The sequence below is a fragment of the Heteronotia binoei genome, chromosome 15 (assembly GCF_032191835.1).
Source record: "Heteronotia binoei isolate CCM8104 ecotype False Entrance Well chromosome 15, APGP_CSIRO_Hbin_v1, whole genome shotgun sequence".
Taxonomy (NCBI): domain Eukaryota; kingdom Metazoa; phylum Chordata; class Lepidosauria; order Squamata; family Gekkonidae; genus Heteronotia; species Heteronotia binoei.
The window spans coordinates 1,001,218-1,062,165 of NC_083237.1; the positions used below are offsets into that span (position 1 = coordinate 1,001,218).

The window sequence follows — 60,948 nt, forward strand, 5'->3', positions numbered from 1 at the left end:
CTCATCTGGGGATCAGCCGTAATAGCAGGTCTCCAGGACCCACCTGGAGGTTGGCCTCCGTAGTTTAGAGAGTGTCAGGGCAGCCCTTGGACGGGGTTTCAGACACAACGTTTTTACGGCATCAGTCTTTTGAGAGTGGAGATGGCCGGGCTCGAACCAGGCACCCTGCGTTCGCCAAGCAGAAGCCCTTCCAAAGAGGCGGGGCCCCAGCGCCAGACGTCACGTGACAACAGGCGCCCTCCCTCTCGCCCTTCCTTGCCAGATGCCTGGAAATGTCGCCCTTGCCCGTAAAAGCCCTTCGCGGGAAATGCGCCTCCCCGGACTTCAGCCCCGGCCCCTCCCGCAGCGGAGCGCTCGGCTGCTTGTGCAAAAGTGCGGGGGATCCAGAAGGAAGCCCCGCCACGGATTCCTACAGGCAGAAGGTCTCCCTTCCTTCCTTATTCCAGTAGTTGGTGGGCGGCGGCTGAACTTGGGGGGTCTCCCATTCAGTGAGGGATTGAAAGACACCCCTCCCGCCCCCGTCTCAGTTGGAGACCAGCAGTCCCCGTCCTGATGGCCGCCAGCCCCCTAAGTCAGGGGTGGCCAGACTTGCTTATGGTGAGGGCCACATAGAATTAATAAACCTCAGATGTTTGAGAGCCACAAGACATGAACATCAGATGTTCGCAGGCAGGCAGGCAAATAGAGGGAGAGAGAGGGAGAGGTGGAAAGGAAGCATCTTTAACTTTAAACGCATTCTCCAAGCCAGGCAGTGAGGGCTTCAGGAGCTACACAATATGCTTGTGGTTCCCGAGCCACAGTTTAGCTCCCCTTGCCCTCAGTGGTGTGATGAAACAGTCGTTTTTAGTGGCCAGCTGACCTCTGTATCTTTCCTGGGGTGGACCCCCCCCTTTTCCAGTCCTGTGGCCTTTGGATCTGGGGTAGGTGACATGGGTGGGGCTGTTGGGGTGGGGACCCTTTGAATTGCCATGCACGCGCCCTTTGCAGCCCAATTCTGCATCTTTGCGAGAAGGGGGGGGGGGGGGCCAGAGCAGACAGAAGCCCATGAAGCCTGAGGCTGCAAATCAGCCAGCGAGGAGGGGGCTTCAAGGGGGGGGGGAGTCTGTCCAGAGAGGCCTCAGCCAGGAGAGACAAGAAGGGCAGACAAAGGGCATTGGAATATTTACACCAAACCTTCAGCCCCTGATAATCCCCGTCTCCCCGCCCCTTGTGTCTTTGACGTGTCCTTTGAACACAAGAAAATCCAAGGGCCAACAGTCCTCCCCCCCTCCCCCCCCCGGGACCTGGACTGGGGCCCTTGCTTCTGCCCCAGCTCTCCTGATCCCTCCCCCCCACCTGCCCCCAGGTTGGCCTTCAGGGCTCCCGCATTTCCTGGGAGGAGAGCTAACACAATTAATTCTCAGGTGGGGAGAGGCAACTGTGGGGATCTGGCTAGCCTGGGTATTTATTTTATTTTATCCGATTTATTTCCCACCCTCCCCTGACGATCTTCCTCTGCTCTGGGAAGGGGGCTGGCGGGGGGTGGGGGGTGAGGAGTGGCCTGCTCCACTTGGAAAGCAGACGCGGTGGTGCCCACATGACGGTGCCCTAGGATCTGCCAATGAGGGTGCATATGAGGCAGTTCCATCCCAGTCGAAAGGGACAGGATGGCCACAGCAGGTAGCCACAAGGCAGGGGTCTGTGTGGACGGGGCTTCTGCTCCTTCCTCTTAGCATCTGTCGTCCTCCTGCCCACACCACGTGGCTCGCCTCCTTGAAGCCCCTCCCCTCTCGAATCCAGCCCACTCCCTCCAGGCCTTCTGCAGCCCCCATCCCAAGAAGACATCTCTGCTATGCCCCCAGCTCTACCAGCAGCTCCCCACCCCTGGCTGCCCCTTATGCCCGGAGTCTTCTTCCCAAAGCGATGCCCCCTCCCTTCATCCCATGCCCTCCCCTAAGCCCACCTTTGCCCCCCTCCCTGCTGCTCCTCAGCCCACCATGTGGCACCAACTCTTCCCTGCCTTCTCTCTGCCAACCTTTGCAGACGACAGAGTTGAGTTTCCTTCTTCCTTGGGGTGCAGCCCTTCCTCCTTGCTTCCCCCCCCCCCTCCGTCAGAAGCCAGACACTTTCCTTAAGCCAAGAGCTGTGATTATGCAGAGATGTATGTGCAGCACCCTAAACATGCTCAGAGGCACTCTTTACTTGAGGAGAGCATCTCCTTTAAGCAGGGTGAAAATCCCCAAATCCGTAGCTCAGAGCAGTGTTCAGCTTCACAACAACCCTGCAGGGCTGGTCAGGGGTCAAAAGATGGTGATATGCCGTGCCCCCCCCTCCACACCTCATTTGCTTCAGTGCCCAGCGGGGGGAAGGGGGGCTTGGAACCCAGGGTGGTGTCTTTGGAAAGGGAGTGATGTCTGCTGGGCGGGGTGTGACAGTCTCTGGGAGGAGGGATGGAAGGGGTGACTTGGGGAGGGCTGCACAAGGGGGCTGGAAGAATCCCAGGCTGTGAGCCCCGCATTTGGCCAAAGGAAGCCACTGCTGCATGGGTCAGGTGGAGGCCGGCAGCAGCACCCCCTGCCCCCCCACCCGCAAGTAGAGCTTGCTGGAACTAGGATCCTAGTGTTACGCATGTGAAGGCCGGCCTGGACACGTTGGGTGTTATGTCCTGAGCTTGAGGCACAACAGAATGCACTGAGAGGATCCAAAGATCTGCATCCCGATTGGCTGCATAATTCTAACTGGCCAATTGGGAGTCAGTATCAGAGGACCCTAGGATCTGCCAATGAGCATGCATTTTCTCAGGGGTGGCCAAACCGTGTCTCGGGAGCCACGTGTGGCTCTTTCGCACATACTGTGTGTCTCTTGAAACCCGCACCACCCCATTGGCTGACTTGGAGGAGACATTTTTCTCTTTAAATCACTTATCCAAGTCAAGCCCGCTGTCAGTTTGGAGAACACATTTAAAGTTGCTTTCTTTCCCCCTCCCCCTATCTATCCTCCTTCCTCCCTGTCTTGCGGCTCTCAAACATCTGACCTTTATTCTGTGTGATTGTTACATAACCAAGTTTGGCCACCCCGGCATATTCTAATGAAGGATCCAAAAAGGGTGCGATCTTCCTGCGGGCTGGGCTTCCCCTGACCCATATTGCCGCATGTTCTGAGTGCTTGGTTGCCGTTTGTAGTCACTTAAGAAGCAGGCTATATTGCTAATAGAGAGCTTTAATCACCATGCATTGAACCCAGTATTTAACACCTAGTATGTAACTTTTACATCATCTACTGTGCCATGGTAGGAGAGCCAGTTTGGTGTAGTGGTTAAGTGTGCGGACTCTTATCTGGGAGAACCGGGTTTGATTCCCCACTCCTCCACTTACAGCTGCTGGAATGGCCTTGGGTCAGCCATAGCTCTGGCAGAGGTTGTCCTTGAAAGGGCAGCTGCTGTGAGAGCCCTCTCAGCCCCACCCACCTCAGAGTGTCTGTTGTGGGGGAGGAAGGGAAAGGAGATTGTGAGCTGCTCTGAGACTCTTCGGAGTGGAGGGCAGGATATAAATCCAATATCTTCATCTACCTCACAGGGTGTCTGTTGTGGGGGAGGAAGGGAAAGGAGATTGTGAGCTGCTCTGAGACTCTTCGGAGTGGAGGGCGGGATATAAATCCAATATCTTCTTCTACCTCACAGGGTGTTTGTTGTGGGGGAGGAAGGGAAAGGAGATTGAGAGCCGCTCTGAGACTCTCCGGAGTCGAGGGCAGGATATAAATCCAATATTTTCATCTACCTCACAGGGTGTCTGTTGTGGGGGGAGGAAGGGAAAGGAGATTGTGAGCCGCTCTGAGACTCTTCGGAGTGGAGGGCGGGATAAATCCAATATCTTCATCTACCTCACAGGGTGTCTGTTGTGGGGGAGGAAGGGAAAGGAGATTGTGAGCCGCTCTGAGACTCTTCGGAGTGGAGGGTGGGATATAAATCCAATATCTTCTTCTTCAGTTCTGCTTTTAGATTTCCAGTTGGGTCTACAGCCTTCCTTCCAATCTCATTGTTCGCTGAATTCCCCAACCCTGTCGATTGTCTTGCCTCACTCCCTGTAACCCACCTGGAGGCAAAGTGAGAAAGGGGGACCAGGAATGACGTAAATAGGAAATAACAGGAAGTTGAACAGTCCCTGAGGCCCAAGGGCGTGATGCCTACCCGGCCAAGTGACTCGTGCGCTCCAGAACCCGTTCTCTCACATAGCATCAATCAGCTCCAGTTTGACATGTAAACTCCCCCCCTCGCACCACGCACCACGCAGCTTCACCTGCCGCCCTGTAGAATGGCCAGACAAGACAAACCAATTGCCTAGTGATGTTGTGGGTGCCAAGCTGCACTGTTTACCCAACCTGAGCTTGTTTTCTGCCATGCGCCCCTGGCGTTTGTGGGCAAACAGTCTCCGCAGTCACCCTCCTGCACGGACACCCGCACGTGGCCCAGCCAGGCGCCCCACTGTTGTGATCACAGCACAAGGAAGGGGCGGCATGAAGGCAGGGTCCCTCTCCGATCCCCAGGGAGGCTTCTCAAATTGCAGCCCCATCCAGTGGAGAGCAGGCAGGGAACCTTTACAGCCTCCGCTCGGTGGGGATTGGATAGATCAGTGAGGTGGGGTGGGATATTCCTCCTCTCTGGACCCCCTGAGTTATGGGGCCACATTCATAAAATCATAGAATTGAAAGGGACCTCCAGGGTCATCAACCCCCTGCACAATGCAAGAAACTCACAAACACCCCCCCCCCCCACATACCCAGTGACCCTTCCATGATCACATAGTGGCACCCCCCCCCCCCCAAAATACAAAACCCCTTCAGGATTTGAAGCCAAACTGGCCTGGGGAAAAACTGCTGCCGGACCCCAAAGTGGCAATCAGCATTTCCCTGGGCGTGGAAGAAGGGGCCACAAGAACTGAGCACTGGTGCAACCCTTCCTGTCCTCTTTCTCATCATCTGCCTAATTCATTGCTGTCAGAGGATCCTGTGAATTAGAGGGCCACCTAGCCTCTGTTTAAAAACCTCCAAGGAAGGAGAGCCCCCCACCTCCCGAGGAGGAAGCCTCTTCCACTGAGGAACCGCTCTAATGGTCATCTAGCCAACCCCCTGCACCATGCAGAAAAATCCTCCCCCTAAATTCACAGGATCTTCATTGCTGTCAGGTGGCCATTGAGCCTGTTTAAAAACCTCCAAAGAAGGAGAGCCCACCACCTCCCGAGGAAGCCTGTTCCACTGAGGAACCGCTCTCACCGTCAGGCAGGTCTTCCTAACATTGAGGTGGAAACTCTTCTGGTTTAATTCCAACCTGCAGGTTCTGGTGTGACCTAGCTATGGCTGCCTCCCTCGACTTGGGGTTCAGTGACAGAGCACCTCACTGGCAGGCAGCCGGTGTGGCACAGGGGTTAGAGTATTGTACCAGGAAGGGGTGGGGGAGAGCCAGTTTGGTGTCGTGGCTAAGTGCACGGACTCTGGGAGAACTGGGGTTGATTCCCCACTCCTCCACTTGCACCTGCTGGCATGGCCTTGGGTCAGCCATAGCTCTGGCAGAGTTGTCCTTGAAAGGGCAACTTCTGGGAGAGCTCTCTAAGCCCCACCCACCTCACAGGGTGTCTGTTGTGGGAGAGGAAGATAAAGGAGATTGTAGGCTGCTCTGAGACTGTCCTTGAAAGGGCAGCTGCTGTGAGAGCCCTCTCAGCCCCACCCACCTCACAGGGTGTCTGTTGTGAGGAAGGAAGGGAAAGGATATTGTAGGCTGCTCTGAGACTCTGTCCTTGAAAGGGCAACTTCTGGGAGAGCCCTCTCAGCCCCACCCACCTCACAGGGTGCCTGTTGTGGGGGAGGAAGGGAAAGGAGATTGTAGGCTGCTCTGAGACTCTGTCCTTGAAAGGGCAGCTGCTGTGAGAGCCCTCTCAGCCCCACCCACTTCACAGGGTGCCTGTTGTGGGGGGAGAAGATATAGGAGATTGTAAGCTGGTCTGAGTCTCTGATTCAGAGAGAAGGGTGGGGAGGGACGGTGGCTCAGTGGTAGAGCATCTGCATGGGAAGCAGAAGGTCCCAGGTTCAATCCCCGGCATCTCCAACTAAAAAGCGTCCAGGCAAGTAGGTGTGAAAAACCTCAGCTTGAGACCCTGGAGAAAGAGCCGCTGCCAGTCTGAGAAGACAATACTGACTTTGATGGATGCAGGAGGTCTGATTCGGTATAAGGCAGCTTCATATGTTCATATGTATAAATCTGCAGTCGTCTTCTTCTGAATAGTGAGCAGTGAGTCACAAAGGCCCATCCTGCCACACATCTCGTGAGTCTTTCAGGTGCTGCTGGCCTCTGGCTCTTTGCTACAGCTGCAGACAGACTCTCATCTGGAGAACAGGTTTGATTCCCCCCTCCTCCACACGCCCCTGCTGGCCATGGCTCTCTTGCATTCATTCTCCCGGGACTGGCCCTCTGATCACTCAAGAGATTTTGCAGGAAAGGAACTGCAGCCCAGGCCCCTTGCTCTGGCAGTGGCAGGGAGCAGTTCTGCTCTGGGGGGGGGGGCAGGGGGGTCAGGTGAGAGCTGCTGGCATCAGCCCTGAGGTCACAGAGAGGCCTTCCTCCTGCTGGGGCAGGCTGCCCCCATGGTGCCCTGGGCCACTCTGGGCCTGGTGGCCCTGAACGTGGCCCTCTTCTGGCACCCCATCCGGTCTCCCGGCGGCTCCTGCCTGAGCGTGCAGACGGTGTGGGAGCAGGGCCAGTGGCACCGGCTGCTCCTGGCTCCTTTCCACCACCTGAGCCTGTGCCACCTGCTGATGAACATGGCCACCCTCTTCTGGCTGGGCAGGGGCATGGAGCAGGAGGTGGGCAGCCTGCGGACGGGCGCTGTGCTGCTCCTCCTGGCCCTGCTGGGGGGGCTGCTCCACCTGGCCCTCAACGCTTTCCTGGCCGTGGCCACCGGGCACCCGTGGTACTGGGAACACTGCGCCGTGGGATTCTCAGGTGCGCTTCCTCCCCGCCCCCTCCATGCATGGCGGCAATGGGCTCACACAGGGGCCCAGGCTGCAGCCCCCAAATCCCCGGGGCTCACTGCCCGGCCAGGGACGCCTGGGGCCTCCGGCTGCTAGCCCTCCCTCCCTCTGGTGCCACGCAGGGGTCCTCTTCTCGCTGGAAGCCATGGGCCGGCAGGTGGAGCCCTTGCCGGTGGCCGTGTTGGCCAGCGGCGTCGCCTTGACGACCAGGTGGCTGTGCATTCTGGAATGCCTACTGCTCGCCCTCGTCCACCCCAGGTAGGCCCAGCAGGAGGGAGGGAGGTTGGCCAGCTCCAGCCCTTTCGGGGAAGCGGCCAAGCGGGGAGGCAGTCTGGGTGTGCTCAGAGGAACGCTTCAGTTTCCAGGGCAAAACCCCAGCCCGCCTCCCCATAGCCCTTTGTCAGGGGCGGGAGGGCAGGCCATTGCAGGCGGGAGCTGATGCACACGTCTCTTCCTTGCAGGAGCTCCTTTACGGGACATGTCTCCGGGATCCTGGCTGGGCTAGCCTTGTCCGCCTCCCCCTTGCAGCTTGGCAGTGGCGGCAGCAGCAACTGAGCCTCCTGGACGATGTGCTTCCTTCGCAATATAGTCTTACCCCCCTCCCTCCCACGCCTGGGTCTGAGATTTAAGCGGGGGGGGGGGGGGAGGAATACTGCACCTCCCGACAAACAAGGTCACACCGGTTGGGTGCTCCTGCATCCTGGTGGCGTGGGGGGCTGGAGGAGGCAGTGACTCCCTGGCACAGCCGGCCAAACACGTGTGAATGCGCGTCGCCCTTGCAGAGAGAACGGAGGCCGGCGTCCCAGGCTCTTGCCACAGCCAGGGAGCCCAGGCAGGCGCCCAAGTCCTTTCCCTTCCCTCCACTCAGCACAAGGAGGGCAGGCCCAAGGCCTGCCTGGAGTAGTTATGTCTGGGCAGGAGGAGCCAAGGAGAGGCCTTCAAACCAGGGCTCAGGGGGTTAGACCTGCCCACTCTACCTTGAGAAATTTCCGGAAGGTTTTTTGGGGGAGAGGGTGGGGGAGTTGCCTGGGGAAGGGGAGTTTAGTGGAGATGATACCACTCCAGCACTTCATTTTCTCCCAGACTCTGTTTACCAGAGTCTGCACTTTCCTTCAGTGGAAACTGGTATCTGTAGTCTGGAAATGTCCAGGTGAGTCAAAGTTTCTGCCTGGTGGCACCTTTAAAACCAGCTGAGTTTTATTCTGGGTACAAGCATGCACTCGGAAGCTTCTACCCAGAATTAAAAATTGCTGGTCTTACAGGTGCCTGACAGGTTTGGAAACAAGTTGTACCTCCAGAAGGATTCGAGGAAACTCCAGGAGGTCTCTGAGGAGGCAACAAAGTGCTAGCCTGAAGAGACGGGCCCCCCTGAGCGCAGGAAAGGGCTCTGAGAAAGGGGGCTGGCTGAGATGGAATTTAGGCCTGCAAATTGGGAGGAGGGCTCTCTGCTTTGATCTAACCCAAGAGAAGCACACAGGGGCACCCCATATCCTCTGCAAGCACGGCAGCCACGCCTTCTGCCACGTCACGGTGAGCCTTGCTTTCTGGACACAGAGGCAGATAACCCTTCCACAGGCAGTCCATTGGAGGAGACTGTGCCCTTCACACCCCAGTCTTTGGAGGAGGTTCAGGAAAAACTTAATCTGACTCCTTTTAGACAGGAGCATGGAGCCAGGCACCCCCCCCCCACCACACAGTGCTTTGGGTGCAAACAGCAGGGTGATTACTAAACCAAAGGGTGTTGCCAGTCTTCCGCCCCCCCTTGCGGCAACCTCCTGGCTCTGCGACATGAGCACACAGAAGCAGACGTGACAGACACAGAAAGAGTGGGGAGAGATTTTTAAAGAGAGATTTTCATATCCATCTTTCCAGACATTTCCAGTGCAACAACTTTGTGTGCCCGTGAATACTATATCTATATATATAATTTGTGAGTATAGAGATATACATATATATCTTTAAAAACATAGTCCACACTTTTCTTTTTGAAAATATAAATTCCAGTCTTGATTCAGGGAACATGGCTCCACTCTTCTCAGGGAGACCAGAGGTTACAAAAGCAAGCCCCAGCAGAGATGGCAGGCTGGGAAGGGGAGGGACCTTTGAGGAGAGCCCTGGGATTGTGTCAGAAGCCACAAAGGGGGGGGACAGGAGGGGAGCAGCAAATTAAAGCAATTCCCCCCCTAACCCCCCCCCCCCAGTTTTCTTAAAATGTTTTCCTGTGCAAAACCCCTCCAACATTTAATAGGACCTTTGCCCCCACTTCTGCCGCACAAATCCGTGCTGCTCCCAGCCAGATGGGAATTCAGTTAGCCAAAGTGCAGTTTGCTCAGCTTTTGTGAAATCCCAGGCCGGCTGCTGAGTGCCTTTACCTCGGCTTCTGACAACTGGATCCAAGAGGCTGCGTGGAAGAGGCCCCTGAGGGGCGGTTCTGGTGAGCTGGGAAACACGGAACACTGCAGGCGGCAAAGGCAGAGTGGCATTTCGGGTTGGGGTGGGCAGCTGGGGCAAGGGGCCCTCTTCTCCCCGTTCAAGCAGGCTCGGAGGTTTCCAGAGGGTCCCTTTTCTGGAATGGGGAGGGAGGGCAGGGTCTGCTTTAGGCCACCTGGCCGGTGGGGGGGGGGGAATTAAGCAGGACAAGGCAGGTGGGGGGGCAGCTGCAGTCTCCAGCTTCACACACTTGTGAGTTTTGCTCAGCAGCAAGCACATGCCAGTCCAGCCCAGGTCCCTGGGGGCAGCACAGAACACAGCCCTCAGTGGAGGCCGGGGGCAGCTCAAGGGGGTGCTTGCTGGGGCAGCGAGCCCTACAGACACGAGACCCCAGGCAGCTCCCTCAGATATTATTGCCCCTCCTTCCCTCCATGGCATCCATGCAGGGGTGCTGCAGAGACTCTTGCAAGCCCGCAACTGCCCGAGCCACTAACCATTTGTGCAATTACTGAGAGAAATGAGGGGGGGGGGGGTTTGATGAAAGGCTGGTGCTGTGGCTTATTCTCACTCCATCCACGGAACTTGGAAGCCTCCCTCTGGCTAAAAACCCACACAGTGGAATTCTCGCAGCAGGAGAACCGGAAAGCAGAAAAGCAAAGGGATCCTGCTAGAGGCCAAACAGAAGAGTGAACCTTGGCCCTTGGCAATCCACCAGCGCCAACAGCAACGGCTGCTAAGAGACTGGCAGGGGGGCGGCTGAAGAGGAAGCTCTTGAGATTGGAGCAGACTCAGACTCCAAAGAGAGTTCCCTTTTCCCAGCATGCACGGCAGCAATAGCCTCAACTTTGGCATCATGTCCCAGCATGCACTGCAGGGGGAAGGGAGAGCCTCTCCAGCCGTTCTTAAGGTGCTTGCTTGAGCCTGTCACTTCCCTCCCTGCCATCTTTCTCCTAGCATGCACTGCTGCTGGATTTCCAGCAAGCCCCTAGCTTCCATTGAGAGCCCCACCATGCATTGCTTTGAGCCAGGCCCGCTCTTCAGCAGCCAGTAGTTAAAGCACTTCACAGCCCCCCCCCCCCTCCCAGGCAGAGACAGCAACAGACAGGCCGACTGGCTGAAGGGCCACCTGGCAGGCCGTGCTCCTATATACAGAGGCAAAGGTTGGGGGGGGGGGGCAGCGTCTCCTCCAGCATCTGCTGCCGCCGGTGCTATAAGAAAGGATTGGTGGGCGGCTGCTTCCCCAGAGCGAAGGGGACGGGTGGCGCTGTGGTCATCGGTGTCTGTGAGGGAGAGACAGAAAGGCTGGTGAGCGGTGGGCGGCCAGGACACCCCTGTGCCAATTAAGTCCCTGGACAGTCACACCCAATGAGCTCTCTAAGCAGCTTGGAATACACAGGATGGATGAAGGGGAGTTCTCAGATCATTTTTCACCTTGGGTGGGATGGGGGCATAGCTTTCTCCTTCAGGGCACCCCCTGCCCCAAAGATCTCTGGTATTGATTCTGTTGCCCGGAATGCAAAGAGGTTGGCTGTAGGGCAGGTATACTGGTCACCAAGGACAGCAGCAGACACCCCGCCCAGTCTGCTGGCGGTGTGGAGTGCCCCTCCCTGGGCTGAGTCTTCTGGGGGACTTCAGCCGGATGACCCCTCCTCTTTGCAGAGGAGGGCTCTGGTGTCTTCCACAGCACCAGATTGTATCAAGTCTCGCGTATCCATCAGGCCACATGCTGCCTTGATCTTCAGGATGGGGATAAAAACCTGGATCTGTTCACCACTTGACGAGGTGCCATTTTGCCCACCCAAGCCCCTTCCTGCATCGGCCACAGCCGATTTATGCTCCCTCACAGAGACTAGTGGACTCCTTTGGGTTCCAGAATGTGCTTCAGGATTCTATCCCTCCACCCCTCCCCCCGGTGACCCGTTAGATGAGCTGGCAGAGGACTGGAATCTCCGTCTCTCTGAAGCCACTGGCGAGGCTGCTCCCCAAGGTCCTCTTTGCCCGGTCCGAAATATGCCACGGAGCTTAGGAGGATGAAACTGGAGCTAAGACGACAAGAGCAAGTCTGGCGGCGACCCTGCAATGAAGCTGCAAGAACGTCTTCTGGGACGTTTATGAGATGGTGGGGAAGACCACGGAAAAGGACTTTTAGGCAGCCTCCATCGCATCCGCTAGCTCTTGCCCAGCACCATTTCTTAGGATCATTGTCATTAACTTCCATCAGAGAGAGTCCAAAATGTTATGAGATTCAGAAATCAGGTGTGAGGCCTTTGCAAGCTTCTTTGCAGATAAAATCTTGTCGCTCTGCCAGGACCTGCTCGCCAACCTTTGGGAGTTTAGGAACTGGAGGCCCCTTGGCTGTCTTTAGGCCCAACAGTGGACAAATTCAGCCAACTCTCCTGGGATTCTGGATGCTGCAAAACCTACCATGGTGTATGGCGTCCTGCAAGGAGCAATCCTCTCCCCAATGCCCTCTTGGCCAGCTGGTGCATTGTTTTGGGCTGGGTTCCCATCAATATGCTGATAGCTCCTAGCTGTATCTGTCAGTGATTCAAATGGGACCACCCCTCTCCTCCTCACCACACACACACACACACACCTCCCCCAACCCCTCTCCCCCACCAGAGGGGAAGGAAAGAGGGCTCCTTACCACAAACGGGTTGGTTGAAATGCCCACTGGTTGTCCAACTTTGGTTATAGGAAATCCACCAAAGGGGGACCCTAAAGCAAGGGGAGAAGCCAAGCAACAGAAGGCCAGCTTCAGAGCGGGGAGGAAAAGTCACCCATGTCCCTCCCCTTCTCCTTTTCTCCCTCAGAGGATCTGGAGACGTCTCCAAAGGAAGTCCTGGTGCAGAGTCAGACTGGCCTTCCTGGCTTGGCCCATCTGGAACTGTGGGCCTCATGAGGAATTAGCCATCTGGTCCACCTGGCGCACCCGTCCCCTCTGGCCTCCAAGCTACCCCTCCCCCTTCATCTCCCCTATGACTGAGGGAGCCTGGACTCTCCAAAGCTCCTATCCTGGACATCTTGTTAAGACTGAGCTAAGGGAGAGATGGTGGTTCAGTGGTAGAGCATCTGCTTGGTAAGCAGAAGGTCCCAGGCTCAATCCCCGGCATCTCCAACTAAAATAGGGTCCAGGCAAATAGGCATGAAAAACCTCAGCTTGAGACCCTGGAGAGCCACTGCTGGTCAGGGGAGGGACAGTGGCTCAGCGGTAGAGCATCTGCTCGGGAAGCAGAAGGTCCCAGGTTCAATCCCCGGCATCTCCAACTAAAAAGGGTCCAGGCAAGTAGACCCAGGAGAGCAGCTGCCAGCCTGAGCCACACACCCTCCAGTCCCAGAGCTTCATGGTGGGACTCCTCAGACAGCCCCCTGGAAGCCCTGCCCATTTTGCAGACGAGGAGAGGAGCCTCAACTGCTGATGTGGAACATGCAGGAGACAAGAAAGGCGAGGGAAGGAAGGCGGGAGGGAGGGACCAGGCCCCCTAATCTGCTTCCCGCATCTTCACAAGGGCTACTCACCCCCGTTATGCTGGTGCCCCACCAGTGCCTGTGGGTGGAACTGCTGCTGCTGCTGCTGCAAGGGTGAAGCGAAGAGGCCAGAGAGGGGGGAGGCAGAGAAGCCGCCGGGGGAGCCCACCACAAAGGTGCCTGCAAGAAGAGAGCCAGAGGGAAGGACCTCACAGGAAACCCACAGCCAGTCAAGAGTCTCCGCTCCCAGCTGTGCCCAACACCCTGCTCCATGTTCGGAATACTGCAAGAAGTCACTCGGTGGGCCAGTGGCAGCTCAGACTCTTCCATGAGGCCACTGGCCTCACCTGCGCAGCTGCCATTTTACCAGAACCAGAGCTGGGGAACCCACTTCCTACATTCTTTGTCACAGGATGTTTAAGGTTTATTCAGGCCCAATTAAACTACAACAAGAACCACACTCCCATCCTCTAAGCTCCAGCTTCCTGTCAATGGGCACCTCTTGGGCATTTGAGGCATAGCCGCATCCCCATGAGAGGCACTGACTGACACACCACCCAGCCAATGAGCAGGCAACTGTTTGGTGGTTTCTCGGGTGGGATTCTGTTCCACCTCTCTGCTGGGGGCTTCTGAAGAGGTGGACGAAAGAGAACACAGAAACAGGCCCTGGGCAACCATGCAAAAATCGCAAATACCGGCTAGTAATCTAACTAGGAGCATGAAGACTTAACCAGCAGGGTAACAAGATATCCCATGAATTCAAGAAGTAAGGAAGAGAAGAGGGTAAACAGAGACAACAGAAAACATTTCCTCAACCTCCCGTGCTCCTCCTCCCAGTGAAGGAAGCCATCATCCCCACGGCCACCACGAAGAGCATTTGCGGGGTCTTTCAAGTAACAAGGGGAACAACCTCCCACTGCCAAGACGGTCTGTGTTGTCCAAGTGGGTTGATTTATACAGAGATGAGCCAGGGGCTCAAGGGCATTGTCTGAACAAACAGAATGTGAGCAGCGCGCCAAAAGGAGGTGGGGGCGGCTACAAGCACAGCCAGCTTCAAGAGGAGATTGGATAAAAATATGGAGCAGAGGTCCATCAGTGGCTATTAGCCACATATATATACACACACACACACATATATTGGCTACTGTGTGAAAGAGTTAGACTGGAGGGGCCACTGGCCTGATCCAACATGGCTTCTCTTCTGTTCTTATGTGACACAGAGTGTTGGACAGGATGGGCCATTGGCCTGATCCAACATGGCTTCTCTTATGTTCTTCTGTGACACAGAGTGTTGGACTGGATGGGCCACTGGCCTGATCCAACATGGCTTCTCTTCTGTTCTTATGTGACACAGAGTGTTGGACAGGATGGGCCATTGGCCTGATCCAACATGGCTTCTCTTATGTTCTTCTGTGACACAGAGTGTTGGACTGGATGGGCCACTGGCCTGATCCAACATGGCTTCTCTTCTGTTCTTATGCGAGACAGAGTGTTGGACAGGATGGGCCATTGGCCTGATCCAACAGGGCTTCTCTTATGTTCTTCTGTGACACAGAGTGTTGGACTGGATGGGCCACTGGCCTGATCCAACATGGCTTCTCTTCTGTTCTTATGCGAGACAGAGTGTTGGACAGGATGGGCCATTGGCCTGATCCAACAGGGCTTCTCTTATGTTCTTATGTGACACAGAGTGTTGGACTGGAGGGGCCACTGGCCTGATCCAACATGGCTTCTCTTATGTTCTTATGTGACACAGAGTGTTGGACTGGAGGGGCCACTGGCCTGATCCAACATGGCTTCTCTTCTGTTCTTATGTGAGACAGAGTGTTGGACAGGATGGGCCATTGGCCTGATCCAACATGGCTTCTCTTATGTTCTTATGTGACACAGAGTGTTGGACTGGAGGGGCCACTGGCCTGATCCAACAGGGCTTCTCTTCTGTTCTTATGTGACACAGAGTGTTGGACTGGAGGGGCCTTTGGCCTGATCCAACAGGGCTTTTCTTATGTTCTTATGTGACACGGAGTGTTGGACTGGAGGGGCCATTGGCCTGATCCAACATGGCTTCTCTTATGTTCTTATGTGACACAGAGTGTTGGGCTGGATGGGCCACTGGCCTGAACCAACAGGGCTTCTCTTCTGTTCTTATGTGACACAGAGTGTAGGACTGGATGGGCCTTTGGCCTGATCCAACATGGCTTCTCTTATGTTCTTATGTGACACAGAGTGATGGACTGGATGGGCCGCTGGCCTGATCCAACAGGGCTTCTCTTATGTTCTTATGTGACACAGAGTGATGGAATGGATGGGCCACTGGCCTCATCCAACATGGCTTCTCTTATGCGACACAGAGTGTTGGACTGAATGGGCCATTGGCCTGATCCAACATGGCTTCTCTTATGTTCAAAATATTTGCACCATTCCAACCATACAAAAAGAAGCACAAACTTCTGGGATAAATTTAAACACAACAAAACTCAATCTTTAAACCTTTTAAACAACCAAATACCTTTGTATTTTCAAACAGTGCAGTTTTAGGCCTGGTTTAAACTATGGCTGGGCTGGGGCCTCTATGGGAGGCGGCTCATGAACAGCGTCTCACTTACACGGTGTTGCTCTCCAAGCACATCAGCTGCATCTATGCAAACTTTTGCAGGAGAAAGCTTTTGCCTTGCATTTAAATCAAGACTTACCTGGATCCACGAGGGTCATTGGGGGTTGCAGGTGGAGGGGAGGCGGAGGGGGGCCATCTCTCTGGGAAACAGGCAACCCCAAACCTCCTGCCTCGTCGTCCTTCTCCCCCCCCTTCTCCCATAACCCCCTGGGACAGGAAGATGAAGAAAAGGCTGGAGGAGGCTTACCTGGGGCCAAGCCGTTGGTTTGGAAAGGGTTCGTCGAAGGCAGCGTGGGCTGGGAAATAGCAGATGTCGCAAAAGGGTTGGTGCATGCTGCAAGTGAAAAGAGAGCGGTAGCAGAGGGGGCAAGCAGGCCAGCTGCCCCTTTGGGGGAAAGATACGGAAGAACTTACCCCCATAGGCAGCGGCTGGGCTGGGCGGAGGCAAAAGCGGTGACTGGCTCAGGGCACCAAAGACACTGGCAAAAGAAGAGATGGGCTCAGCACAAAGAGCGGCAGCCACTCCCTTGGCTCTCTCCCATCAGGGTGCAGGGGGGTCCTGAGGCCCCTCATCCAAACCCCCCCCCCCCCGACTACACCACAGAGGCCGGCCAGCCAGCCTCTGCCATCTGGATAGGCAAAGATCTGAGCTCCTGCAAAAAAGCCCCCATGGGACAGCTGACTCTGAGGGACTCGGACAAGACCATCCGCCTGCAGCACAGGGGGGCAATCTGCTGAGACAGACCCTTACCGAGAGGAAACACAATACCTGCTTGGGACTCCGCCCACTCTGAAAGCCCCACCCATTTCTGGAATGCTCACTCCTGGCTGGCTGGCTGGCGAAGCGGGGAATCCGCCCATGTGGGTGCCACCTGGAACAGGGAGGAAGAGCACGATGAAGCGGGATGCCTGGAAGGCTAGGTCGCTTCTGGACCAAAAGGGATGGAGGAAGGGGAATGTCCGCCACCGCCCTGTACTGAGAACAAAGCAATCCTGACCTAGAAGGCAAGAAGTCCAAGGACTCAGTCTTCATGGGTTCCCCACACACAATCTCCAAGCCTGCCTCTCCCCCGCCCCCGCCATTAAGGAATCCTGGTTTTTCCCACCCCAGAGGGCCAGTCCCCTGTCCAAAGGCGCCCAAGCTGCCCACCACCTGCAAGCAGCCGAAGCATTACCTGCTGCGATTGGCTGGCTCTGGAAAGGGCTCGGACTGGAGGGCAACGGGTCCCCAAAGGCAGACACTGCGGGATTTCCCCCAAAGGCATCAAAACTGGTGAAAGTGGCGTGGGCTGGCACCTGACCTGGGAGAGCAACAGGGGAAGGCAGAGCTGCGACATCTGAAGCTGCCTTCTACTGAGTCAGACCCCCCTCAGTCCATCAAAGTCAGTCCTGTCTACTCAGACTGGCAGCAGCTCTCCGGGGTCTCAAGCTGAGGATTTTCACGCCTACTTGCCTGGACCCTTTTGAGTTGGAGATGCTGGGGATTGAACCTGGGACCTTCTGCTTCCCAAGCAGATGCTCTACCACTGAGGTGGCACAAGACCCCATCTCCCCTCCAGCTGTGGAAGGTCTCTCTAGCTGAGAACAACATTCTCCCAGGAATGCCGCTTAGGGAAGAATGCGATTGCCACACAAGACCTCACTTCTTCAGCCTGAGTTCGCACGCACACACTCTCCCACACGGCAGGATTTCACTCACCACCAAAGGCAGGGAAGGCGGTAAAGGCCGGTCCAGACTGAGGGGCAGCAAAGGGGTCGCCCCCAATGTCGGCCAGAAGGTCCATGCTGGCTTTCTTGGCTGGCTGAGGGCCTTGCAGCTGGGACTTGTCCACAGACTGGAAGACAAAAGCTCATCAACCCGAAGGCCACAAATCCCCTCCCCACCAGTTAGCCTTCTTCCCCTCCCCACCCACACTGGGGGACAGACCCTGGCAGGCGTCCGGGCCGCCGCCTAAAAGGAAACTGCCTTAAGAGCACGTTCAGATCAGCAAACAGGCAGCCCCAGCACAGAAGTAAGGATCCCAATGAAGGGATGGCCATGCGTGGTTTTTGTGCCAGCTGAGAGAACAGCGAGGCCAAAGTTCACCATCTCCTGCCCCTCTCGGAAGAGGCCAGCTGCTCTCTTGCCAGGGACCTGGAGCTCATCTCCACATCCACACCAGGGGTGTGGCAAGCTGCTGCAAGTGACTTGGCCTCCTCTCTGGACCTGCACCCGGGGAGCCTTCATTATCAGGCGAGGGGGGAGGAGCACTGGCAAGCACAGCAAGAGGCCATAAGAGCAGAAGCGGGATGAAGCCACGTTACTAAAAAGTTACTCATGGGATGCTTCTGTTTCTTTCTGGTGGTTCCAAACTTCTACTCTCCTAAGGCGTTAGTCCCTGAATGTCCTGTATTGTTGATTGTGCTGACTCACTCTGTGGAATCTGCCTTCAGTCCACGTGAGACAGGCAGGCGATCAACCATGTAAATAAATAAATATCCCCCATCAGAGAGGCAGCCCCAGGGTGAGGCAGGCAGTGGGCACCATGCAAAGAACTCAGGACTCCGCAACGGGGAGGGGAGGGGAGGGGATGACCCCAGTGGGCCAAAAGGCTAACAGGCTCAGGAAGGGGCCTTGAAGGCAATGCATCTCCTGGCCACACGCAACCCCCCCCCCCTTCACTTGTTCACAGCTGACATAAACTGGACTGGAGGACCGTTGCAGCAGGAAGATCCTACTCATCTCTCCATTCAAGAGTTATGTGCAGCAGTTCCAACCTGGGCAGCCTTCACCGCTGTAGCCACTGGCCCCGAGTCCCCCAGCAGTGTCTTGACCTCTGTGGTGGAGCTCTGGGTAGCCAGAGAAGTTAAGCTTTTGCCTTGCTCCGGTGTGACATACCTGCAGACAAAGCCAGAAGGGAGGATCAGTCACCCAGCATGGCCTCCCAGAGCCACCTTTCCTCCCCTCTTCCCCGTAAGCCTTGTTCTATTTGACTATGCCTTTCGCAAATCCTTGTGAACATTTTGGCACAAGAACAAGTTAGGAAAGAGAAACCAATGACTCCGACATGCAACACTCTGTGCACCAGTTAATCTTCCGGGGCAGAAATAAGAGCTCATTGCAGTGAGAGGGGCCTTCCCCAGACCCGCTTCTCCCTTGCCTCACCATCGCTTTTTCTCATATTTCTCCTGCAGAAACTCCTTCAACTTCTGAGGGTCCTGGGAATCCGGAAGCAGAGAGGTCCGCGAGTCAAAAGAGCCCAGCCAGATCCTTTGGCATGCCTGGCAGGGGCAGAGATGGAATCAGAGCGGACCACCTCCCTCTAAACCCTTCCCTCTCTCTGGCTCCACTTCCCAGCCAAAGCCCAGGGTCAGACGCCAGCCTCCAACTCACCTGGTTCCCACGGGACTGGAGGAACTGCACCTCGCTCTCCGTGAAGGTTGTCATGGAGATAGATTTGACTCGGTGAGGGGGATTCAGGCCACGGCTGGGGGGGGGGGGGGGATGAGAAAAAGGAACAACTGATAGAGTGCAAAGTCTCAGCAGCCCCAAAAGAAACAAAACCAGAACTCCTGCTTTCTAGTCCAGTTCAAGCAACCACCTGTTCCAAGGGAGCCTCCTGCAGGAGGGAGGGAGGGAGAGAGGACTGACCCAGAAGGAGCACCCCCAGTCCCCCTCGCAGGCTTCTGCTGGCTGAGCGATGCCCTCACTTTCTGCTACACAGAACTGCTGACATACAAGTTCTTGGCCTGCAGCTGTAAATTATTCAGAGCCCTTGCATGAAATATTCAGAAAGCCATTCGTGCAGCTGCAGGCCTCATGTGAATGACCCACTTGGGGGCCCAGGCGGCTTGGGGGGGGGAGTCTCGGTGTGAGTCACACTTGCAGCTCTTCTTCACGAGGGCGTGCAAGCACCAGAGGGAGGTGCAAGGACCCCCTTGGGTCACAGAGGGGGCACAAGCGGGGTTATCTGCTGAGCACTGTCCAAGCCCTGCAAAGAGATTCTGGGTGTCATCCACAGCCTACCTGTCTGGCACCCCTACGCAGGCATGATGGAATTTTTGTCAGGAACTCATTTTGTCCCAGGCAAAGCAGGGGACAAGCCCATGGGAATACAGCTATATGCTGATGATGCCATGTTGATACCCTTTACTCAAACAGGCCTTATAGATTGAAGTTTGAGTGCAGTGGCACATTTAAGACCAACAGCCAAGTTTAATTCTGAGTATAACCTTTTGAAGGTTCCACTGGACTCAAATTTTGTTCAAAGGCTTGTTTGAGTAAACAATATCATTATGACATCAGCATACAACCCTTCAACTCTTGGACAGACAGGGGTAACCTCAGAATACAGCCCCTCCCCTATATCCTCATGCCTGAGAGCCAGGGCTCGTGTTACATTTTGAAGGAAAGCATTTCACTTAACCTGCAGAAAACCAAAAACATCTGCAGGGAGAACACACAGACTGCACCCAGGACTAGAAGCAGAGCTGTCTGTATTCTAGTCTTTTTGGTAGGTGCTGTAGGCTTGCTCAGTCCCCCGCAATGGGGCTCTGCTCCTAGCTGTTGTTCTCCACCTCCCAGGGCTTGGCATGTGTGAGTTCTTCTCTACGTGGCTTTCTGCAGTCAAGATAGGACCGGGGTGTAAATGCAGCAGTTGGGACTGGCCAGAGAACATAAGAAGAGCCCTGCTGGATCAGAACAATGGTCCATTTAGTCCAGGATCCTGCCTCATGAGTCCCTAGATGACCCTAGATTCTAAGATCCTGTGAATTAAGGGGGAGGTGTCAGTGAGTTGCCTGCATCGTGCAGGGGGCTGGACTAGATGACCCTGGAAGTCCCTTCCAACTCTAGGATTCTAAGAGCCTGTGAATTAAGGGGGAGGTGTCAGAGAGTTGCCTGCATCGTGCAGGGGGCTGGACTAGATGACCCTGGAGGTCCCTTCCAACTCTGATTCTAAGAGCCTGTGAATTTAGGGGGAGGTGTCTGTGAGTTCCCTGCATCGTGCAGGCGGTTGGACTAGATGTCCCTGGAGGTCCCTTCCAACTCTCTGATTCTAAGATCCTGTGAATTTAGGGGGAGGTGTCTGTGAGTTCCCTGCATCGTGCAGGGAGCTGGACTAGATGACCCTGGAGGTCCCTTCCAACTTTAGGATTCTAAGATCCTGTGAATTTAGGGGGAGGTGTCTGTGAAGTACCTGCACTGTGCAGGAGGCTGGACTAGATGACCCTAGAGGTCCCTTCCAACTCTAGGATTCTAAGATCCTGTGAATTTAGGGGGAGGTGTCCGTGAGTTCCCTGCATCATGCAGGGGGCTGGACTAGATGACCCTGGAGGTCCCTTCCAACTCTCTGAATCTAAGATCCTGTGAATTGAAGGGAAGGTGTCTGTGAGTTCCCTGCATCGTGCAGGGGGCTGGACTAGATGACCCTGGAGGTACCTTCCAACTCTAGGATTCTAAGATCCTGTGAATTTAGGGGGAGGTGTTTGTGAGTTCCCTGCATCGCACAGGGGGCTGGACTAGATGACCCTGGAGGTACCTTCCAACTCTAGGATTCTAAGATCCTGTGAATTTAGGGGGAGGCATCTGTGGGTTCCCTGCAATGTGGAGGTTGGACTAGATGACCGTTAGAGCGGTTCCTCAGTGGAACAGGCTTCCTCCTTGGGAGGTGGTGGGCTCTCCTTCCTTGGAGGTTTTTCAACAGAGGCTAGAGGGCCATCTGACAGCAATGAAGATCCTGTGAATTTAGGGGGAGGTGTTTGTGAGTTTAGAGCGGTTCCTCAGTGGAACAGGCTTCCTCCTTGGGAGGTGGTGGGCTCTCCTTCCTTGGAGGTTTTTAAGCAGAGGCTAGAAGGCCATCTGACAGCAATGAGGATCCTGTGAATTTAGGGGGAGGGGTTTGTGAGTTTCCTGCATTGTGCAGGGGGTTGAACTAGATGACCCTGGAGGTCCCTTCCAACTCTAGGATTCTATGATTCTGATAGAGCGGTTCCTCAGTGGAACAGGCTTCCTCCTTGGGAGGTGGTGGGCTCTCCTTCCTTGGGGGTTTTGAAACAGAGGCTAGATGGCCATCTGACAGCAATGCAGATCCTGTGAATTTAGGGGGAGGGGTTTGTGAGTTTCCTGCATGGTGCAGGGGGTTGAACTAGATGACCCTGGAGGTCCCTTCCAACTCTAGGATTCTATGATTCTGATAGAGCGGTTCCTCAGTGGAACAGGCTTCCTCCTTGGGAGGTGGTGGGCTCTCCTTCCTTGGGGGTTTTGAAACAGAGGCTGGATGGCCCTCTGACAGTGATGAGGATCCTGTGAATTTAGGGGGAGGGGCCTGTGAGTTCCCTGCCGGACTAGAGGCCCCCTCCCGCTCCCTCATTCCAAGGTCCAGGGGCTCCTCCTGCGCAGGGGTGACCTCGTGCCGCTCCTCCCGCCCGGGATCCCCGGGAGAAGGCCGGGGGGTCACTTCCGGCTCCGACCGCGGCGCCCGTGCACGTGACCCCCGCAGGCCCCGCCCCCCGCCGGCCCCGCCCACTCACAGCGCCCCCGAGCAGCCGGTGCAGACGAAGCTGCCGATGGTGATGTCGACGTAGGTGACGCCGCGCTGGCCGCACTCGAAGCACAGGCGGTTGGCGGGCTCGGAGGCGACGAGCTCCCTCACGCGGCGGGCCCACACCTCCGACTCCGAGTCCCGCGGGGAGCCGGGCTTCCTCGAGCCGGACCCGGCCGCCGCCATCAGCGCCAACCTTCGCCCCTCAGGCGCTCTCCGGCTCTGCGCATGCGCCGGCGGCCGCCCTCCGCGCATGCTCCGCCGCCTCGCCGCGACCTTCAGCCCACCCGCTCGGCCGCCCCCGCCCCCTCGAGCGACGCAGCCCCTCACGTCTGCACTGCGCATGCCCCGCGGTGGGCGGTGGCGGGGAGGCGCTCGCTGGGTCACGTGCCTCGCGGCGCGCGCGCAGCATTGGTTCTCTTCTCCCTCCTCCCCCGCCGATTGCGGGCGTCTCTCGGAGCGCATGCGCCAGTCCTTCCCGCCTTTTTATGTCGCCGTGGCCCTCAAAATGTTCACCTCAGAAAACTAGCTATAATTGTGAGGAAGAACAGGGCAGAGGTTTTAAAAAGTTCATTGTTGGCTTCTAACACGGGTCAGTAAGGGGCAGTGGACGCAGGTCAGGGCTATTGTTTGGCTCCCCTCACAACGGCGGACACCACCTTGTTAATCTCCCTACAAGAATTCCAAATAATGATTTCCTTTTCACATAGCTGGACTGGCTGTACAGAAATGAATGCTCATCTATAAGACTGAATAAAGCTTTTCTGTTCTTTGGCTCCATCATCACCAAAAGGGAGGCAGCAACCGAGAAATCAGAAGGTGGCTGAGACTGGGAAAGGCAGCCATGAAGGAGACGGAAAAGATTCTTAAGCGTAAGGACGTGTCTTTGGAGATCAAGATAATAAATACCACAGCGTGAATGGACGTGACAGTTGGACAGCAAAGAAAGGTGACAGGAAGAAAGTTGGTTCCTTGGACATGTGAACATAAGAACATAAGAGAAGCCATGTTGGATCAGGCCAATGGCCCATCCAATTCAACCCTCTGTGTCACATAAGAACATAAGAGAAGCCCTGTTGGATCAGGCCAAAGGCCCCTCCAGTCCAACCCTCTGTGTCACATAAGAACATAAGAGAAGCCATGTTGGATCAGGCCAATGGCCCATCCAATTCAACACTCTGCATCACATAAGAACATAAGAGAAGCCATGTTGGATCAGGGCAATGGCCCATCCAGTCCAACACTCTATCACAGTGGCCAATATATATATATATATATATATATACACAAACACACACAGCGCCATTGATGGACCTCTGCTCCATATTTTTATCCAATCCCCTCTTAAAGCTGGCTATGCTTGTAGCCGCCACCACCTTCTGTGGCAGTGAATTCCACATGTTAATCACCCTTTGAGTGAAGAAGTACTTCCTTTTATCCGTTCTAACCCGACTGCTCAGCAATTTCATGGAATGCCCACGAGTTCTTGTATTATGAGAAAGGGAGAAAGGGACTTCTTTCTCTACTTTCTCCATCCCATGCATAATCTTGTAAAGCTCTATCATGTCACCCCACATGTGGTGTTGGAGAGAGTTTTACAGATACCACAGACAGCCAGGAAGACAAATAAATGGGGTTCTAGATCAAACCAAGCCTGCCCTCTCTCTCCCTAGAGGCTAAAAGAGTTGACTGAGGCTATCATATGTTATGAGAAGACAGGAGTCAGTGGAAAAGGCAGGTCTGCTAGGGAAAGTTGAGAGGAGGACCCAACATGAGATGGGTGGGCTTGGCAAAGCAAGTCATGGCCCTCCGTCTGCAAGGCCTGAGCCAAGGGTGTTCACTATAGGTCATTAATTAATTAATTTAGAATTTATATCCCGCCCTTCCCACAAGTGGCTCAGTGAACCTCACCAAGAAACATATTATTTCACAGCAGGAGCATTGGTTAGCAGCCTGAAATCCTGGTAGGGGCTCTAGCCCTGAAGCCCCCATAAAGTTTACTTTTATGGGCAAAAGACGTGGAGAATACCAACAGTGTTCCCCTGCCAATGGTCATTGTGCCTCAGGGCTGACTCGACTTTCTTCTGTAAAAATCCCTGCATTAAATAATAATGGCCATAATCATTAATAAAACCCTTTCCCTGAATCAGGCATCCTCAGTCTTGGCTTACTGATTTGTTCTGGCATTGTTAAAGATTGGCTCCTGGCAGAAGTCCCAATGCCTCTGGCTTAAAAGCGTACATCTTACAACTTAAGAGTATTTCATGTAATTAACACCTGTGTAGCGCAGCCAGGTCAACAATTCCCCCGTCTTACAGGTGGGATGGGCAGGTGGTTTGCCATCCAGAGCATCTGAATTTGAAGTCCAGTGGGCAGTTACCTTAGCCCAGAAGAGCAAGACAAAATGGACTATCTCATGGTGCTTCAAAGATAAACGAAACAAGTATCTTGTGGGAAAATCTTTCTTCTGTATATTTGAGCCCCACTTCATCAAATGCTTGCAACATAATTCCCAACAGATATTAGTTGGCATGGACACTGCAGGATAGAAGAACACAAGAGATCCAGTCTGTAATCAAAGCCAGAGGTGTCCATAATCTCACCAGATTGCCTGCTGTGGCCCTGAAAGGCCTCACAAGTTGAGAAGAAGAGGAGGTTGGATTTATACCATACCCTTCACTCAGAGTCTCAGAGCAGCTTACAATCTCTTTTCCCTTCCACTCCTCACAACAGACACCCTGTGAGGTAGGTGGAGCTGAAAGATCTCTTTCGAGAACTGCTTTTGAGAGAACCATTCTGAAAGAACTTGTGACTGGCTCAAAGTCACATTATTAGGTGCATGTGCAGGAGTGGGGAATTTTTACTCCCCCCCACAGTATTAGAAGCCAGGGGTAAACAGCATCTGGCCCTGGAGAGTCCATTTGTTCATCATGACTAAAAGCCACTGATGGGCCTCTCTGGGGATGTGTGTATGTGAGGGGCCAGGTATTTGAAATTCCTGCATTGTGCGACAGGTTGGACTAGATCACAGGTGGCCAAACTTGCTTAAGAGTTAGAATAAATGTCAGATGTTTGAGAGCCACAAGACATTAACGTCAGATGCTTGAGAGCTGGCAAGAAGGAAGGAAATGGAGGGAGGGAGAGGTGGAAAGAAAGCAACTTTAAATCTCCAAGCTGACTGTCAGGGTGCTGGGGGCTTTGAAAGTCACACAATGTGTGTGCAAGAGCCACATGTGGCTCTTGAGCCACAGTTTGGTCACCCCTGGACTAGACCCTGAAAGTACCTTCCAACTCTATGATTCTCCCTTATTAATTTGTCGCTCCCTTTAAAAGCCAAGCTTGTGGCCATCATAACATTCTCCAGTTTCACAAGCCAATCATTCCTCAAGCAAAGAAGTACATCCTTTAGAGTACATTTCTGTGCTTCGAGGCGACTTCTAGCATGTTAAAGCCATAGAAAAAACAACAGCTCCTAGTGACAAAACAGGAGAGCTGCGCATCTTTCTTCTGGCTGCTCTGGAGTGGGAGGCACTCTGGGCTTCTCTTGTCTGAACATTTCGAAGGGCTTGTGATCTTGAACATGTGAATACCACAGTCTGGCTTCTTAGGCAGGCAGGCACAGTTCCAAATATTTTTATTATGACTAAAAGGCTAACTTTGTGATTTCGAGGGACTGTGTGTGTGTACACCTGGGGTGGGCAATGATTCTGACTTTAGATTTTTAAACAGTCTTGTGTATGAGACAAAATTAGGAACTGCAAATCTTTTGTTTCTTGTTTCATTAAAAATACCATTTTTTGCAGCTTTCCAGTAAAAAAGAGGTAGGTGGAAAAGAGAGTATTTATTTAGCAGTTCACAGGTTCGCAGGGAATAATGTTCCATTCCTCAGCCCTGTGGGAATTCACAGCAGGTGCATCAAGGGATGGAGGTGTCTTGCCACCTTAATTGCTCCCCCTCCCAGCAGTGTTCTTGCAAACTCTTGTCATATGTTCTCTGAACCTGTTTTGGGCATATGTCCCCCCTCCCTTCAGACCAGCCCTTGCCTTTTTGGAGTTCTGCACAGCTAATTAGAAACCTTTTCATGTATAGAAGGCTTCATACATCTGATTGCATGTTTTGCAGGCAGAACATTTGTGTGGGGTTCCCAGGCTATAAAACTGGGAAGGGGATGGAGACTCCTGTTTGTAACCCACTGTATCTCACCAGCTTAGAGTTGGACACTAACCTTTCCCCTGGAAGCAGAAAAGGAGATGAGAATTCATAAGAATATAGAACAGAAGAAAAGCCATGTTGGATCAGGCTGATGGCCCATCCGGTCCAATGTTCTGTGTCACACAGTGGTCAAAACTCAGAGCCATCAGGAGGTCCAGCAGTAGGACTAGAACTCCAGAATTCAGCCTGGTTCTGTGTCCGTTTCCCAAATGCTTGTCTGCTGTTTCTTTGGTATGATTGCCTTCAGGTGATGCCTGGAGATTTTCCCCTGTTATAATTGATCTATAATTTAGAAAAGATGGCTGTGATTACTAGGAGCCAGCATGAGTTTCTCAAGAACAAGTCATATCAGATCGACCTGATCTCCTTTTTTGAGGAAGCTACTACTTTGCTGGATCAGGGAAATGCTGCAGACATAGTTTATCTTAATTCCAGGAAGGCTTTTGGTAAGGTTCCACATACTGTTCTTGTCAAGTTGGTAAAATGTGGCTTCGATCCTGTTACCGTTAGGTGGATCTGTAGCTGGTTGACAGATCTCACCCAAAGAGTGCTTGTGAATGGTTCCTCATCCTCTTGTGGAGTGCTTCAAGGATCTGTCCTGGCACCTGTTTTGTTCAGCATCTTCATAAATGATTTGGATGAAGGAATAGAGGGAATGCACATTAAATTTGCAGATGGTACTAAATCGGGAGGGGGAGCAAATACAGTAGAAAACAGAGACAGATACAGGATCATCTTGACAGGTTGGAAAACTGGGCTAAAACCAATCAAATTAATTTTAACAGAAATAAATATAAAGTTCTTCATTTAGGTAGGAAAAATCTAATGCATCTTTATTGGATGGGGAAACTTGTCTTGGCAATAGTATGTGTGAAAAGGATCTAAGAGTCTTAGTGGATTGTACACTGAGTCAGCAGTGTGATGCGGTAGCTAAAAAGGCCAATGTGATTTTGGTCTATATCAACAGGGCTCTCCTTCCTTGGAGGTTTTTAAACAGAGGCTAGGCAGCCATCTGACAGCAATGCTGATTTGGTGAATCATGAGGTGGGCAGTTAGGGTTGCATTAGTGCTTCGTTCTTGTCCTTTTTTACATGCCCAGGGAAATGCTGATTGCCACTTTGGGGTCAGTCAGCAATTTTTCTCCAGGCCAGTTTGACAAGGAGTCCTGGAGGTTTTTGCTATCTTCTGGGCATGGGGCAGGGGTCACCATGGATGTATATGTGTGGGAAAGGTATCTGAAGTTCCTACATTGTGCAGGGGGTTGGACTAGTGACCCTGGAGATCCCTTCCAAGTTCCAACTCTATGATTCCATGATTCTGTGATCTTCAGATGACTATGATCTGTTCCTCTGGAGAAAATGTCTCCATTGGAAGCTGGACTTTTTGAAGTGTTGCCAACTCCAGTTTGGGAAAGACCTGCAGGGGGCAGAGGCTTTCCTAGAGAGGAGAGTGGCTCCAAAGAGGATGGGGGTCTGGGGGCTTCCAGGCATCCAGGACTCTGTTTCTGCTCGAGGAGAGCCAGTTTGGTGTAGTGGTTAAGTGTGTGGACTCTTATCTGGGAGAACCGGGTTTGATTCCCCACTCCTCCCCTTGCACCTGCTGGAATGGTCTTGGGTCAGCCATAGTGGTTACGTGTGTGGACTCTTATCTGGGACAACCGGGTTTGATTCCCACTCCTCCCCTTGCACCTGCTGGAATGGCCTTGGGTCAGCCCTAGCCCACACATTGTCCTTGAAAGGGCAGCTTCTGTGAGAGCCAGTTTGGTGTAGTGGTTAAGTGCGTGAACTCTTATCTGGGAGAGCCGGGTTTGATCCCCCACTCCTCCACTTGCACGTGCTGGAATGGTCTTGGGTCAGCCGTAGCTCTCTTTTCTGGGAGAACTGGGTTTGATTCCCCACTCCTCCACTTGCACCTGCTGGAATGGCCTTGGGTCAGCCAGAGCTCTCTTATCTGGGAGAACCGGGTTTGATTCCCCACTCCTCCACTTGCAGCTGCTGGAATGGCCTTGGGTCAGCCAGAGCTCTCTTATCTGGGAGAACTGGGATGGATTCCCCACTCCTCCACTTGCACCTGCTGGAATGGCCTTGGGTAAGCCAGAGCTCTCTTATCTGGGAGAACCAGGTTTGATTCCCCACTCCTCCACTTGCAGCTGCTGGAATGGCCTTGGGTCAGCCAGAGCTCTCTTATCTGGGAGAACCAGGTTTGATTCCCCACTCCTCCACTTGCACCTGCTGGAATGCCCTTGGGTCAGCCAGAGCTATTGCAGGAGTTGTCCTTGAAAGGGCAGCTGCTGTGAGAGCCCTCTCAGCCCCACCCACCTCACAGGGTGTTTGTTGTGGGGGAAGAAGATAAAGGCAATTGTGAGCTGCTCTGAGACTCTGATTCAGGGTGGAGAGCCGAATATAAATCCCATATTGCCTTCTTCTTCTTGAGCCACTGGTGCTCTGAGACTCAGAGGTCAGAATCCTGTAGCTCATTCGCCCTCCTGCCTATTGCCAAGCAGAAGTCATAGCTAGAACAATCAAATAGGACTGAAAGAGGAATGCTGGGCAGGGGGTGAGGTGCAATTGGAAGGAGAAACTTGGCAGGGCTCCTCACCTCCTGGGTGAGTTTGCAAAATAACGGGGAAAGATCTGCTGTTTCTTTCTGTTTGTTTTCCTCCACAGGACTTCGGCTGCCATCTGTTGGGTCCCTGGCACTCTACTGTCCAGGAATGGTGAAGGCTTGTGGCTTCCTGGATCCTGGCCTCAGCCTGGAAGCTCAGGCCCTTCTGCTTGGGTTCTGCCAATGCACTAGGCATGGGCTTTCCTTGGAGCATGGGATTGGGCTACAGTGACCCACTCTCAGGCAACACCAGTTGGCCTCCCAAAACAGTTGAGAAGTCTGAGTTTGGTTCAAGATTCAGCAGCCAGGCTCATAGGGAGGGTTGGAGAAAGGGCTGAAAGATCGGCAGCGTCTGCCTCTCTGTTCCCAGAGACTGTTTAAAGTGCTGATGTTGAAGTTCCAAAGGTCTTGGGACAGGGGGTCTGAAGCATTGTCTCCTTCAGTATTACCCTGCTTGCTAGCTAACACCTTTGGCTCAGGGCCTTCTCTCTGCACACCCCTAATCCCCACAAGGTGAAGCAGGCTGCAGCAAGAGATAGGAATTTGTTAGGGCCATGTCATCCCCACAAACACACACTAGAAGTCTGCCCGCTGCTTACTTTGTAGACATTGAAGGCACCCTCTCAAGTCTTTTAACAGTTTGTCCCAAGTTTACGTAGGATATATTCTGGGGTAGTTTTGTAGAAAAATAGGTGGTGGAGCTCATCCAGGAATTGTTATGCAGCTACACCTACTATTCAATGGACAAGGTGGGAAGGAGGAGGTGGAATTCTCAGGAGGTTCAGGAGCTGTGCTCTGTGAGCTCCTGCTGAATCCGAGGTCTGGATGTATTACAGTCTTTTACAGATTGTGTCCACTTCTTTACACTGCATTTTGATATGCTTTATATAATTTTATACCATTAAACTCTTTCCCTTCTGTTGGTGATTTTGAAATGGCTGTGTGGCTGACTGTTCATTTTACCTGGCTGGATAAATTCCTGGAGAGGCAGTCAACACATTTTCTCAGTAAAATAATTAAATAGCTTGCAAGAAGGGCATTTCTGCTTTAGGTCTCCGTTTGGGGAAAGGGCAAGGTACAAATGAAGTAAATAAACAATTCCACCTTGCTGTTGATGAAGCGGAACAGAAGCACACAAGAATCATAGAATTGGAAGGGACCTCTAGGGTCATCTAGTCCAGCCCCCTGCACAATGCAGGGAACTCACAGACACCTCCCCCTAAATTCACAGGATCTTCATTGCTGTCAGATGGCCATCTAGCCTCTGTTTAAAAACCTCCAGGGAAGGAGAGCCCACCACTTCCCAAGGAAGCCTGTTCCACTGAGGAATCACTGTAACGGTCAGGAAGTTCTTCCTAATGTTGACCTGGAAACTCTTGATTTAATTTCAACCCATCGGTTCTGGTCCTACCTTCGGGGGCCACAGAAAACAATTCCACACCATCCTCTATATGACAGCCCTTCAAGTACCTTTCAGCTGCCTCTTCTCCAGGCTAAACATCCCCAGTTCCTTCAACCTTTCCTCATAGGACTTGGTCTCCAGACCCCTCACCATCTTCGTCGCCCTCCTCTGGACCTGTTCCAGCTTGTCTAGATCCTTCTTAAAATGTGGTGCCCAAAACTGAGCACAATATTCCAGGTGAGGTATTACCAGAGGACAAAGCCTGCCCTGGAAGGAAGAAAGGAAGAGGAGCCCAAACCAACCATCCTCTAAGTCCTGGCACGCTTAAGACTTGCTACTGACAAGTGGACAGACTGGCAGCAAACTCACCTTCAGTGTTGAGTCTTTCCCTCCCACATGGAACCTGCTCCCTTCTTGGGAAATGTCTTGGAACAATTCACAGTGGTTATACAACACTAAGTCAAGCACTTCTCATTGTGGAGGTCCTGGCCCAGGAGTGCTTTGGAAGGAAAATCCCCCTTTTCAGGCTGATGCATGTGATACTCCGCAAGAACCTGGTGAAATGTCTCGCCTCTCTCTCAGCTCAGTCCCATTTTCTCATCATTATAATTTGCTGAGAGCTGGCAAGATTTTTGAAAAAAAATGCTGGGCATCAGTCAATAATAGAGGAACCCCAAGCACTTTGTGCAGGCAAAACTCTTCATGATAAACATGGAGTAGAAGTCCATCAGTGGCTATCGGATAAACATATGGAGCAGAGGTCCATTAGCGGCTATTGTTGTTGTTGTTCAGTCGCAGTGGAGTCCGACTCTTTGTGGCCCCCTGGACCAAGTCACGCCAGGCCCTCCTGCCTTCCACCATCCTCTGAAGTCTGCTCAAATTCGTGTTTGTTACATCAGCAATGCTGTCCAGCCATCTCCTCTTTTGCTGTCCCCTTCTTCTTTGGCCTTCTGTCATTCCCAGCATCAGGATCTTCTCCAGTGAGTGCTCCCTTCTCATTTGGTGGCCAAAGTATTTGAGCTATTAGTGGTTATTAGCCACAGCTTATTGTTGGAACTCTCTGTTTGGGGCAGTGATGCTCCGTATTCTTGGTGGTGGTGGGGCACAGTGGGAGGGCTTATAGTGTCCTGGCCCCACTGGTAGACCTCCTGATGGCACTTGGGGTTTTTTGGTTACTGTGTGACAGGGTGTTGGATTAGACGGGCCATTGGCCTGATCCAACATGGCTTATGTTCTTATGACTTATTCATGCCTTGCATTGTAGCACATCCCTGTGGCCACCAGCTCTACACATGAGAGAGCCCTTGGAGCACAGGATATTCTGTTACAGAACTGAAAGTTACTGTTCTGCTCTGCCCCCTCTGAAAAAAAACCCTCAAAGGGAATATGAAAATTCTGAATTGGAACTCATGAAGAAATTAAATACTACATGTCATCCTGGCTTCAACAGAGACCTGCATTTCCTTACTCATTACAGTCTCTAATGGCTCTACAGGACCCACTTTTTAGAAATGTTAATTGGCAGTTTTCAACACACTGTATCAGATGATACCTTGAACCAATATCAGTTAATTCTGAAATGATTTATGCTGTTTCATTGCTTTCCTTGTCTATTTGAACCTGTGACCGCTCTCACCATCCATGACGTGCAACTACTACTTCTGTTTATGGGATTCACCCCTGACTTCCCTATCTTACGTCTTTTCTGTCACCTGCCCTTTAATACTTCTGAGTGGAGCTGCTAAGAACTGAACCCAGGATCTTTTGCATGCCAAGCAGATTGTTCTACCACCGAGTCACAGCCCCACAGTTTCTGGTGTTCTCCTCTGCTCTTTGCCTGTAATAGATAGCCAGAATCACACACAAGAAGCTAGTCCACAGTAGAGCAACCCAGTGTGACAGTTTTATTTTCTTTCCATTGTTTTTCAATATATAAATACCCTCCCACGAATCCCCGGCATAAATATTTTTGCAAAGCAGTTTCATCATCTTGCTACGCTAGACAATCTTATGAAATATTTAAATCAGGGGCTGGAGCATAAAACCAAGGAGTCCCGACTGGGTTCTCCTTCACCCTGATGGTGCCGTACACAGTTTTTAACCCTAATTCATGCCAACGCCCCAACCGGTCCAGCCGTGTCTTGTGGACGCTAACAGGAAATTGTGGCAGATGGATTTGCACTCGGTTCTGAAGCAGAAGTGGGCGAGGGGATGGCATGGACGGTGCTAGGAGGGTCCCGGACCAGTTCCAAAAGCTTCATTCCCCATATCTGTTGGCTGAGGGTGTGATTTTGAAGACACGGAACAAAACTCCACCGGCCATGGGTGGGCTGTCAGGCACATGGCAGAGGAAAACCCCTTGACTCCACCTCTGCCAGCATGTGCCGTCACAAGGACAGAGAGAGAAAGCTCAGCAGGAAGAGGTGGTATTCATGGAGAGGAATACAAACAAGAGACAGACTACAAGGCAGGTGAGATGCGTAAGTGGGGCCAAGAGGCAGGGCAGAGGCTGCCCAGGGGATGGGATGGACAGAGCTGCGGCTGCTGCTGCTTGGATGTTCCTGACACTGGTGAGCCTTCTGGGGCTCCCCTGTGACCCTACTGACTAGCTCCGTGAACAGGAAGGGGTGATGTCTAAAGAAGGTGCTCACCTCTGAAGGAGGCACTGAGTGCAGGATCACAACATTGAAGTGCAACAGGAGTCACCACCATGATCTCTACCCTGCCTGTTAACCCACCTTGAGCAAAACCCACCCTGTGAGGCCCTGGAGTCCGCCTGTGCCCAAAGAGGGCGAGAAGTGCTGCCATGGCAAGAAGCCAGGCTGGAGTTCAGAATGCAGACTTTGTATCATGGTCAGATGCCCAGAGAAGACACAAATATGAGAGTTTTCTCATCTCCCCCCCCAATAACCCCTCCCCTACTGGCCGACTTTGAACAGCAGCACAATTCTAACAGCACTCGAAACCCAAGCCGCTCCCCATTCCAGTGGAAAAGGAGGCTCATTTTCACTGAAATATTCCCCCCCCCCCCAAAAAAAAATATTGAACCTGCAGTTTAATTTCTCTGGGCAGTGAAAAGGGGGTTTTTAAAGCAGATTTAAGTGAGAGGAGTCGGCAGGAGAGTAAAGACAGCACGTGACGCATTCCAGAACCTTGAGTCTCCCGGCATCTGCTGAAATCCAGAACGACTGGCTCTCAAGGTAAGAAAAATGAATCAGAACATTAGAAATCAGGGCGGGAAAGAAGGAAAATGACACTATGGCGAGTCATTTTTGTAAACATGAGATGTGGCTAAATCAAAGCTTTCCTATGAGGGAAAACATTGACATTTTTATTATGGGGGAGAAAAGTTTCTGGAAAACTGCATTTTCAACCCAAAGTTTGTGTCCCCTTCCTCCAATTTGCTAGACTAGAAAACTCTGGTTTCATAATTTCACTGCCAGACTGGGAAATTTTTGCTTCTTTTGTAAGCTGATGGAGACTGCCCCAGTTAGAGATACAGATGCCTGTGAAGCAGCAGCTCAACCTTATGGGGAGGCTATGAAGGGCCTGCTCTTCTTCTCTCCACCCTGCCCCACCCCTGGGGCTGGAGAGGCAGCTTGTGTTCAGGCATCCCAGTTTGAAGTCCTATCTCTGACCAGGAACTGGCCAACCAAACGGCCTGGCAGATGAAGGGGGAGACACTGCAGCCACTCCTGTCTGGGCTCTGCATGGAAACGGCGGCCCTGTTTCCCACCCTCCTCCCCAGCGATGGAAGAAAACCCCTGTGAGAACCTGGAACTGCCTCTGAGGCTTGGAGCCCTCCCTCCTGGCAAAGACGACAGGGGCACGACTGCCCTCCCCACAGCTACCACGCTAGCTCCCCTCCAAGGAAGATGAATGGCAGCATCTTACGGGTTGGTTGTTGGCACAGACGTGGCTGCTTTGGAGGACGAGGGGTTCCAGCTGGCAACCTATTCCCCACTCTAAGGGTGGGCCTGTGGGGCAGCCGTTTCCACAGAGGGTCCTTGAGGCGAGGCAGCGGGTTTTCCATGCTGGTATTCCCAGCACTGCTTTTGATTCTGGATCTTGGCTAAAGAGCCATTTGCCGGGCTTCACCAGCAGTTGTGTTCTTGCCATAGCCCAGCAGTGGGCAGCACCCAAGCAGCCCATGGTCTCTGGTGAGTCCCAGGCCAGGGCCCACGGGCAGGGCACCACGCTGCCAGCAGTTAGCCCTGCGCCGTGTCCAGCTTGGCTGGCACAAGGCACCGGTTCCTCGGGGCTCAGCCCCGCGCCGTCATATGGCTGTGTCCCAGAGCACAGTTTGCTGGCGGCGGCAGGGGGGCGTCCCAGACTTGCGGTTCTCTGTATTCCTCCGCCAGCTGGGCAGGATCGGCATGCTCTCCTGCTTGCACAGGGTGCGCTCAGGGCGATGTCGTGCCTTGATCTCCTTGCACACGCACCGCTTGCGCTCAATCACCTCCAGGAGCTTGCCGTCCCGCTCGCGGGAGCCCTGGGGGGGCCCAGGGGCCAGCAGTGGTGATTGCTGCAGAGCCTGAGGAGAAAGGGCACAGTGAGCAAGGAGGCCAGTGCTTCCCTCTTCCCCTCCGCCCACCCATTCAGGCTCAGACCCAAAAGAACCCATATCAAAAGCATGAAGGATGTCTAGTTCCGGGCTTCTGCTTTTCACAGGCAGGGCCACCTGCCAAGAGCTCTCAGCCTAGCCCCCTCCCACAGGCCCAGGCTCTCTGCGCCCCCCCCCCCCCAGCGCCTTCCTGCCACCATACCAGACTGGCAGGGTCCCGGGGATGGCTGCACGGCCTCTGTGTGTGAACCACAGCATGTCGAACACCAGAGGTGGATGCGGAGCGGCCCAGGAGGTAACCACCAGTGAAATCTGGCAGGGGGAAAGCAGGAAACACACTCTTTCAGCAACGCCACCCCTCTGGCCCAGGAAGTTACTCATCTGGCTGCCAGTCACATGGGGCAGAATCATGGCTGGGAGCCACAGACCCCATAGGCCGTACCTCCTTGGCAAAACATCTCTGCCCCCTCCAAAACTATAAAACACAATCTGAAGGGTGTATGAGGGGCCTTCCCCAAAGAACTCCGCCCCCCAGGGTAAAGTGAATCCAGCCTCAAGAACAAGGGAGCAAACATCTGCTTCTCTCTCTCTCTGCAATACTGTCTTGCTCTCTGCAGTCTGTCCTCATCTGAAGGTCACCTGCTTCTCTGCAGCTGCATCAGATGCAAATTCCGCAGCCCAAGAACAAACAGGGATCCCTCGCCCTGAACCCTCAGAGCCCCTTTCTACACAGTGGATCCTCGTCCAGAAATCTCTCTCCTCCCAGGGCCTGTCCTCCCACCCCCACAGCCGCCTCCTCCTCACCTCCGTTCCGGTGACAGGCAGGAAAGGTCTGGCAGGGAACAGGCAGGTTTGTCCGTCCCCCGGGCATCTTGACAGCAATGCCCTCAGGCCCCAGCGTGCGGACGGGGATGGCGGACTGTATCAGGCCCGACCCAGCCTTTTCTTCCTTCTCCATCCTGGGGGGAGCAGTGTCACTCTCGTCAAAAGCCTTAGGGCAATCAGGGGCCTCTGTTAGGGCAAAAAGTGGGGGGCTCAGCAGAGAGCAGGCCCCTCTCAGCTGGCTCCCCAGAAGGCAAGGGCAGCCGTTTCAAACAGGGTCAGTCCGGGCTGAGCCTCGGACAGTGTGGACACTGCAGTTGCAGCCACCACATAGCTGGGATCCAGCAGATGGGACCCCTGACTAGGGGTTCCATGTGGATATGGTGCCCATTCCCTGTACTGCGCACCTGTCCACCCCCTAAAGAAACTCTGGTCTTAGACAAGAGAGGGAAAGGAGCCTGCCCATAGAAAGGGCAAGACACATCCAAGGGACTTTTGTCCCTCAATAGTTACGAGAAGGCATCTGCAGAAGCTTCACCCGCCCTTATTTATTCAAATATTTATAACCTGCCTTTTATTAATTTGCATTTACTTATTTCTATCCCACTTTTCTTTCCAGTTGGGGCTCAATGCGGCTTTTAGAACATTGTTCTTCTCTCCTCCGCTCCCCACAACAATCTGGCAGGGTAGGCCAGGCTGAGTTTGTGCTGGGCTTCAGATTTGTACCAGGGGTGCCCAAGGTCCTAGTCAGCCACTTTGCCTGCTACTACACCAGGCTGGATCTCTTTCAGCGGCAGCTGATAAGACACAATTTCAAGCATCAGCACTCAAAAGAAAGGCAAGTCCCAGCAGCTGTCCCAGGCAAAGCCAGAGGCAGGCTGAGCCCCCTCCCCTTCCCCATCCCCCCAGTTTGCAGCCCCGACTCACTTTCTGGTTCTTTCACCTTCCGGTTCACATAGCCCATTCTCCTCTGCAGCACCCACCCAAACGCCTCCTCCTCTCCTGCTGGGCGGGGGCAGTCTTCGCCGGGCAGGAGGTGGGAGCAGGCAACGCTGGTGAATGTCCGGTCCTGGAGGGGGATCTTGACCGCGGAGGAAGCTTTGGCACCCACGTTCTTGATGCTCTCGTAGGCCGGTGGGCGCTTCAGCCCCGCACAGGGGGCAGGATAAGTCCAGACCATGCCCAGGGGTGGAGGCTCAGGCAGCGTGTATGCCCTCTGGGCCTGCCTGCAGGCGGGCACTGTGGACGGGCGGGCACACAGCAAGCCATGCAGCACTGAAATCTCCTTCTCAGTCTTCTGCTCCATTGGGGCTGTGTGTGTGGTGACCTTGACGGCAGAGTAGACCATAGTGTACGAAACGGCCGGCTTCTCTTTGACCGGAAGCATGGAGGGGGTAGAGGCTGCCGGGGGGGTTGGCACAGGGGCCTGCTTGGCTGGGGGGCAGATCATGCTGTGGGAATTGGGGAGTTCCTTTTCCACTCTGCTCTGGCCAGTGGGCTGGGGGGGCAGTGGCGTGGAGTGGCTGCGGGCGCGACCCGAAGGGCCCAAGGCTGCTCCATCCCCGGGCCTCTGCTGATGGCTGGAAACTTGGGGCGTCATTGGGGCAGTTGGTGTGTCCTTTGCGTGGCATGGGATGGGCAGCTTGGATCCTTCCTGACTGGGGCCTTTGTAGCCCTTTTTGCCCTGTGGAAAGGCCAGCAGAGGGGGGCGGTGCTGCAAGAGGTTGGGGAATGGCGGCGGGATCTCACACGGGGAGGTTTTGGTGCTGGACACTGCTTTAGCAGCCTCCCGCTTGGCCGGATGGTGGCGTGGCGAGGCTGGTGCCCCATTGGGCCTGCAGTCGCCCCCCTCTTCTGGGAGTGGGTACTTCATCTCTTCGTAAATGGCTTCGCTTTCGTCAGAGTCCTCGTCCGCTGCAGCTGGCACCTGAGAGGGAGGTCCAGGTCCTCGGAAAATGTCTCCCACCATCTCGATGTACACTGGCTCGTCCTCCTCAGCGTCGGAGCCCTTGGCTTGAGTGTGAGAGAAAGCGCGGCTGTAGCGCTGCATTGCCCCACCCAGAGGGGGGCCAGGCAGCCTGCCTGCATATGCCTCATCGAATGAGACGGACAAGTGGGTGTTGGGGCTACGCTTGGGCTTCTGGGGGGGCACCTTGCGGCCCAGCTCCCGACCTTCTGCACTGGACTTTTGGGAACCTAGTGTGGACAAGAAACAAAGAAGACAGTCTGCATATGCGAGCACAGAGGGGCCCGTTTTCAGTGCCAAGACTCAGCCCTGGAGGATGAACAGTCACACAAAAGAGAGCACCTTTGTGGAAAGCCAGTTGCCAGACCATGGGGCCAGTATAGCCCAACAGACTGAAGGCTTGGTCTGGCCTGGGGACAGGGAGGGCCCGGGAGGCAGATCTGCCAGCCAGAGGGGCTGGAGCCTGGCCCCACCCCTGCCAAATCCCCTCTGAGAGGCAGAGCACAAGTGTGTAGAATCAGGGCCCTGGTTTGTCTTAAAGCAGCGCTTCCACCACCCTTGCCCCATGCCCGTTTGAGCTACTTGAAATGGCACAAGGGAGGGACCGCTGTGTGTTTCCTCTGCACGGTCAGTGGCCTCAGGGCTCCCTGCAGCAGCCTGCCTGAGTGGGCTGAGTAACCCGGCAGGGCCCTGGCTGGGCCTCCTGGCCCTCTTCTCCCCTTACCTCCTCCTTTCTTGCTCCCCACGGGCTCCAAGGCAGTCTTGGCCTCTGCACTCAGCTTGGTGTTGGGATGCCGCTTGGGCTTGGCAGGCGGCTTGCGAGAGCCAGCAGCCCCGTCTCCCGAGCTGCTGTCCACACTGCCCACGGAGTGGCAGGAGAGGGACCGGGGGGCCATGCTGCTGGCACAGGGGTGTGGGGCATGTTCTTGTGAGGCAGGCATAGTCATGAACCCCATCCTGAAGTGGCGACGGAAGGAGGCCACGTCCCGCACCTTCCCCACACCAGGCTCCTTAGCTGAACTGCAAAGAGGAGAGAGAGGAGGAAGAGTCACCACCAGGACGTTGAGTGTTGGCAGGAAGACCCTTCACTGGTGGTCAGAAACCCTCCTGCAACTACCGAGCAACACTGGAACCATGTCTGCGAAGGCCCAAGGACACAGAACAGACGCCATCTTGCCTCAAGGACTCCACTGGGCAGACAGGTGTGGACTGAGTTTTTTAAAGGTGCCCCCAGTTGTCTGCGAGGTTCCCGGTGCTGGTGGCTGCTGGTGGTGCTCACTGAATTAACAGACACCTCTGACAGTTTCCCAACTCAGTAGATCAAGTGAACGTTCATTAGGAAACACCCCTCGTTTTGGAATAATTCCAGCGGCCAGACACTTCCACGGAGCAGAGCCTACTGGGTTAGATCCGGCAGGTTCAGTTTTGCATCCGACAAAGTGGGCTCTAAAATCTTGTCAGTCCTCAAGGTGCCACTAGATACCGGTTTATTTCACCTCATTCAGGGGATCCTTGGCTCAAAGCCCCTCAGAAGAGCCTGAATTCTGGGAAATAATTCCCCCCCCCCAAGTACTTCCAGAGACCTGCAATGGCTGGCACAGAGGATGACCTCGTTGCTTTGTTTTTTAAAGGCAGTCCAAGGCTTCTGATCTCAACATCTCTTTCTTGTTATTTAAAATAGCCAGGGGCTGACTGGGGCCCCTGGAAGCAACCTCCTAAGTCCTTAGGGGGAGGAATGGGAGAACAGTCCTGGGAACCAGGGTGTCCAGGGAAGCCCATGCAAGACCTCTCTGCAAAGGTCCACCCCCAGCCCATCAGCCTCATCTCTCACAGAGGGGCAGCTGCCAGTTACCAGGTCTTCTGAACCCATCTCCCCTCCGCCATTAGTGCGTCGGCCTGCTGCTGGCAAAACACCAAGTACTGGGAGGGGCCTGCCCAGAATGCTCCTCACTTTCCCCATACGAACTCACATGAAGCCGCCTCATACTGAATGAGAAGTCTGTCTTGCTTACTCAGAACGGCAGCAATTCTCCAGGGTCTCAGGCAGAGAGAGGCCTTTCCCTTCACCTGACACCTGGTCTTTTAAACTGAAGACGCTGCACATTGAACCCAGGACCTTCTGCATGCCAAGCAAAGGCTCTTTCACTGAGCCACAGCCCCCCCCCCCCCACTCCCCCATGCTTCCCTCTCAACATACACAACAAGTACCCATGCTGGGCCCCACAGGGGCAACTCACAGGCCTGTGCTCTTCTCTTAGCATAGCAGCAGTCAGGCACACGTCAACAGATGCTGGGTCCCAGAAGCTCGCAAGACTGAGGTGCTGTCTGACTCCACTGCCAGCTTCACACCAGAGTTTGGCAAGACAGGGCAGCCGTGGCAGCATTCAGGGAAGGAGGCAGCCTTACTGAGAAAGGGAAGAGACCCCCCCCCCCCAACTGCTCTGACTTCCCTCCCTCACCCCACACCTATGCCAACCTCAGTAGGGCCCTCCTGCATGCCCAAGCCTGAGCACATCACCCCAGCATTCACTCTCATTCTAGGTGCCAAGCAATGGCAACAACGGTACAGGCTGCTTCACAGGATACCCAGAAAGAGTAGCTAGCTTTGGAGCAGTGCAGGGCTGCTGTTCAGATTTCAGAACTGGATGTGGTTGCACACTGCTGGCCCTGTAATAGGCCCCGTCCAGGCGGATCCACAATTGACCTGCCTTCAGGTTTCCACAGTACCCACCCCGACACACACCTATTCCTCTTCCCAGCCTGCCCCACCACGTATCGATCTCACAGCCGAGAGCACATAAGTCTTCCCTTCCTACACCCTACTTTACTAGCAACATTCTTACTCTCCAGTCTCCCCCCCACTTCCCAGGTTTCATTCACTGGAGTACAGGGGCCTGGGTACCAAAAACATGAGGATGCAGCAAGATACTGGCTGGTGGCCCAGCCGTTTCCATGGAAACTGCATCTGGGTGACCTGCAGGAGCCAAGCATCAGCTGCCTGCTGGTGTCTTAACCCTTCACTTACTGCAGACCGGGGGGGGGGGGGGAGCCATGCTTGCTTGCCTGGTTTGGCTGGGACAGGAGTTACCTGTGCCACCAGCACAACCCAACCCCCCCACCAACCGGCCTAGTGAAGGAAGCCACAAGGCCACTTTCCCCCTTGCTGGCTGGGGAGGGAAAGGGTCTCAGCCTAGATGTTCCTCCATGCGCCTGCTCAAGCAGGAAGCCGGCAAGCTTTTGAGCAAAGGAGAGCCCCAAGGACCCAGAAATGCTTGATGTGGCAAATACATGAAGCAGACACATGCAGATGAGCACATATGAAGTCACCTTCTACTGGATCAGACCATCAGTCCGTCATGGCCAGTCTTGCATGCTCAGACTAGCAGTGACTCAAAAGAGTCTTGGGGAAAGGTCTTTTGCATCACTTGATCATTTTAACTGGAGATACCAGGGATTGAACCTGGGACCTTCTGCATGCAAAGAAGAGGATCTTCCACTGAGCCACAGCCCCTCCCTCTCTGACAACCAAAGAAGATTTGGGTGGGGAGGACCTAAGAGAACAAGACGCCTGTACTTGGAAGGAAGAGGCCAAGAATTCTTCACTCAAAAGCTTTAAACTAGAGGAAGACAAATTCCAGCTAAGAGTTAGGAAAGGCTTCCTAAAGACACAGCCAACAGAGATGGATCCCCAGGAAGTGGAAGCTGAGGAAGTGGAACCTCCTCCTTTGGTGGCTACCGAGACCTTTCCATCTCCACCCACCCACCTTTGCTTTCTTGGGTTCTCTGGCCTTTTGGCTTCTCTCCTTTCCCCGCAGGACTGGTCTTGTTCCCTGAGGGACTTAGTGACTCTGCTGGTCTTCTGGGGCAGACAACTGCATGTGTGGCTGGAGCTTCTCTGGACTGCTTTCTAGTGACATCAAGGCACCAGTTCTCAGGATAAGAAACAGTTTGGGGTTCATTATTTGGGCAGAAACTCCTGTTTGGAATAATCGTGGCTTCTTGCATTTCGGAAGTTTGTAACTTGCAGCATAAGAAGTCAGGCTCAATCAAATCATGGCCAGTTCCAGGATTTGGAGGGCCCTGCCTGCTCGCCCTTTCCCCACTGGTGGTGGGTGCAGCTAGGAATGCCCCTGCTGTGGCTCCCAGGAACGCTGATGCTTTGTGGACCACCCATTTGCCATTCTCCTGCAGTTTTCATAGGCGGCGGCTGCTGAGCACAGGTGAGCAAGGCTCCACAGGATAACCTTGGTGTTTTTCACAGATCAGTGGGCCACAGAACTTGCGATGCTTGCCCCGTGGGACGCAGGAAACTGCTGTCTCTTGGGGTGGGTTGGCAAGGACCCCCTGTGAGTGGGACCAGAGCAGCACTTTGTAGCTGAAACTGCCCTTTCAAGGACAACCTCTGCCAGAGCTATGGCTGCCCCAAGGCCATTCCAGCAGCTGCCACTGGAGGAGTGGGGAATCAAACCCAGTTCTCCCAGATAAGAATCTGTGCACTTAACTACTACACCAAACCCTTGTATACATGTGTGTGTGTATCACACACACGGGTTTTTTTACAAGTTATCTATATACATATAGTTAGATATATAGGTACCTGAAGAAGATAGCAGTGATCCACAAAAGCTCATACCTTACACAAATTTTTGTTAGTCTTTAATGTGCTACTGGGCTTCTGTCTTCTTTTCTACTGCTACAGACAGACTAACACAACTACCCACCTTTTTCTAAATGGAAAAGTTCCTGACTGTTCCGCCTTTTTTCTGAGGAAAGCTGCTCCAACACCTTAATCACCTTGGTTGCCCTTTTCTGTACTTCTAGCTCTGCAATGCCCCTTTTTAGATATAGTGACCAGAACTGTACACAGTTTTCCAGCTGCGGCTGCACCACTGATCTACACAGGAGTATTGTAATACTGTTTTATTTTCCATCCCTTCCTAGTTTGCCTTGGTCACTGCTGCAGTTGACATTTTCTTCGAGCTCTCCCTGTGGCCCCAAGGTCTCTTTCCCTCTCAGTCTCAGCAAGTTCAGATCCTATTAGTATGTACTTAAGAGTTGGGATTTTTTAAAACATACACTGAACATCATTTGCCACACTGATCCCCACTCACCAAAGTTAGAGAGATTTAGTTGTAGCTCTTCACAACCCATCTTGGTTTTCGCCATCCGGAATAATTAGTATCATCTGCAAAGTTGGCCACTACACTGCTTGATCCCAGATCATGTATGAACAAATGAAAGAGCATCATTCCCAGTACTGACCTTTGTGGGATCCCTCCCCTCCATTGCCAGAACCGTAGTCTGACCCAGGTAACTGGCTTGTAATCCCCAGCCTAGGACCCCTCCGGCTCCCTTTTTGCTGTAACATTTGCCACTTTCCCATCTATCGGTACAGACGCCAGTTTTAGTTATAAGTTATATCTTACTGGTTAGCAGACTTCACATTTGAGTTCCTAAAGAACCTTTGGAGCTGAAAACTCAGTCGTTTTCATTTGTATATATATGAAGTCCTAGAACATTTCTTGTCACCTCAATTTGTCCTAATTCGCCAGGCACACTTCTCAAAAACAGCATCTCCAACCCTTGGTCCATGATGCACCTTTTGCACAATGGAAGCAAAGGATTTGTTCTTGCATGTGACAAAAGGAGCTTTGACTCTTGAACGCTTAAACCTCCAAAATCCTGTTGGTCTCTGAGATACTCCTGGACTCAGATCCAGCTTTCTCCTGGAAACCAACATGGCTACCAACTGAAAGAATTCATTCTGTTTCCCTGTCCTTCCATTCCTTTGTCATCCACAGATCCAGCTGCCTCCCTGGCTGGTTTCTTGCTCTTGATATAGTTGAAGTAATGCTTATTGTTATCTTGATAATCTTTTTCACAGCTCACTCCTCAAATTTGCATGACACTTGCCTCATTGTCAATCTACATTCATTTTGCTTCTGTGCTCCTTTAGGCTCACCTTGTTCAGTGGTACCTTCCACTTTTTCAATGAAACCTTTTCCCATTTTATGGCTTCCTTGACTTGAGTCATTAACCAAGTGGGCATCCTTTTAGACTTGGTGGTATATTTCCTGAGTTGAAACATATATTTTATTTGGGCCTCAGTTAATGTGATTTTAAATAGTTTCCAGCCATCCCAGAAATCCTGTTTCTGTGGCATGACATGAACACACATTTGCCCAATAACTGTGAGTTGATGAAGTCATCCAGTATTACAACATTTTGCACACTGCTCATCTCCCTTATTTCCATTTCTATCTCAAGATCTGCCTCATGGTTTGGATCAGATGTGTAATAGTACATCCCCACATTTAAGGATCCCTTAGGGTTCACTATCTTCTTCACCCATGGCAATTCCAGGGAGAAACTTATACCCCCAATGTTTCTTGGTTTACTTGATCCTATGCTGTCCATGTAAACAACAGACTTGCATTAATAAGTTCAAGTGAACATAAATGAGAACTATGAGTTGAAGCCAGAGATGCTATCAAGGAAGAATGTGGAAAGACTATTCCTGTAGTCAAAAGAAAAGCCTCCATGGATGACTGACAAAACTCCTAAAATTGTTAAAGATAGATGAAAAGCAAAAGTAAGAGGTGACAGAAACAGAATCAAAAGCTAAATGCAGCGTTCCAGTGACTCATGCATAGAAACAAAGAGAATTATTATAATGACGAGTATAAAGAAACATAAGACAACAAAAAAATAAGAGATCTGTTCCACGAGATTCAAGAAATCAAAGGGAAATTTAAATCACGGTTAAGCATGCAGAAAGATCAACATGGAAATACATTAATTGACTAGGACAAAATAAAAGATGGGAACAATACACTGAAGAACTCTACAAGAAACAAAAGGGTGATGGATTCCTGAGAAACATCTTTTGAAGAGGAACCTACAGTATTAGAAAGTGAAGTGAGAGCTGCAATGAGAGTAATTTGAGAAAAGTCACCAGGAGTAGATGGGATATCAATAGAGCTATTCCAAACCACAGAAACTGAGTCCATCAAAATCTTAATGAGATTGTGCCAACAAAGGGAAACGGAAACAATGGCCCAAAGACTGGAAATGCTCAATTTACATGCCAGTTCTGAAAAAGGAGACATCAAGGACTGCAGCTACAATCAGACTCCCGCATGGGCTCATGCAAGTAAAGTAATGCTTAAAATCTTACAACAAAGACTGTTACCATATATGGAACAAAAAAATGCCAGATTTTCAAGCTGGGTTCAGAAAAGGAAGAGGCATTAGAGATCACATTGCAAATTTAGGTTTCTTCCTGGAGCAGGTGAGAGAATTCAGAAGCAAATCAACTTGTGTTTCACAGATTACAGCAAAGCTTTAGACTGTGTAGATAATGGCTGGCTTTAAAGGAAATGGGGATGCTACAACATTTGGTTGTTTTAATGCACAGTCGATGTCAAGGACTGCAGTGGATGGATGGATGGACGGACTGCCAAGAAGACAAGAGGCCACTGTTAGGACAGAATATGGAGAAACAGAATGGCTTCCGATAGGCAAAGTTGTCAGACAAGGATGTATTTTATCTCTCTGCCTCCTCAATTTGTATGCAGAATGAATAATAAGGAAAAGTGGATTAGATTTAGATGAAGGTGAAGTAAGAATTGGTGGAAGTAACATTAACTATTTGAGATATAGATGACACCACATTTTTGGCTGAAAACAGCAAAGACTTGACATGACTACTGATGAAAGTTAAAGCAGAAGCGCCAAAGCAGGATTACAGCTGAACAAAGAAGAAAGAGGTAATGACTACTAAGGAACTGGAGCCAGTTTGGTGTAGTTGTTAAGTGCATGGACCAGGTTTGATTCCCCACTCCTCCACTTGCACCTGCTGGAATGGCCTTGGGTCAGCCATAGCTCTTGCAGAGCTGTCCTTGGAAGGGCAACTTCTATGAGAGCTCTCTCAGCCCTACCTACCTCTCAGGGTGTTTGTTGTGGGGGAGGAAGAAAGGAGATTCTGACTGCTCTGAGATTCAGAGTGAAGGGCAGGATATAAAGCCAATATCTTCTACACAACTTTGTTTCTGTTAAAGAAACTTAAATTGTTCAAGATTTTCTATTCCTTGGCTCCATCTTCAACCAAAAGGGAGACTGCGCCCAAGAAGTCGAAAGGAGATGGAAGGAGCTCAAAAAGATCTGTAAGCGTAAGGGTGTTGGTGGCAACCAGGATCAAGCTGATTCATTCCATAGTTTCCCCCGTTACAATGTATGGAGGTGAAAGTTGGACAATGAAGAAAGCTAACACAGGAAGGAAGTAGATTCCTTTGAAATCTGGCGTTGGAGGAGAGTTTTATAGATCCCATGGACCGCCAAAAAGACAAGCGAGTCTTAAACCAAATCAAGCCTGAACTCTCCCGAGATCCTAGAAGTTAAAATGGTCAGTTATCAGAAATGATAAGTACAGATAATGTACTTTGGTCACATTATCAGAAAATAAGAGTCACTGGAAAAGACAACAATGCTAGGAAAAGTTGGAGGCAGCAGGAAAAGAGAAAAGCCAACCAAGACAGATATACTCCATCAAGGAAGCCACGAGAGCCCTCCATAGGTGAGACCTGAGAATGGCTAACACCAGGACGCTTTGGAGAATGTTAATTCGTAGGGCCGCCCTATGTCAGAAGCAGCTTGATGACGCTTAACATGCACAAAAGCTGTCTTTGGCACACAGCATCAACACCCCAGACGCGCCTGAGTTTGTATCCAGCGAGAACTGTCCCCCGTTGATTCCCCCCATCCCACCACATTTCTGAAAAGCCTGGTCTATCTGCATTGTTATCCAGCAACAAGGGCTCTCGCTCCCCATCGTGGCTCGGAGACTTCTAGCACCACGACCTCTCTAAGGATCCCCGCCTCTGCCACTGACCAGGTTTCCTCGCGTTGCCTCCTTTACTGCCCCTATTCTCATTCACGAGTTCTAGCCCATCACCACTCAGTTTTTCCCAAGAATTTACCACACAATCCCTTTGGGGTAAGTCATTCTGAATTGGAGCCTCCTCAGCTCCTGTCAGCTTCCCCCAGGAATTAGTTTAAACATAGCTGTAACACCATTTTGACATTAAGTGCCAGCAGCCTGATTTCCTTTCGGTTCAAATGAAGCCCCATCCCTTTTGTGCAGGTTTGTGTTTGCTTAGTCCCAGAAAGTTGATGATGATATTGGATTTATATCCCGCCCTCCACTCCAAAGAGTCTCAGAGTGGCTCACAATCTCCTTTCCCTTCCTCCCCCACAACAGACACCCTGTGAGGTAGATGAAGATATTGGATTTATATCCCACCCTCCACTCCGAAGAGTCTCAGAGCGGCTCACAATCTCCTTTCCCTTCCTCCCCCACAACAGACACCCTGTGAGGTAGATGAAGATATTGGATTTATGTCCCACCCTCCACTCTGAAGAGTCTCAGAGTGGCTCACAATCTCCTTTCCCTTCCTCCCCCACAACAGACACCCTGTGAGGTAGATGAAGATATTGGATTTATATTCCACCCTCCACTCCGAAGAGTCTCAGAGCGGCTCACAATCTCCTTTCCCTTCCTCCCCCACAACAGACACCCTGTGAGGTAGATGAAGATATTGGATTTATGTCCCACCCTCCACTCCGAAGAGTCTCAGAGCGGCTCACAATCTCCTTTCCCTTCCTCCCCCACAACAGACACCCTGTGAGGTAGATGAAGATATTGGATTTATGTCCCACCCTCCACTCTGAAGAGTCTCAGAGTGGCTCACAATCTCCTTTCCCTTCCTCCCCCACAACAGACACCCTGTGAGGTAGATGAAGATATTGGATTTATATTCCACCCTCCACTCCGAAGAGTCTCAGAGCGGCTCACAATCTCCTTTCCCTTCCTCCCCCACAACAGACACCCTGTGAGGTAGATGAAGATATTGGATTTATGTCCCACCCTCCACTCCGAAGAGTCTCAGAGCGGCTCACAATCTCCTTTCCCTTCCTCCCCCACAACAGACACCCTGTGAGGTAGATGAAGATATTGGATTTATGTCCCACCCTCCACTCCGAAGAGTCTCAGAGCGGCTCACAATCTCCTTTCCCTTCCTCCCCCACAACAGACACCCTGTGAGGTAGATGAAGATATTGGATTTATATCCCGCCCTCCACTCTGAAGAGTCTCAGAGTGGCTCACAATCTCCTTTCCCTTCCTTCCCCACAACAGACACCCTGTGAGGTGGGTGGGGCTGGAGAGGGCTCTCCCAGCAGCTGCCCTTTCAAGGACAACCTCTGCCAGAGCTATGGCTGACCCAAGGCCATTCCAGCAGCTGCAAGTGGAGGAGTGGGGAATCAAACCCGGTTCTCCCAGATAAGAGTCCGCGCACTTAACCACTACACCAAACTGGCTCTCCAAGGCCTAATAAATTTACCTTCCCTCCTGGCACCACACGGGACTCCTAACCTGTACCTGTCACCTGGCCCTGGAGCAGGTAGCAATTTTGAGAATAAATTTATTTTTGTATCCCGCCCTCCCCCGCCGAAGGCAGGCTCAGGGCGGCTAAATGTTATGTTATGCTGGGGGAGCCTGGCCTTTAGCCTTCTGCCTAGAAACCTCAGTTTCCCCTCTGGGACCACGCAACTACATTTCCCAGCCTCACTGCTGCCAAGCCTGTCTAGACAACCTCTGATGTTCTCAGTCTTCAGGTCAGGCAGGCAAGTCACACAACACAAAACTCCTTCCCTGTATTCCTAATGATCTAATTTCCTGTCACCAGGACCCTCAACCCAGAGACCCTCACTCAGTCTCCATGACACCAGAAGAGCCGTCTGCACGGGAGCGGAACACGAGAATGACAGAAACATCCGCATCAAGATGGGCCTCGAAAGAAGCCAGCTACGGATCTGCTGAAGAAAGCCAGACTAGTCCTGCCTGGCCTTGTTGGGATTACTGACTCCACCACTCAGCAGCCAACATCAAGGTAAGGGAAGTCTTTAAAAACGGGGCCATTGTTTTGAGCTTTGGGCCTCCTGGTTCAATGTGGCACATCCTGAGCATAGCATCTGCATTTGCGCAGCTACAGACTGAATCATGGTGACCCCCCCCCCCCCCTTGGCCCTCCCTGCCCCCAGAGTCTGGAGTAGATTCCCACCCAGCAGTGGCTGGTTCTGCTGTCTGGCCCCCAGGCAGGCTCCTGTGAGGCCCATGGCGATTCCAAGAGGCCTGGGGGGACAGCTGGAGCGTGCCCCTCACTCACCCCTTCTTGGGCTCCTCGTCCTTGCTCTGTTTCCACTCCACCTTGCTCTTGCGGTACAGCAGGTTCATCTCGTTGTGCAGCTGCTCCCGATCCTGGGGCTGGTGCGTCTGGCTGAGGGCCCGGTAGGCCCAGCGGCCCCGATCCTCCACGAACTGCAGAAAGACGGAGATGAGAGCCTCCTGGGGGCTGGCATTCATCTTCCCGGGGCTGGCAGGCGGCGGGAGAAGAGCGCCCGGAGGGGGGCGCTGCTGGGGGGGAGAGAGAGAGAGCGAGAGGGAGGGGGTTAGGGGGAGCCGCGGGCCCCTGAGCCTGCACAGAGCGCTCCTCGCCGGGCCTGTCCCTCCGGGCGCCTACCTGCTATGTGGGGCCGGCTCGGCGGGGCATGTCCGGCGGCGGGGGGCCCCTCCGGCCAGGGGCGGCTCAGGGCATGGCGCGGGCGGGGCGCGGCCGCTACGGGGGTCGCCGGTCCATGGCGCGCCGCTCGGGGGGTGGAGTCCTCCTTTCTCAGGCTGGGGAGGGGGAGAGAGAGAGAGGCCGGGATGAGAGCCCCGCCCGCGGGCAGGCCCTGCTCGGCCGCGCACCTGGCGGCGCCTCCTCCTCCTCCTCCGCCGCCTGCATCCGCGCCCCTGCTGCGCCCATCATCCCGTTGCCGCGGCGACGCTGCCGGGCGGGGCCGGGGAGGACCGCTCCGCCCGAGGGGGGAGGGAGGGGGGGGAGGCGCCGGCCGGCCTGCAGGGCCCTCTCCCCGCCGCCGCAGCGCCGCTTACCTGCCTGCCCGCCCGCACGGTCCCCCCGGCGCCCAGCCCGCCTGACGCAGCGTCGCGGCGCCTCCCTCCGCCCCGCAGACGGAGGAGGGGAGGGGAGGGGCGCCTAGGCAGCAGCCGGCCGGCCGGCAGACCCACCCCACCGCGGGGCCCGGCGTGGGCCCTCTCCCTCCCTCCCTCCCTCTCTCGCCAGGGCCGGGGGCGCGCGAGGCGGAGCCGGGCGCCCTTGAAACGGAGAGGGGGGGGGCTGCTAGCCGCTGCCGCTAGAGGGACCCTCGGCTCCGCGTCCTGCCGAGGCCAGCGCCCTGGGCGCGCTTCGCTGGGCTGGAGATCGGGCCCCCTGGCTGCTCTGACGCAGCAGAGGCGGCGGCGGAGCTCTTTTTAGGCGGCGGGGGGGCGCCGGCCTCCAGGCCCGGCCCGCCCCCGGAGCCCTTCCCGGCCCCGCAGGATTTGCCTGGGGGGCTGCCAGGGGAGCCTTGTCTCGGAGGGAGGAGGCTCATCCGGCCACCGAGCATGTGCAAAGTGCAACCCCCCCCCCCGGAGGCCAAGGGGAAGGCGAGGCGGTCCAGACTGGGGAAGAGCGCCGCAATGGGCCTCCCGCCGCCAGGCCCAGGACGCAGCCGCTCTGGAGCGAGACGAGCCCAGTCCGAGGGGACGGAGCTCCCGGAGCAGGCGGCGCCCCCCGCCCCGCCGGCGGCTCCAGCTGGTGCAGCCCCGCACAGCGGCGCGAGAGGCGGTTGCCGCGCCCGGCTAGGCCAGCTGGGGGCAGCAGCGGCCTAGGTGAGGCCTCTGTCTCCGCCGGTGCCCATGGGATGCCCCTGTGCGAGGAAGAGGGCAGCCGGGGAGGGGGCTTCTTCGGTGCTTCTCGCGTGACCCCCTGGAGAAGGGAAGTTTCAGGGCCGGGGCGAGGAGCTGCGAGGGATGCCAACTCCAGGCTTGGACATTCCGGGAGGTTGGGAAATTCAGAAATGCGGTGCCGCCGAGCTGCTGCCCTTTTCTCCAAGTTAACGTTGCCTGGCCAGCAGTGGTAGTTCTGGGAGAACTCTCCAGGGCCCACCTGGCAATTGGCATGGGGCGTGGAACCACTCCGGGAGTGAAGGAGGAGCCGCTGGCCCGGCTCAGGTAGGGCTGCGGTCCTCCAGGTGCCAGCGGGAGACCTCCACGGGAGAAAGCGGCGGCCTGGGCGGGTGTCCTCAGTTGGCACCCAGGGGGGCGCGAGAGGAGAGGCTGCGGGGCAGGCGGGGCGGGGCGGGGCAGGGGGGCGGGGGTGCGCCCTGGCGGGGCCCCAGCGGCAGGGGGTGGGGGGAGGCAGGCAGGCGGGCAGTCAGCTGGTCGGGCGGGGGCCGGACTTCCTGGTGCTGCTGTTGCTGCCGCCGCCGCCTCCTCCGCGGCTCGGGCTGCTGCTGCTGGTGCTGCGGGGCTCGTGGGCAGGCGAGGAGCGGCTTGGTCCTTCCCTCGGCGGGTGCCGCCGCCGCCACGATGCCGGCCTCCTGAGCTGCAGCGGCGTCGGGGGATGGTGGCGGGCGGGCGGAGGTGAGGCCGCGCTGGGCTGGGCTCCCCTGCCTGCCTGCCGCCCTGGGGCCTTGGGAGCGTGGCAGCGCCGCCATGGGCCGGCCCCGGTAGCAGCCCAGCCGCCATGAGCGGGGGGAAGAAGAAGAGCGGCTTCCAGATCACCAGCGTCACCTCCGACTACCAGCAGGCCGCCGCCGCCGGCGAGGCCAAGGAGCGGCCCGAGCAAGCCGGAGATGGCGAGGCCCCGCCGCCCGCCCCCAACGGGCCCGCCTCGCTGCAGGCGCCCGGGGGCTCCCGCTTCCGCGTGGTCAAGCTGGCCCAGGGCTCCGGAGAGCCCTACAAGCGCGGCCGCTGGACCTGCCGGGACTTCTACGAGCAGCACGACGCGCAGCAGCAGCCCCTGGGCGGGCGCCTGGCCGAATCCGCCCGCCTCCCGCAGTCCCTCGACTCCCGCCTGGAGGTGGCCGGCCTCCTGCTGCAGCCCAAGCCCGCCGCCAGCCTCTACAGCCCCCAGCCGCAGCGCCGCCGCACCGCCCCCCTCCCCGCCGCCGCCGCCCCCCAGGCCCGCTCCCTGGGCGCCGGCCTGCCCCTCCTCGCCAGCCCCCGGGCAGCCCCCCCCAGCCCCCCCGCCCTGCTGCTGGAGGAGCACCCGCTGTCGCCCCGCAGCGCCCACAGGGAGGCGGAGGAGCGCGGCAAGGTGAGGCCTTTCTCCCCGTCCCCAGGCAGCCTGCTCTGTGGATCTTGGCCCGGTGCCCTTCCATGGCTGAGGTGGCAGCCGCAGAACGCCCCGCAAGACCAGCCTTGGCTGGCCCTCTGGACGGGGGGGGGGGGGGGGGATTAGCAGCAGCTGCCCCCCCTTGGCCAAACAAGGAGCCATTGAGGGATGAAGGGGTCACTGAAGAGGGAAGGGCAAGCCCCTTGAAGGGGGAGGGGAGGGGAGAAAGGCCTCCTTGGCCTCTGTGGCCTGCCCCCCCCCCAGCAGGCTTGTTCTCCTCTTCCTAGAAACCCATCCCTGTTTGGGCTGGCCGGAGCACACAAGCGCCTTGTCTTCGCTTGGTGGAGGGAAAGGCCGTGGTCTGGCCCCCCTGGGGTGGGGGAGCACGGCACCCTTCAAGGCCCAGATGGCAGTCAGCTGCTTTCTCAGCTCTGGCTGACAGCAAGGGCAAAGGGCCCCGTTGCGGAAAGGGTCAGGCTGAGTTCTTTCTTGCCCTGCCAGGTTCTGCCCAGAGAGTCCCGCTCACGGCCCTCGTCCCCGGCACCCCCCCTCCTTCGAGATGCCAGCCCCAGCCGGAGGACCTCAGACCCTTTCAGTGCTGCCCGCTTCAGCTTGGCACGGTCCATGTTTGGCATGGGGGTTGCGCACGACAGTGACGATGACAGGTAGGTGTGCAGGGCTACCTGGGGGGGGGAGCAGCGGAGGAGTGGGGGCTCTTCAGGCATTCTAGGCTGGGGAGGAGGAGGAGAGAACGGGGCCACAGGGCTGGTGATGGCCCCACTGGTCCCCAGGGCCACAGCCTCGGCGATGCCAGACATATGTTCCCAGGCAGCTGCTGCACTGCGGGGATGGATGGAGGCAGGAACCTCTGGGTCTCCTCGGTGACAGAGGGATGCAGACACCGCAGGTCTGTGAGCGAGAACACCCTGAAATGCAGCAGCCTTCTGCTGATGGGGAAGTCTTTTGTATTTCAGCAAGAGGAAGGAAGCAGGGACCAGCAAGGCCGGATGTGTCCAAGGGTGAGGGTGGAGGGGGGTATCGTCCTGGCCACAGGAAAGGATAAAGCCCTTCTGAGACTCCGCAGTGATGCAACAGGCTGTGCTCGGCACTGAGCTCCCCTCCTCCCAAAACGTGTGTAGAACAGTTGCCTCAGTGTCGGCTTGGGCTGCGTTGACTCACTCTGGTGGCTGCTTTCTGCTAACCCTGACAAGTGGGCGGGGTGTCCTGGGGGAGGAGCTGTTAGGTGGAAATATAGGGGCGGGGGGGAGGGGATGCAGTGAGCTTGCCCCACCCCCAAAGGAGATGGGAGGGGGGGTTCCGGGGAGTTAGTGCCCACCCCCACCCCACATCTGCCTCCCAGGTGGGTGAGGCATGTGGCGCTTTGGTGCCGTCTTGGTTCTGGTCACTTGCCAGCCTCCTGGCAGGAGAGGGATCTAGTCCCAGCATGACCTTCTGTGATCCTTGGGCAGCTCTGCTCAGGCACTGGTCACGTCCCCTGGCCTCTGGCAGCTGGGCAGCATGCTCTTGGCTTTGGTGCCCCTCCTCTCCCCTCCACAGCTGCCGAGCCCTCTCCCTTTGCTACCACCAGTGGTGTCCCCTCCTTCGTGGCTCTGTGTTTACTTGGGGGCTGTGCTCCTTGTAGAAAGGGCAGCAGGGGCTTAGAATCGCAGAGCTGGAAGAGACCTCTGTGCTCACAGAATCCTAGAGTTGGAAGGGACTTCCAGGGTCATCTAGTCCAACCCCCTGCGCAACGCAGGAAACCCACAAACACCTCCTAGGTCATCTAGTTCACGAAATTCACAGCTATCTCTTCCCCCATCCACATCCGAAGTGACCCTGCTGCATGCCCAAGAGAAGATGACCACAACAACAAAAAGTCCTCCAGAATCCCTGGCCTGATCATGCTGAGGGCAGGCCAAGGAGTTACCTGGAGATGGTTTTGGGGGGGTGTTCCTGGCAGGCTGCAGGAGACCAGGGGGGAGCTGGGCTACTGGCCTCCTGACGCAGTGACTGGGGAGTGGGCGGAGGATCCCCGGCCCAGACTCTGAGCAGATTCTGCAATGTAGCCCTCCCCCCCCCCAAGTTCACAGGAAAGGCCGTTCTGCCTCTGCATATGCTGAATTCTCCCCCCCTCCCAAATCTATATACTTAATTATCTTGTGCATTTTTACCATAGTCTTCATCCAGAGAGAGAGATCAGGGCAGCGTAAAGAGTTTTGCATTTCGCCCTCACAACAACCCACTGAGGTGGAGAGAGCATGAGTGGGCCAGGGTCACCCAGCGTGTTTCTGGGGCTGAGCAGGGATTCGAACCTGGCTCTCCCACATCCTAGCCTGACACTCAAACCTTTTCACTGTCCCCCCCCCCCTTCCCGCAACAGCAGTTCCAGCTTGCCTGCCTGCAGTGGTGGGTCTGAATACCATCTTGGACTGTTTATTTTCACACTGGCTGCCGGTTCTTCCTTTTTTCTCCACCCCTCCCCCCTCCCAGTAATTTCCTTCCAAGGCTTTCTCCAACTCCTTTCTAGATGAATTGTGGGGGGGGGGGTGGAGTTTCTCTCCCTTCCCTGCCTGCTGTTTGCTGCTCAGCAGCCCCCCTGCTCTTCTCCTGAGGGGACCCCAAGTGAGTTGGGGGGAGGGGTCTTGCCACCTCCTCTAGAAGGGCAGGCCAGGCTGGCTCAAACCGCCACCCCCCCCCCCACATTCCTCCTGGGATTTGATGGGGCTATTCTTAGTGGTGTTTATGCAAGCACTGCCAGGAGCCAGGACTCAACAGCCAGTGAGGACAGGGGGTGGGTGGCAGAGGGAGGGAGGGAGGGGGAAGGCTTCCAAGAGGAAGCCCTGCCCAGGTCAGGCCTGCTGAGGGCTCTTGGCACAGCCCCGCAGCCACGGAAGAGCCAGGGAGGCTGAATTGGGCAGGGGCTGAATGGCTTGGTGAATGCCAGCCTCCAGGAGCCCGTGTGTGCCTTGGCACTCTTCCTTGCCAGCTGCTCTGAACCTGTGCCCGGGGGCAAAGGAGGCTCCCTTTGACTGTCACACACAAACCAGCCCAGCTGGTTCTTAAACTCACACAGTTCACGTCCCGCTGACCCCCACCCTGCCCAGGCCCAGGTATGTGGTTAACCCCTGGGGCACTTGAGGGCCTGCAGTGCCTCCTTCCCCTGTGTGCGCAAGACAGGAGAAGCAAGCGATCCCTGGGAGGACAGAAAGAAACACTGGCGGGTTTATGGGGCGTGTGTGTGTGTGGCTGGCTCCCGCAGGGGCAGGCAGGTTTTTGCCTTGGGCATTGGAGCTCTTGCCCAGAAAGTCTGTCAGAAGTCTGAGGCTGGGCTTCAGGGGCCATGCCGTCCCACTTCTGAGTTTTGCTGCCAAGTCCAAGGCAGGTTTTTCGGGGAGGGGGAGGCGGGAAGGCTCCTGGGCCCTTCGCTCACACCCTGAAGCTAACCAGAGAGCCTGTCCCAGCAGATGTTCCCCTCTGCCCAATCACCAAAACAGTTTCTGGCCTGCCCCGTTCCCAGGCTGGGGGAGAGGTTAGCAGGCAGTCCACAAGGAAACACTAGCTCCTTTTCTGAGGGTTGACGTGAGGTGTATTCCTGAAGTGCAAAAGGCTTCATGCCCAAAGAAAGCCCTTGGCAGAGCTAGAAAGAAGCCCTTGAATGCTTGGAATCTTCCAGACCGGGGAGGGCAGCCTCTCGGCATGCTCAGCGCACCCAAAATACCTCTGTGCCCTTGCAGAGGTGGGAAAGTTTGGGCCACGTGGTGTAAAAGCTGGTGGAGGGGAGGCACCAGCTCTGGGTCAGCTGGGACTTGCCTCTTGCAGCGTCCGTGTGCCTGTGGGAAGGAAAGCAGCAGTGGGGAAAGAGCAGGGGCCCAAACTATTAGGAGAAAGAAGCCGGGGGCGGGGGGGGGGACAAAGCTGCCTTTCAACATTTAGAGTGCCCTGGTCCCCAATCCCCCCCCCCCATCCATTTCCCCCAACAGGCCCCTGGTTGCGATCAGCCTTCCGATTGCGGGGCAGCCCATTTCTCCCCCTGGGGCTCTGCTCCCTCTGAAGGGTGCCGGGTGATGTAACTGCCATTGGGCTTCCTGCCCAGTTTCCATGGTAACATCCCCACCCCCTGGCTGGGAATGGTATAAACAGAGGGTGGCAGGCGTATAATGGCCCCTTTGTGCCCCCTCCCTCTCTGTTGCATCACAGCCAAGAACTAGGCGGGGGGGGGTAGGAAGAAGGAAGAAAGGGGGGGCAGATGGTTTTGCAGAGATCCAGCCCGTTGAGCCGACCCCTTCCCTTCTGGAGGGTCCTGCCTTGACCCTTTCTAGGCTAGGCGTTCTCTGCACATAGGGTGCGCTTTGATGGGGGGACCACTGCGGGATTTTCCGGGTTGCTGGTGCAGCTGGAAACCTCTATTGCAGTCTTGGCTGCCCCCCCTTTGGTGATGGGGGGGAAGAGCACATGGACTCGGCCAATGGGAGTGAATGAGAGGGGGCTGAGAGCCAGGCACAGAGATGGCTATTTATGCGGAGCCAGGGAGCCTTGCTGGGCATCTGTGGAGCAGAGGGCCCACGCCATCCCTTCCCTTCCTAGCCCACCCCAGCGGGTTTCCTCCAGGGCTCCTGCCCCTGCCACACTCTGCAGCCTTCCAAGAGGACAGACTTCCTTCGTAGGGGAGGCACCTGGGGTCACGTCAGGTCTCAGAGCGGAAGCAGAATTCCTCTTGTGATTCAGGAGGTCACCCGTCTCCCGGGAAAGGGGAGTTACAGGACGAGAGGAAAGGGAAGGATTCTGGTGGGTGTCAGGAGCTTTGGGCTCAGAATGGAAGAGCTGTCGATCTGACGTTGAGGCAACAGCACAGCTAAAACTCAGAGGATACTAAGGGACAACTGAAAGTGGAGCCCAGGAACCAGAAGATCGAAGGACTGTGTTGGGATTGGCAAGGAACGTGGGAGGGGGCCCAGAGCCGTCATGTCCCTGGATCACCAAGGGATGTCTGTAAAGTCCTTGGTGAATGCTTACGAGTCCCACTGGGGGGTCCCGAGGCTGTGGCTGCTGCCTGCTCCCGGATGCGGTGGACCCCCAGCGCTGTCGGCAGCGTGGCTGCACCTCCCCTGCCCCTTTCGAGGGACACGTCTCCTGCCCGAACTGGGTCGGCGGGATGCCTCCAAATGCCACAGGAAGCTCGGTGGTCGGAAAAAAGAGGTGGACAAAACTCTCGTCTCTCTCCTGCTTGTCCTACACAGGTAGCAAGGAGGACTCTCGGGGGACAGAGAGGGTGTGGAGAGGGGGATGGGAAGAGAGGAGTGGGGCGGGGGCAAAGCTCATAGCCCCATTCTGCCACAAAGTGGCTGAGGTGAGCCCCCTGACCTGGCAGTGCCCCAATTGTTGTGGAGAGAAAGCCGGGGAAGTTCAGAGGGATCTTCCCAGAGAGAAGGCAGGCTCCTCGGGACATCTGACTGGCCATGGGGGGAAAGGGGCCTTTGCTCTGAGCCCATCTGGCAGGACAAGCCCTGAGGAGAAACCTTTGTGTAGCTTAGTCCCAGGGGCAGCACAGGAGGGGAGGCCGGGATCTGGAGTTGCATTTGTTGACCCACAAACAGCCACCCCACAGGCCATGAGCCCAAGAGCTGTGTTGGAAACTGCAGAGAATGAAATAAAGATGGGGCTGGCCGTGACCGCAAAGGACTTTGGGATGTGTCAAATCTTGAGGGGTGCAGTGCTTCATGCGTGAAAGGAAAAACGGTGCGGCTTGGTTTACGTCCATTCCTTTTAAGTTTGCCCAGCCCGAGGTGGTGCAGATTTGCTGGGGGCATGCCTTTGGCTCTCAGAGCCCAGTCATCCATGTTAGTTATTCAGGGGTGGAGAGCCAGTTTGGTGTAGTGGTGAAGTGTGCAGACGTTTATCTGGGAGAACTGAGTTGATTCCCCCACTCATCCACTTGCAGCTGCTGGAATGGCCTTGGGTCAGCCAGAGGTCTTGCAGGAGTTGTCCTGAAAGGGCAGCTGCTGTGAGAGCCCTCTCAGCCCCACCCACCTCACAGGGTGTCTGTTGTGGGGGGGGAGAAGATATAGGAGATCGTGAGGCCTCTCTAAGACTCTCTGAAGTGGAGGGCGGGATATAAATCCAATATCTTCATCTACCTCACAGGGTGTCTGTTGTGGGGGAGGAAGGGAAAGGAGCTTGTGAGCCGCTCTGAGACTCTTCGGAGTGGAGGGCGGGATATAAATCCAATATCTTCATCTACCTCACAGGGTGTCTGTTGTGGGGGAGGAAGGGAAAGGAGATTATGAGCCGCTCTGAGACTCTACGGAGTGGAGGGCGGGATATAAATCCAATATCTTCATCTACCTCACAGGGTGTCTGTTGTGGGGGAGGAAGGGAAAGGAGAATATGAGCCGCTCTGAGACTCTACGGAGTGGAGGGCGGGATATAAATCCAATATCATCGTCATCTTCTTAAAGGAGAGGGACTGGACATGTGCTTACAGTCCCTCTTGGATTAAGACATCTTGACAAGCATGTTCATCAGCCAGGGGTGGGGACTGGGCATCAGTTTGTTTTCACACACCCAGCAGGCTCTTGGCTTGTTTTGTGGAAGATTTTAATGTTGATAAAGTGATAGTTGTGGTTTCCGTGGCCTGGATTGCATTTTTGCTTTGCAGACTGCATTGAGCAGGTCTCTGGAACAGCAGAGATCCGTGAGATGCAGGTGTTGGTTTTGGGGCAACACCTAGCCAGCTCTTCTCTCAGGCACTTGGGGGCTGCAGGGCAGATCCCCCCTCGTCTCTTAACGCCTCTGTCCATCTCTTTCTGACAGCGGGACAAACAGCAGCATGATCGCCATAGACAACAAGATCGAACAAGCCATGGTGAGTCAAGGGGCTGAACCGGGAAGAGCTGGGAGCCCTGCAGGCAGAGGCTGAGGCCCCCCACCCAGACAATCCCCAAAGAGTCACAGGGATGGGCAGGTCACCTGAAGCCTTCTGAGTGCCAAAAGCTGCTGCAGATATTTTCATGATAACCCACAGAACCATTTCCAGTTCTTCTCCTGGCCCTATTTGTCCTCGTTCCTTTTAAAGAGGGTGGCGTGATTGATTCCCATTTGTGCACCTGCGTAAGCCTCCCCCCAGCCCCTGTGCTCCAGCGATCCTGTTGGCAGCTGTGAGAGGGAGTCTCTGCATGTGCTCAGAGGCACTCTTGTTAATTAATTAATTAATTTGATTTGAAGTATATCCCGCCCTCCCCGCCAAGCAGGCTCAGGGCGGCTTACAATTAAATCCCAACAGACAATTAAAATTAATAACTATTAAAATTACACATTCAGCAATAAAAAAGATTTTCAATAGATAAAACAAGATATTAGTTTGGTGCTATTTCAGTGGCGATGGCCTTCTTCCACTTCGCTTAAATACCGGTGCCGTGTCAATTAAATGCCGGCCGGAAGAGGAAAGTCGTGCAGGCCCTGTGGACCTGCACAAGTTTCCGCAAGGCCCTCACTTCATCTGGCAGTTGGTTCCACCAGCAGCGGGCTACGATTGAGAAGGCCCTGTCTCTGGTTTGATTTTAATCGGGCCTCCTTCGGCCCGGAGATTACTAATAGATTTTGCGATCCCAGTCTGAACACTCTCTAGGGAACGGAACATGTGGGGAGAGATGCCTGATGAAGTGAACTTTGACTCCCAAGAGCTCTCGTGGGTTTCACAAGTGCTGCTGGACCCGCAGCCAGCTGTCTTATTAACACCCCGCAGTCAGCCCTTGAGCTGCTGCCTGGCACCTTCGGGGTGAAGGAAGACTGAGGCAGGAAGGACACTGGAGCGCTGGTTGTGCCAACGTGGGCTGCTGCTGTGCCTTCTGAGTCCCTTGCAGTGCAAACCCTTGTGGTGGGAGCTCCTTCCTGGGGTCTCACGAGGCTGCTTTTCTGTCTGCCTCTCCTCTCCTCTCCTCTCCTCTCCTCTCCTCTCCTCTCCTCTCCTCTCCTCTCCTCTCCCATCCTCTCCTCTCCTCTCCTCTCCTCTCCTCTCCCATCCTCTCCTCTCCTCTCCTCCCCTCTCCTCTCCCCTCCTCTCCTCTCCCATCCTCTCCTCTCCTCTCCTCCCCTCCCCTCTCCTCTCCTCTCCAGGACCTGGTGAAGAGCCACTTGATGTTTGCCGTGCGGGAGGAAGTGGAGGTGCTGCGGGAACAGATCAAGGAGCTCTCGGAACGCAACGCCTTGCTGGAGCAGGAGAACACCCTACTGCGCTCCCTGGCCAGTGCGGACCAGCTCTCTCGCTTCCAGGCGCAGCTTCACTCGGCCAAGGCCGCCCCCAGCAGCACCAGCACGTGACCCTGCCTTGCCAGGGGGGCATGGCTGATTTGGGGGGGTGTGGATGGTGGGGGGGGGTATGAGACACAGATTCCCAGAGATGTGAATGGGGTGGGCAGAGCACAGGGGGAGGGTGGTGCGAGTGTGCAGGAGTGTGCAGGAGTGTGCAGGTGGAGCCAGCCTTCAGGGGAGCAACTAACTCAACATGTGCCTTTTTTTGATGGGGTGGGGAGTAGAATCAGAGCTTCTTGGTTTTGTCCCCCAGCTCTGGAAAGGGAGTGGGATCTTTTGCCGAAGACACGATGAATGGGTGGAGAGGAGGGGCACGTCTTGGTCTCTCACGGACAGGGTTGATTCTCAAAAGCCCCAAAGTAGCCAGATCTCTTCCTCCCACCCAATAGGGATAGTTCTGCAGTCATTTCATTGAACTGGAGGCTGAGTGTGTATTTTTCCACGGGGCTGCAAGCACCGTTGGGGGTGGGGTGGGGGCTGCAGGCTGGGGGTAGATGGAGGTGGCAATAATTTTATATTGGACACTCTTTTTTTCAGTATTTCAGGTTATTAAAGTGCAAAATTGCTCATGTCACTCATTATGGTGGTTGCCGTTTGTTTCCAAAAAGTGGTCTGGGGGGTGGAATTGGCGAAGGGGTGCTTGGCTCCTCACGGAATGTGGAGGGATCAGATGCAGCTCAGCCCACATACTCACTGCCTGGCAAAAACAGGCGTGGCTCCAGTGCCCCCCACCCCCAGGCCGGTGCCCGCACATGCCCTGGCACGTGCCCTTGCCCATTTAACGTGGGGAAAATGGACTTCCACTCAGCTGCGAAGCGTAGGC

At 54.7% G+C, this 60,948-nt stretch overlaps 4 protein-coding genes across 4 annotated transcripts; 2 read left to right on the forward strand and 2 right to left on the reverse strand.

Annotated features, from left to right (window-relative positions):
- Positions 1 to 6,589: 6,589 nt before the first annotated feature.
- LOC132584574 (rhomboid-related protein 4-like) lies at positions 6,590 to 7,554 on the forward strand. Its single transcript, XM_060256477.1, has 3 exons — positions 6,590 to 6,970; positions 7,122 to 7,257; positions 7,461 to 7,554. The coding sequence occupies exons 1-3, from the start codon at positions 6,613 to 6,615 to the stop codon at positions 7,552 to 7,554; spliced, it is 588 nt and encodes a 195-aa protein (XP_060112460.1). The 5' UTR covers positions 6,590 to 6,612.
- A 1,269-nt stretch (positions 7,555 to 8,823) lies between these two features.
- AGFG2 (ArfGAP with FG repeats 2) lies at positions 8,824 to 22,298 on the reverse strand. Its single transcript, XM_060256187.1, has 12 exons — positions 22,022 to 22,298; positions 18,885 to 18,978; positions 18,657 to 18,772; positions 18,269 to 18,389; positions 17,211 to 17,346; positions 16,687 to 16,812; positions 16,281 to 16,383; positions 15,926 to 15,990; positions 15,759 to 15,845; positions 12,949 to 13,077; positions 12,077 to 12,147; positions 8,824 to 10,709 (listed from the first exon to the last, which is right to left on the reverse strand). Exons 1-12 carry the CDS (start codon positions 22,285 to 22,287, stop codon positions 10,638 to 10,640), a joined length of 1,386 nt encoding a protein of 461 aa, XP_060112170.1. The 5' UTR covers positions 22,288 to 22,298; the 3' UTR covers positions 8,824 to 10,637.
- A 9,833-nt stretch (positions 22,299 to 32,131) lies between these two features.
- NYAP1 (neuronal tyrosine phosphorylated phosphoinositide-3-kinase adaptor 1) lies at positions 32,132 to 49,203 on the reverse strand. The gene is made up of 7 exons (XM_060255749.1): positions 49,182 to 49,203; positions 48,828 to 49,072; positions 38,327 to 38,622; positions 36,564 to 37,832; positions 35,619 to 35,825; positions 35,017 to 35,126; positions 32,132 to 34,784 (listed from the first exon to the last, which is right to left on the reverse strand). The coding sequence occupies exons 2-7, from the start codon at positions 49,022 to 49,024 to the stop codon at positions 34,527 to 34,529; spliced, it is 2,337 nt and encodes a 778-aa protein (XP_060111732.1). The 5' UTR covers positions 49,025 to 49,072; positions 49,182 to 49,203; the 3' UTR covers positions 32,132 to 34,526.
- Positions 49,204 to 51,227: 2,024 nt separating this feature from the next.
- Positions 51,228 to 60,138, forward strand: TSC22D4 (TSC22 domain family member 4). Its single transcript, XM_060256478.1, has 4 exons — positions 51,228 to 51,800; positions 52,086 to 52,483; positions 58,629 to 58,680; positions 59,931 to 60,138. The coding sequence occupies exons 1-4, from the start codon at positions 51,228 to 51,230 to the stop codon at positions 60,132 to 60,134; spliced, it is 1,227 nt and encodes a 408-aa protein (XP_060112461.1). The 3' UTR covers positions 60,135 to 60,138.
- The last annotated feature ends 810 nt before the right edge of the window (positions 60,139 to 60,948 follow it).

Coding starts and splice junctions, on each gene's coding strand:
- NYAP1 (XM_060255749.1), bottom strand. CDS start 49,024: ATGAATGCCAGCCCCCAGGAGGCTCTCATCTCCGTCTTTCTGCAGTTC. Junction 38,623..48,827: donor GACGAGGAGCCCAAGAAGGG/GTGAGTGAGGGG, acceptor TCCTCTTTGCAG/TTCAGCTAAGGAGCCTGGTG. Junction 35,826..36,563: donor GAAGGTGAAAGAACCAGAAA/GTGAGTCGGGGC, acceptor TTGCCCTAACAG/AGGCCCCTGATTGCCCTAAG.
- LOC132584574 (XM_060256477.1), top strand. CDS start 6,613: ATGGTGCCCTGGGCCACTCTGGGCCTGGTGGCCCTGAACGTGGCCCTC. Junction 6,971..7,121: donor CTGCGCCGTGGGATTCTCAG/GTGCGCTTCCTC, acceptor GGTGCCACGCAG/GGGTCCTCTTCTCGCTGGAA. Junction 7,258..7,460: donor CTCGCCCTCGTCCACCCCAG/GTAGGCCCAGCA, acceptor TCTTCCTTGCAG/GAGCTCCTTTACGGGACATG.
- TSC22D4 (XM_060256478.1), top strand. CDS start 51,228: ATGAGCGGGGGGAAGAAGAAGAGCGGCTTCCAGATCACCAGCGTCACC. Junction 52,484..58,628: donor CACGACAGTGACGATGACAG/GTAGGTGTGCAG, acceptor TCTTTCTGACAG/CGGGACAAACAGCAGCATGA. Junction 58,681..59,930: donor ACAAGATCGAACAAGCCATG/GTGAGTCAAGGG, acceptor TCTCCTCTCCAG/GACCTGGTGAAGAGCCACTT.
- AGFG2 (XM_060256187.1), bottom strand. CDS start 22,287: ATGCGCGGAGGGCGGCCGCCGGCGCATGCGCAGAGCCGGAGAGCGCCT. Junction 18,773..18,884: donor TCCAGTCCCGTGGGAACCAG/GTGAGTTGGAGG, acceptor TGCCCCTGCCAG/GCATGCCAAAGGATCTGGCT. Junction 16,813..17,210: donor CGCCTTCCCTGCCTTTGGTG/GTGAGTGAAATC, acceptor TTGCTCTCCCAG/GTCAGGTGCCAGCCCACGCC.